The following is a 72089-nucleotide window of genomic DNA, read 5'->3' as shown; positions in this document are numbered from 1 at the left end:
GGAATGCACTTAAGTCTACAATGCAACTAAGCAATGCAAGATGGGTCTTGGCTACTAGGCCATGTTAGGTACCCATGTACAAAAGCAAATGCATACAAACCAATGCAATGAAATCTCTCATAAAGCAAGGAAAGAGAGAAAAACCACATGGGAAAAAAGTCCCCCCCAAAAGAGAGATGATGAAAGCACACAAAGCTTTCAATAATGAATAAGAAGAACAAAATCTATCCCCCCCATAATGGAGAAGAAGAGACCATGAAGCCCCCCCTCAATGTAAGATCTCTTGAAAAGATGTACCAATGATGTTGACCAAAATACCTCCCCATGAGGAAGAAAGAGAGACAATGTTGCATCAATAATGTCAAAGTGTGACAAAACCAGGTACCAATGTCGATGATGATGAATCACTCGCTGCAACAAAATGAAGATTAGGCATGGAGACAACTTGCTTTGAGCATCAATTGGATACTCATAAATGATAGAAATACTGGTACAATCAAAGTCTCATGAGAGCCATGCACAAATGTGTACAATCTAAGTCTCAACTAGAGCCATGCACCAAGTCTCACAAGATATTCCTAATCTACATATAAGAGGATTACATCAAATATGTCAACAATGACAAGATACAAAGAGGTGTGATACTTTATGATAGTGCGAGTACAACTTTGCTCATGCAAGAGCATGCAAATATGGAAACATGAAGATGATGCCATCAAAGAAGCCTTGTAGAATACTGCAGATGAAGATGCCTCTGATTGGGATGTTGCCAAGAAAAATATAGGAGCAATAGTCCCCCTTGGCTGTTGGTTGGAAGCGTTGCATACAGGTATGATAGACAAGAAAAAAATTTGTTCCCATTTTTGCTTATTCCATGATATTTTTGTTTCTAAAAGTTTAATTAAAAGTTTTTAAAAAATAATTTATTAAAATTCCCCAAAAAAAACTTTAATAAAGGATTATTAAAGATTAAAAACTTTATTAAAAAAAATAATAAACATTAAAGTTTATTTTTTATTATCAAAATACCTTATTAAAAAAAAATAATAAAGAAAAACAATTTTGTTTATCTTAAACATTTAAAAAATAAAATTAAAATTAAAAAAACTTTTTAATTTAAAAAAAATAAAATTAAAAAAGGCCTAGAGGCCCTCCGCAGGTACACTACAGGGGCCGCAGAGATGCGTCTATTCTGGCTCCAAAAGGCACTTGTCATACCAACGACATGCATCGACATACATGTCTGAGACATGCATACCATGCCAATTTGCTGTAGCGGCTAGACCCACGGTATGTGATGTGGAGTTGTTGCGGACTCGTCGGTTTCAATTGCCAAGCCCCACACGAAATTACGTGGACATGTCGGAGGATGGCCGCAGCTGGCTTAGTGGTTAGCGATGGTATTTTGTGCATAACACACACATTAAAAGATAGAAAAAAAAAATCTCCGACAACTAAAGAAACCGGGTTCGGACGACATATCGATGGGGAAAAGAGGATGCGGGCTTCAAAAAAAGCCAAAAAATAAAAAAACCGTCGACGATTTAAGAAACCGCATTTGGATTGAATACTGGTGGGAAAAAGAGGGCATAAATTTCAAAAAATGTACCTTCATCAAATGATAGAAAATGTGGCACCTTTTTTATCGGATTTTTTTTCTACCTAACGTGGAAAAAAGAATAATGCGCGACAAAAAAACATTATTATTGAAGGGCTCCTTGTTGAAGTAGGCTTCGTCTATTTTGGCTCATTGTTGAAGGGCTCCTTGTTGAAGAAAGTTGTGTCTATTTTGGCTCATTATTGAAGGGTGTCCGATTGTTGAAGGCTTGATTGTTGAAGGTTCATTGTTGAGGGTGGATTTCTGGGACTGCAGTTTTTTGTGTCATGGTGGGCATGAAGTATGTTGAAATCCACCTCTATAACTCATATTTTTCCTGTTTTGGTTTATATTTTGTTTAAAATGATTAGGGTTTGCATTGTTTGTTTGCGTTTCTTGTTTGCCTCTATATGTTTTCTGAATAGCTTTAGCCTATGTCAAAAAAATGCCTGTTTTGGAGCTAGAATAGACACATAACGTCACATTAGGGTTAGAAAACTGCGCAGGATGTGTGTATGCTGGCTCCAAAAAGCCTTATGTCGTAACTCCCAACTAACAAGTGATGGTATTCAGTCGACCCTTTTGAACCGTAGGTTTGCACATTATGCGCCATAATAGACAGTCCTAGTCCATTTTGAAGCCATAATAGACGCAGTCATTGATTGGTCCATTTTGAAGCTATGTCATCCGGGAATTAGTGAAGGAGCATAACATGCCATGTTAGTCTAATTTTCCATTTTGTGAGTCCAAAGAAAAAGGCAGACACGTAGTCCACGAATCAGCGAAGACGCATAACATGCTATGTTAGACGCTTTCGCTGTTTCGCGAGGCCAAAGAAAATCTTTGTAACTATTTCACATCACCCCTCTTGAGTTGCATAAGCATGAGAAGAAGTTTTTCGCATCACCTCTTTATGTTTTCTTTGTAAGCCACGTTAGGGTTAGAAGCCACATTAGGGTTAGTTGCGTTAGGGTTAGAAGCTAGGTTAGGGTTAGAAGTTGTGTTAGACCGAATGACAGCAGCTATTCTGGCTCCAAAACAGACCTTTTGTACAATGTGATAGCATTGTGTTAGTCAATTACGGTCTTTTATTGCAAAATCAATAGTATAAAATACGTGACTAACACATGTGTTAGTCAATCTATACTACTATTTTGGAGCCAGAATAGATGTGTGCTGAACAAAGGTCATGCACGAATGTGCGAAATCACCTAACACGGTGTGTTAGGTGCAATCATTGTCTCACGAGTAAATAGATGGCATTCACCTGTGAAGTCATGACATTGCGAAAGAGAATTACATGTGGTGTTAGTCTTCATCATTGTTTCATGGTAGTAGAGAATGCATTGAAGGGGTCATGCGTGAAATTGCGAAAGCGCATAACATGCCTTGTTAGTTGATATCAGAATGAAACTTTCTATTAGTTGTGTGCATCATATGAATCCAAGGTCTTCATAGGATAGCATGGATATGTGTAAGTGTACAAATACGTCCATAGACTATGGTGCAGAATACAAGTACTTAGATTCTAGAATAGCATGGAACTTGTGTTAGATGAATTTAGTTATTAGAAAGCACTAAAAAATTAATGCATAGGTTGATAAAAATTGAAAAAATTTATAAACGTCACTATTAGTCTGACAGATTCACATGTCCATTTTGGAATTACAGGTATCTCAAATTGAAATATGGAGGCCAACTTTTCCTTAGTGACAAGCAAAACACAGGTCACATTTTGGGGAGGAATAAGCAATGATAGGTTGATGAACCTATTCATCTATCAAGACAACGCATTCCTTTCCATAATGAAGTTAATCCTTAGAGCTGAGTATCTAAACGGTGGACAAAAGTACAAAATGAATTCAAACATAGTGTCTCTGTTTATGGCATGGTGTTTGGAGCTCAGACCTATTGTGAAAGTCAGAGAAATCATGAACAGGCATGTCAAGAAGGAATAGCTAGGTGGAATGGAAGGTTAATTAGGTTTGGCATGAGACGTGGATGACTTTGATAGTGTGGATGGAGCGTGGATTCACGTGAGTGAATTCACTCCTCCCTTGTGACCGTTCTTTCTCTAGAGCACCACATTCAATAAAGAGGTGAGAAGAAGTGTAGCACATGCTGGAATGCATGCTATTGTACAATACCTTGAGACGGTCGATGTCTAGCAAGTCTGTGTGGAGATGAAAAAATGGGAACCTTGGTCGGAATATAGAGCACTTGTGCAACAAACGGTTCATGCACACACAAAACCACGAGGTCAACCTTGTGGAAGAGGAAGAGCTAAGAAGGGTCGTGTGCTACAATTCGATGAAGGCTCCAATAGGGAGATGAAAATGAACCAAGTGAGGAACATGGAAGTTATGGATGTGGAAGAGGGCATGGTGATTGTTCACGTGGAGTAGCGAGATGGAACATACAACCTTTTTTGCAACAAGGACTGTGTTTTAAAAAAAAATATTTTTCAATGAGTTATGTATGGACCGTTATGTATACCGGCTTCAATAGTATAGTCGGCTAGCCGTGAAGGTTTTTCTTTTAGAATGTAAACATTTTCTAAATTAATATAAAATAGAGTTTTACCAGAAAAAAATAAAAATTGTTGACAACAACTGATACTCTTATCTTCCCTCTTTTGAAATTGTTCGATAAGAAATTTGAGCATTTCATTATATATGGTGAAAAAGCATATGTTTTTGATTGTATGTGCATGAAATTATTCTATAACATCAATTTAAATCATTCCAATATATATGACTACAAATAAAATTAAATTCTTGTAGCACAATTGAGCTTCTATTCTGGCTCGGTAAGAAATTTGAGGATTTCAATATATATGGTGAAAAAAAATAAAAATTATTTTTTGATTCTATGTGCCTGAAATTGTTCTATAACAAATCTGAGCATTTGAATATATATATATATATATATATATATATATATATATATATATATATATATATATATATATATATATATATATATATATATATATATGACGTTCTCACTGTTGAAATATTGTTTAGTAATTCCTCCCATTTGCATAGTTTTATGCTTTTAGTTTTTCAGCTTTATTTGGGATGATTATGCATAAAAGTTGTTTTAGTTTTTTGCTTTATTTTTAATAATACAATTTTTCCAAAATCTAGATGTATGTAAAACCTCTATATAATGAGGTAGTTGTAATTCATTCTCTATCAGGTAGTCTGATCCTTGATCCATTGATCAAGAAGCTCATGTAATCTCTTGAATCAATAGAATAAACAAAATTGCAATTTGGTTATGGAATATATTGAATCTTGTTCTAACATCATTGAATCAATATAACATGGTTTGACTATAACTTGGACAAGAAATGGATTCTCACATCAATTGAAATGTGTTGAACACACCACATGACTGAGAGGGGGGGTGAATCAGTCCATGTACCTTACAATACTTTACTTTTGAATTTTTAAATTTCAAAATATAGTTAACTTATTACAATAACTATAAAACATGAAAGCACAAAGTAGAACAAGCACATGAACACCAAATTTACATAAAAAACCACAATGAGAATCACACTCATAATACGAATAATTGATTAAAATATTTTAGGCTCAAGGTCAAGGAGCTTATTGCAGCTAATAGGACCTGCAAGACTAAGGTTCACAACCTTAGGGAAAGATACAAAGGTCTATACAAGCTACCAAAAGGAACACATCTTCTTGTTAGTTTAAAACAAGTAGAGAAGAACAAAAGATAAAAACAAAATATCAGAAAACAAAATCAGACAATAAGAACACGAGATGAATTTATAGTGGTTCGGCAAATTTGCCTACATCCGCTCTCAAAGCAAGGATCTATCATATATTAAACAAATATCCAATACACATTGTACATAGACTACGCACATATTTATATATTCATATTCAAGTATGAATCAAAGAGTTGAGGGAGACAAAAGGTCATATGACCATTGGGCTTCACATCCCAACAATCTCCCCCATGAAGACCAACTAGTATAGCCATGCATAGAAAACATCCCTGCTTCCATGTCGAAACTCACATTGCACCTAATCTAGAAGATTTTAATTTCACAAACACTTGTTCATGCACTCTTCTGATAAGCCTTCTCCAAAACAAATCGGAGGCAAAAACACCCTCTTTTAATAATTTCTTAGAGATAAACTCGCTCACCAAACCATAAACAAAAACAATATTTTCTGCAGGTTGAAAATAAACTCCTCCATCCAGAGAAGAACCCTTGAACACATGCATAACACAGTAAAAGTCTACAATGCTCATCTTCTCTGCAACTAATGATATATCTTCATCAAAAAATGAATCACCCAATTTCTTTTCAATGTTGTTCATCTCCTTTTCCTCGAATTCACACAAGCAAATGGCATAGCATAAACTGTCTTGAAATTTTTTTGGATTGTAGACAAAAACCAGCAGAGCATCTAGATTCTCGCTCTTCCTCTGTAATGCCTCCTCCAAAGTTTTCACCAACAGAATTCCACACATGTCATCAATACAGAGAATGCAAAGTTTTCTAGAGCTGTGTATACTTTGCATTGTTAGCATCTGAATTCTTAATGCCTATAACTCCAATTCAATACCCTCCCTCATCAGTCGTTGCCTATCAGCCTCTCATTTTGCAATATCCACCTGGCACTCTAATGCATTTGCAGTCAGTTCTAGTTATTCAATAGATCATTCCAAAAGCTTAACCTCCTCTTCTTTCGCATCAACATAAATATTACGTGATTTCGCAACTTGGTGGGCTTTGACAACAATATCTTCACATTCATTGGCAAAGGCCTATTCCATTTCTAGTTGTTTCTTCTTCACGCAGCTGTTGGAATCCCTTAATTCGCGTGCACGATCTTCGTGAATAATAGAGTCTATATAAACCGGACATGGAAGGTTTGAGTCTTTCTCCAGGGACTCCACAGATTTGTCCAGAATATTATCGACAAAAACTGTGCTTACAACCATCATTTTCTCTATGAAACGAGCCTCACGCTGTCCCCAGTCCAAAAACTTTTCCACATCCTTTGCGGAGCTCGTTTCCAAGTCTATAACTGGTATTTTGACATCATCATGAGGAGCAACAGAGAAACGCTTGGGAGAGGAGCTTCTTCAATAACCATACCCAACACCAACAGGTTTCATGTCACAAAAGTTATTTGTATTTCTCGTAGAAGATATCATCATTGTGGCTACTTATTGTTGACAATGTCTCTATCTTTGTCCAATATGTACAGGACTAGGATTGGAAAATACCAAAAATGGTAGAACATTATGGTATTGGAAGTTCAAGATGCTGGTGAAGATTTGCGTCATTTCTCTTCAAGGGATATTCAGTGGATGAAAATTTGTGTCAAAAATGATTCAATGACAGACCTTTGTGCAACAATTCCACTCCGTAGATTGGATGAATTCATTAGAGAGGAATCATTGCGTGAAGGTATTGAAACCAAATTTCTTTGAAAGTGGTAGAGTGAGCACGATAGTGCTATGCACAACACACATACAACAAATATGTATAGTTGGTTAGTACACACATTCTTTCCTATTCTTTGTCTACATTTAATGACATTATGAGTCTTGCTGATAATAGGTCAGTTATTTTTGAAGGTATTGGTGTTCATATGGACCAAAAGGCAATAGGAAAAAGTCATCGAATAAGAAGCACACTTGGACATATCAGAAAAAAAGATGGTGTACATGCCACTTCATTTTTAAGGTGTTATATGGTAGGCTAGATGTGGTCATCTTGATATTAAAGCAAACATTTTCATGTAGACAAGAATGGTGAAGCTTGTCATGGCGTAGATGATACCAGTAATGAGCTGCGCTCTCAATTTGCACCAAACCTTTTGGATGAATGCAAAACATATATAGAGAGGCTATTGTTGATGGATGCCATCATTGATGCTATTATGGATAGACATCTTGATGATCCCATTTTTCATGACATGTTGAAGAACAAAGATTCATTCATCACACGTAAGGATGTTATCAACATGGTGATGAGGGTCCATTATATTTGGTCACGAAAGTATGTGCACGATGCCACTAGCATCTTAGAATAGAAAAAAAAGATGAGGATAATTTCCTTTTTTTTTTAGTAGCTAGAAGGTGTCGACAGACCTTTCATTATGGGAATAAAAACGTCTTGGATGCTTGACATGATGGTTCTATTCTTGCATGACTCAATCATCTCAATGGACTCGACATTTACAAAAAACAAATATGGGGTAAGTCTCTTCAAACTTAACCTATTTTAAAGAAGCCCTTTTGATTTGTGGATGCTCATGATCTTCATGTTTGTTTTTTAAAACAGTATCAATTGTATTCATGTCTCATTTTTGATGAGCAGCAAGCGAGGGTTCCTGTTGCATGGGCTATGACATTGAGGAACAAGATCAAGGATATTCAGGTGTGGTTGATGGAGTTGAGCAAAGTAAAAGAGGCCTGATTGGAGGATCAATGCATTTATCATGGATGATGCGAGTGTAGAGATTCATGTGATAGAGTAAGTGCAAGAGATAAATGTTTGTCTACATGAAATCAAACATTATGATACGTTGATCTACATTTTATTTGAAATGAGAAGGCTCAATTAAACATTTTGTTTGTAACAGGATTGTTTTTGAATGCTGTGTCATACTTTGTATTTGGCATGTGCATCGAGCATGGTTGAAGAATGTGTACAAGTATGCAATGAAGGAAAGAGCAATGGACATTTTTCACCGTCTAGGGGCAATAATAATGGCAATGCATAAAAGTGAAGAGAGCACTATGTAGGAGCTGCACACTTTCTTTGCCGAATTTAGTGATCAACCATATTTTCTAGAGTACTTCTACAACACATGGTGTCAAGAAGAAGGCCATATTAGTGAGCTAGACATTACCTTGGATTTGACTTTATGACTTGTTGACTGTTTTGGTTGTCATTTGGTAGTTGACATCCTACTACTATTTTTTAATTTCTTTTTTTCTTTTTTTTTTTGGTTAGCTATGTGGGCAAAAAACTTCATGAATTTCGCTCATGCTAACCAAGACACAAATAATGCCATCAAATCATACCATGGAAAATTGAAGTCGCTACACCTAAGAGATGATAAACAAACATGCTCGAGGAGGATGGAATATTAGTATTTTATACTTGTATATAAAGTGGAACCATTCTACCAACATAAGTGAGAATTGCAGCATTTTGGGTTTATCAAAAACTACAGGTTGACACATTTGCAAACTAGTATGGAGAGGGCAAAGTCAATTCTTGATGCCGATTGTGTTCCAGATGACACTACTCTTGGTTGGTACTGGGTGAAAAGTCAGTCCTCATACAACTGGTATGTGGTTAGGAAATTTGGGGATTACTTCTACATCTGTGAATGTCCGTGGAGTTTGTGAGGAAACATGTGCAAGCATGCGTTGAAGGTTGCTACAATGATGAACAATTCTTTCGATGATTCACGTGTTTTAGGTAAGTGGATGTTCGTGAATGTTGATCTTTGCTAACTTAAAAGATGTCTAGTTCACTCTAAGATCTTGTTTCATATAGATCCTATTCCAATGTTGACTCCAAAATCTACTAATGCTAATGAAAACCCAACACCTCAACCTGTTGTTGATAGCATTTCAAATGCAGATACAAATTTAGAGGATGTCGACACTGTAATGTGGAAAAAAGAAAACAGAAAGTTAAACATGTTACAAACAATGCCAAGTTCAGGTGATAAACTAATGGAATTTGTAGGCTATCTGGATAGGTTCATGGCTGATCTTCAAGATGTTGGTTCCATGTCATTTTATTTTAGTCCCTCTAGCGATCCAAACAATACAACCACCGAATGTATGCGGCCTTGGTTCAGTGCAAGTCGGGTCCATCATCGCAATCAGTGGCAACATAGGTAGAGTGTTAGCATTTTTGATGATTATGTTGTGATTGTCATTGATGGACACACACTTGCATTAAGATCACTTTTGTATGAATAAGTTAAAGCTCAACCGGTATTTGTTCCGACTAGTATGATGCATTATAGTTCTTAGACTATTGGTGTCTTGCAGAAAGTGTTTACTAATCTGAAGCAGTATGAAGACCCCAAGCAGTTCAAGGATCTCAAGTGGTACGAAGGAATGAAGTGGCAGAACACACATTTCCCAGTCTTCATTTTTGTCAAACTGGCAACCGGTATTTTGTATGAACCGATAATATTCTATGATGAGTTACCAACCTACATTTTGTGATGAGTTACCATCCACTGATTGTTTGACGGTGCTGACACTTCAATGATGCTTTTTGTGTCATATTATAGAATATGTCTAGATGCATTGAACCTAGGAAATTGTATTGTAATCCTATTTGACTGACATGAAATCCGATTCCTTTAAAAGGACATCATGTCTAGGGTTTTAGGTTGTTGCTAGGGTTTAAGGTGGTTGATGAGTTAGAGAGAGTGTGAATGTGTAGAAGACTGAAGTAATGCTGGAATGCATTAGAAATGAGCTATCAAGGATCTGTGCTATTTGCTAGATCACTCACTTGTTGATTACTCACATCTTCGACAAGTCTTAAGCCCTTAACCGGGTAGGCCCAAAAGCCTTTTGTAAATCCTCTAACAAGGTGGTTCACATCTATGGATCTAAAATCCTCTAGCAAGGTAATCTTTAATTGGACTTATCTCCTAGCAGAGATTGAGATCCCTAACAGGATCTGTTTTGGTAAAGAACATTGTATGACCTTAACCAGTTTGGTTCCTATTCTGCAGATAGTTACTTGTGAGTTCCATCTCACCGTGGTTTTTCCCATTTGGGTTTCCACGTCAAAATCTCTTGTATTATGGTGTTTATGCTTCTATGGGTGAATGCATTATTTGCTATTTGGTTTTCATGTGTGCTAACCGGTTTGTCTGCTAAATTGTGTTTACCAGTTTATTGTTAGTCTAGAAAAGTGTTTAAGTACATAGATTTTTGGCATACTAATTCACCCCCCCTCTTAGTATTCATCATAGAGTACTACGATTGAGATCTCTCATGATGTTCAATAGCTGGTCACCTTTGATTTCCCCTTTGAGACTTCTAGGAGGAGAAAGGGAAAGAGGCAATTGGACCAAGCACTAGAACCACATATCCTTGCCACTACATCGGTTGTGTCTAATACAACTTGGTACTCTAGTGTCACCTTTAAGTGGTTTCTAAACATGTGAATGTTTCACACATTTATTTAGTCATCATGTCTTGTAGTTAGTGAAAGTGATCCACACATATGTGTGATACTATTCGACACCCCCTCAACACTTGGCCATAGGAGTCCTCATCGATGATTGGCTTATGATGGTCTTTTACATGGACAGGGATCATAGAATGATCCTCACTGATACAAATTTTGGTATTATTTGTTCAGATTAAGCTTTTTGTTTGTAAGTATGTCATATATGTGCTTCATGTTTAGCAATTCTTCATTCAACATATTGTGTAATATGGAGCAAATTTGTTTATTTTAATTGTTGGTAATCGACACTCTATTGGTTGGTTTCACTATGTTGTCATTGATGGTAACATAATTTTGGGTTTCAGCTTCATATGGTGTACTGACAGGCACTTCACAGATTCTACATCGACACCAAAACTGGCATCGGTAGGATAGAAGATTTCTTTGGTCACCAACAATGCAGCCCGACATGTTATGGTAAAGGTCATTGGTATTAGAGGCCGACACATATTGCATCTGACATTTGCAACTTGTTTTAATGCTTATTCATTTATGTTATATGGTTGACATGTAAATATGATATTGTATATATCTTTATAAGCTGACATAAGGCATAAAATTGTATAGGGTATATAGGGGAGATTGATTAGATCATTTTGGAATAAGGGATAGACATGTGGAATGAATAAATGGATGTGATATAATGTGAAATATATCAGAGAGACTATGTATGTGAGGAATTCATTGTAAGGGTTATTCCAGTACAAAGGTTTAGGGTTTTAATCGAAACAGAGAGCTTAAACCAGAACTATATTTTGGCATAGGAGATGCTATACTAAGCAGTTCATACTTCTCCAGATTGTTGTTTGGATTGTTATGTAGTCAGTGAGGCTCATATTGTGATGAACAGTGTGCTCTAGGCTGTAAGACTTCCTGCAAGTGCAGGCCCATCATATATTGTAATATCTCTTCATATGGCCAGTGATTTGATATTGTGGGTCACAAATCCCATCATGGTTTTTCCTCTTTGAGGTTTTCCACATATAAATTTGTGTTATGGTTCTCATTTATGTGTTTGTCTTAGTGGTTGCATTACTTCTTTCAATTCTATTTATAATGGTATACCGGTTGCTGTATGAATGTTTTGTTAAGGATGTTGGCATATGGACACTCCAATGAGACATTGTATGTGATTGAAGGTTTTGTCATTGATGGCAACCTTACAATCCTATGGCACTGGAAAGACATCATATCGGCAAAGCATTACATAGGCAAGACAGTGCACCGACATCAACAAGATCACTCTACACCTACACCGACACTGGCAGAAAAGAAAAGATTTATACCGGCATAGAGGCTAACAGGACTTTTGATATGTAATATTTTGTTTATTATTGTAAGTCAACTTGGAAAATTGTAAAATGACTCTTGTATATAAAGGAGATCATTGTATACATTTAGAGAGGTAATGTAGCGAGCATAAAGAAAATTATTAGGTAGACCTAATGTACGAATTATAGGTCAAGGGTATATGTAAAGAATAGAGTTAGAACCGGTACTAAATCTAACATTGGAGATGCTATTGTAAAGTAGTACAAGTCATTGGATTAGTATAATCCTCATTGTAAGTTAGTGTGACTTCTCATTGAGCAGTGAGCTCTAGGCAGTTGGCCTTCCTGCATGTGCAGGCCCCTATTGTAAGTAATATTCTCTTATTGGCCAATGAGTGAATATTGTGGGTCACAAATCCCACCAAGGTTTTTCCCACACTGGGTTTCCTTGTTAAACATCTTGTGTTATGGTGTTCTTTTCATGTGGATGTTTCTGATTCTGTTTATTGCATTAATTCTTGCATACCAGTATATTGCTATTTTATGTTCTACATGTTTTAACTTAAGAAATTATTATCACTGGTTAGATACTGATTCACCCCCCCCTCTTAGTATTTGTGGGAATCCTAACAATTGGTATCAGAGCTTGGTCCTCTATTTTTAGAAGCCTAACAGCTTGAGGAAGATCTTGACATCGGTAAAGATGGAAAACCTAATGAAGCAACTTGAAGGAGCTCTTACTCACTATGATGTAGAGAAGTTGAAAAATATCAAATTAGAAGATGATTTAAGAGAAACTCAAGATATCATTCAGGCAATTCAAGAAAATCTTACTGTTACAAGAAATAAGAGAAGAGAACTTTGTGAAAATTTGCAAAATGAGAATGATGAAAAGGAATCTCTTAATGATATGATAAGCAAGCTAAAACAAGAGATCATGACAACAAAAAATTAAATGCAGGATATGACTATGAGATTTTGCAAAGAGATTGAGGATAGAAAGAAGAATGAAAAAGAATTGACCAGAAGACTAAGTGATGCAGCAAATGAGAACACAAGACTTAGCTATGAAAATGACATGTTGAAGACAGATCTGATGCATACTCAGAATGACTCAAATGAACTAATGAGACAAAAAGAAATCTTGGAAAGGGAATTGGAAACTACAAATCAACATAAAGAAAAATTCAAGAAAAGCTTAGAAGAACTTGGTACCTTATTGAAGAATCAAAAACCTAAAGGTGACACTTCTGGAATTGGATTTGAAGTTGGTGAAAGCTCCGGTATTGCAAATACTCAGGATCATAGCAAACCGGTAAGACCACCTAATGCTTATAAATTCAATGGAAAATGCTTTAACTATAATAAGTATGGTCATAGGGAAAATGAATGTAGATCTAGGAATTATAAGAATATCAATACACCCACCAGTCAATGTTCCAAATGCAACAAAGTTGGTCATAACTTTGAAAACTGCAGAATGAATGCGAGATGTTATGTTTGTGGAAGATTTGGACATTTATCTAATCAATGCAAAACACAAACTAGCATAGGTTATGGGAAAGCTATTCAGAAAAATAATGTAACATGTTATGCATGTAACAAGATTGGGCATATTGCTAAATTTTGTAGAAGTAAAGGTACACCGGTAGACAACAAAGGTGCTAGCTTGAAAGGAAAAGAAAAGGTTGAAGAGGTTAAGCAAGAATTCTCAAAGAAATGGATTAGAAAAGATGATCTAAAAATTGGGAATACTCCTCCACCGGTAGAACCAACAAATGCTTCACTGGTAGGACAGAGTGATGCTTCACTGGCAGGACAGAGTAGTGCTCCACTGGCAGAAAGTTCTTCATCTAATTAAAGAAAATTTCCTTGAGGGTTTGGCAATCTAATTACACATGTGCTATTATTCCCTTGGTTAGAGATAAGAAGTGGAAAATCACTTATTACCGGCAAACAATGTTAAGTGAATACTTAACTGGCATGCAATTAATGTGGTAGATAGCAAAAACGGCTTTATAAAATAAGGTTTTGGATCCATTTCATTTCACCGTGATTTCAAACTTTCGGAGAAGCGTGAAGATTCCGAGCTAAGGAATTTCGAGCAAGAAGCAAGCACACTCCAAGCAATCATCCATACAAGACAAAAAAAGGTATTTAATCATGGCATCCACCTCTGCAATTGAATACATAGCGAACCCTACTGTTGTGGAAGTAATTAAAAGACCTAGGCCCATATTTTAGTTAGTCCCCAAAATAGCAAAGAAGGATGATACCTTAGGTGCATTTTCTCAAATCCCTAAAGGTGTTGTATATGCTAAAGACCCTAGAATGTTCATCCACTGCAACATTGAAGAGTTAGGAGATGAGGAAATCAAAACCATGTATAAAACTGAGATATATGATGATACCGACAATATTAAAATTGAACACAAGGTTATTGAAACCCTAGGATTCATAGAAATCCTTAGCATTCCTAAATTTCCTAAGGATGTGATTAGGATAGTGTTAAGTAGAGTTCATGGAGAATTTTTCTGGTTAGATGCAATTCATAAGATCACCAAGGAAGTGGTAAAGGTTGTCACAGGGTTACCGGCCACCAGTAAAAGACCAAACAAAAACAAGAAGGTTTCAAATGATTTAGTCATAGACCTAATAGGTGCAACATTTGATAAGAGATCTCTAAGGGTTAACGATGTAAAGGATACAAATGTGAGATTCATAAGCATGATATTAGGTTACAAAGCCACTCATGCCAATAGACTTAACTCAGTTTCAAGTTTATGCATTAAGAGTGCTTATGATATGGTGACAGACAATGCAAAAATCAACATCTGTGAATGGTTAAAGGATGAATTGATAGACAACCTTGGAAAGATAAAGAAGGATAAGAAAGGAACTTTCAGATTTGGAAATCTATTAGTATGCCTAATGCTTCATATAACAAAATAGGTTCCCGGTATAGGATATAAAGAACTAGGATATGACATACCGGTAGGAAAGCAATTGACAGAACTATTCAATACCATGGGTGAGAACAAAGAAAACAACATTCATTACTTTTTCCAAGCATTGAAGACAAAAATGAAGAAAAGGATAAGGTTATCTCAGAAAATTGTAGATAAATACAAAGATGACATATGCTTTGTTATTAAAAAGGATGAAATATGGATGGAAGCAGTCATCCCAAGGACAATCTGGGTAACCAAAATAGGCTATGAGATAGATGACCACATAGTTGAAACTTATGCCAAAGCACTTCTGGAAGCCCCCAAAGAACCTAAGGAAGAAGTATTTGGTAGTGCTAAAACCATAGAAAGCCAAATATAGTCCAAGAAAAGAGTGAAGAAGGTAGAGGCATTTGTGCGGAAAGGATCCAGACAAGCAAAGGCCATTAAGGAAGATGTATTAAAGAAAGCCGGCATAATAGAAGATGAGTTGGTAGCCCCACAACCTGAAGCTCATCTATCACTAGTAGGTACTTCTTCAGAAGGTGACATGCCAGTGTAGCGTCCTAAAATTGTGACACTTGCAATTTCGACTGCATTTCGGTCTTCACGATGGCGACGCAACACGGAACCTGAATGGAGACCCCGAAACCTGATTATGACACCAAAAACTGCATTTTCTTGCACCCTGGCCTGAACCTCCTTTGCACCCTGCTGTCCCGGGAGGTGGGACCAGAGCGCCCAGCGCCCTGGTCCCCAGGACCATGGCGCCCAACGCCCTGGTGCCTGGGTCCTATTTTGGGCCCGGTCTCTTTTGGACTTCGGGTCTTTATGTTTGCAAATTGGAAATTATCTTTCCTGGTCGGCCTAAGGTCGGGAAAATCAGTCTATCAGCCCTAAATGACAAGTATATAAACTACATATTCCTCTTTCATTTGACATGATGGAAAAAAGGTGAAAGCAAGACTCGAACATTCAAGCATTCAAGCATTCAAGCATTCAAGCATTCCTTCTAAGTCTCCATTCAAGGCTAAGTGTTGCATCCAAGACAAGGATTCAACCATTGAAGAGGAGATCACTTACTACATACTACTACAACATACAACAACAACATCTATACCTTCGCACATAAGGATACAAACATCCTTACAACAAGGTATTAGTACTTGTTTTACATTACAGACATTTACATTTATAGCACTTGCTCATTTCTTGGTTAATTCCAAAACCGGGGTTTGACCTAAAGGCAAACCCCTAATCCCTAACCCCCCAATCGTCTTTGCTTTTCTGTGTGTAGGTTGCAGGTACGCGGCTGAAATTGAAGATCTGGAATCCTTGTGCAGAGACGAACAGATCCCCCTTCGTTTCGCGGATTTTTCGGAGGATTGTGGCGCGCGGGCACCATCGTCCCGACAACTTTTGCTCAAATTTGCAGGACAGCGCCGTATCGACATTTTACTGCTAATTCCAGGTCCCCAGCTTCATCCTATATCCCTATCTCAGTTTATAAGCAAATCTTTGTCACTTTCTATGCATTCCTAGCTTAATTCTTCTATGCACATTCTTTACAAAAGAGGGTAGCCTTGCTTTCTTAACCCTTGAAACACATTTAGCATCCAATCTTGCATTGCGTGGGATTGGATCTTGTGGGTTTCAACCCCTCTTTTGAATGTAAAGTCTCTCCCCTAAGTGAAAACCATCAACCCTAGTGAATCTCCCTTCTCTCTCCTTGGAGTTGGAAGAGGGGAGAGCAACTAGGGTTCGATCGCGATTTTCCGCTTTACATTTTGGTGAACCCGACGTGAACATCCTTTCTGATTATTCATAGTTAGATCTGAAAATTGGATTCCTTGATTACATTTCCATGTTTGATCTTTTGCAAAATTTTAGAGGTTAATTGCATAAAAACCCTAAATTTTCTTTTGAAGTAATTAAACTTGTGAAATGTTTAATTATTAATGCTTGTTTTAGATCTACCCTTCTATTACAAATTATCAATTCATATTTGTGCTTTAATTTTGAAAATTAAGTGGTTAAGTGTCAAAAACCTAATTTTTGAAACCCTCTTGATTCAACCTTTGTCTGACAACTTCACTGATCAAAACATCTCCAAATCAGCTGTAACTTTGGATTCCGCAATAAAATCACAATATCTTTCATCCCTCAAAAATTTGGAAAAAAGTTGCGAGGACCATGTGCACTCCGAGTGCCATCGTCCCCGACATTTTTTTCGAAATTTCGAGAGCGAGATCTTACTATATTTTCCTGCTAAAATCCAGAATTTTGGCTGATTTTATCAATTTTAACACCTTCAAAATTACAGTCAAAGTTGGTCTTGTGATTGCTTGGATTAAGGCTTCTAAACATTCAAAAATCATCGAAATTGAAATTTTGTGTCAAAATTGTGTTCTTACTGTCCTAAATCTGAAAAGTGTGTTTGCATTCATTCGAAATTTCAGTGCTTTATTCAAATTCTTGCAATTTGTGACTTTTGAAATTAAGTGCTTAATTACAACAACTTTAATTTCCGCTTTCAAAATTGAATTTTGCATGAAATTGAGTCAATTTTTAAATTTCAAAATTTGCATTGCCCTTGACATTCCCTCTAAAATCATAAAATTCAAAATTTCAGTTTCCCTCTCTTTTTCAAAATTCAAATTTTGCATTTTTCGACAATCTTGGTAGGGTTCAATTTTGAGATTGCAACTTTAATTTGGCCTATCTACAGATCGTAAAATCACTCAATTTCTTCAGATTAGCTTCAAAATCATCATACCTTTCATCCCTGCAAATTTCGAAAAAAGTTGCACTCCGAGCGCCACGGTCTCGGACATTTTTTCTGAAATTTCGGGAGACTGTCGTGATTGCATTTAACAGCTTAAATCCAGAAGATTGGCTGATTTTACTGAAAATTGCTACCTCTAAAATCAAAATTTTCTCTCCCTCTCTAGTGCATGAGTTTTACAACAATAATCCCTACTTACACTATTCCCGTTAGACGAAGCCGTAGAATTAAGTCTTTCCGAGGTTTAACTACTGAGGAGATGGAACCTAATTTGAATAGCCTTTTTAACGAGGACATGGGTAATTCCTCTAATCCTCCTAATGATGAAGAAGCTCTCCATGAGGTTTCTGAAGAACAACTTTCGAAATTGGATAACCAATTTGACAATTTTCGACAATGGATGTCTCAAGAATACCCCGATAGTCAAGCTCTTCCTTTAATTGAGGGTCTAAAACGTATGCTTCAAAGTGATAAGAATGGAATTGATATTTTGCGTGGTATTGCACACATTGTGGATTCGAATGTGATGCCTATGAAGAGTTGTGCTGAAAATTTGGGTTATACACAACCTCCTACTCAAGTCAATCATTCTATTCCTTTGATGACTTCTATTGCTAGCGTACCTACCTTTACATCAAACATAATGGCTACTTCTACACAAGACATTCCTCCTGTGATCACCAGTCATGGGGGCAACCCTTCTTCTTCAATTAACCCTCTTCCTTCATTTAATCCGACTTCTTCATTCATTCCTTCAATGAGTGTCCCTATTATATCTCCACAAATGAACATGACACAAGGGGTTAATTCATTTAACCATTCCATTCCTCCTTGTAGTGTTCCTCCTGTCCAATCATCTCCTATGACTAATTATCATAGAGTCCCACCACCTTACTCTTTACCTTCTTTCAATAACATAACACCTCCATCTCAATCTAACATATCTAATATGAACTCTTCGACTGAAGCGACCATTAACAACCTTGCACAAACTGTCTCTTCTTTACAGCAACAAATTGCCTCTATGAATCAATCTAAGTTTAGTGTGCCCACATTTGATGTTGCGAGCCCACTTTCTCTTGACATTGTTCGAGCTATCCCTCCTAAACATGTTGAAATTCCGCATTTGGAGCTTTATAATGGTAAATGTGATCCTCTAACACATGTTAAGACTTTTCAAACAATATGTACTGATTTTGCTTATGACCAAAGGTTGCTTGCAAAATTGTTTACTAGAACATTAAGAGACAAAGCCCTACAATGGTATTGCTCGTTTCCTTCTTATTCTATTATTTCTTTCGAACAACTTGCAAATGCTTTCATTCAACAATTTCAAAACAATATAAGTCCTAAAGTTACTTTGATTGATTTAATGCATTGTAAACAAGGTGTTAAAGAAAAAGTGACTGATTTCATTGGTAGATATAAGCATTTGTATGCTCAAATTTCTTTTCCAGTGCCTGACAATGATATTCAAAGAATCTTTATTTCTAATTTACAAAAAGATATTCGAGACAAACTTCTGTTTTCTGAGTTTACTTCTTTCCAATAGTTGTGTGCAACTCTTCACAATTATCAACTGACTGTGAGTCAAATGGAACAATCACATCCTATGGCTCCGAGTGATAAGGGTGATAGCAGTCAACAACCATTTGGGAAGTTTAAACCGAACAGAGATTCCATCAAATTCAATGAAAACATCATCAACAACAATGTGAATGCAGCATCAGGTGTGCCTCCTATTTCTAAATTTTTCAAGAAAGAAAGAAAGTATACTCCTTTGAATGAATCATTGCATAGTATTATGAATAAGTTATTGGAACAAAATGTGCTTACTCTTCCTCCTATAAGACAAATTGATCCTGCAAAGATTACTTCACCTTATTTTGATAACAAAGCTTTTTGTCAATTTCATCGTCAGCCTAGGCATGATACTGAAAAATGTTTTTCTTTAAAGGGTAAAATTCAAGATTTGATTGATAATAACACTATTTCTGTTTCTGGAGTGAATGATAAAGGCAATACATCTGTAGCTCCTCCTAATCAAAATCTTCAGATTTTCACTGATCCATTACCTTCTCATACCTCTAATGCAATTGAGGCTAATGATTCCTCTCTCTCATCTGATGGTCTTGTGTCTATGACTCTGAATGTGATTAACTTTGTAGAGCAGCAAGAAAACCCTAAAGAATCTTCCATCACATTTGATTCTAGTGAAACCATTAGGGCACCTGATGGTCCTTTATACATAGTTGCAAAAGTCAAGAATACACCTTGCCGTGGAGTGCTTATTGATCCTTCGTGCATGGTTAATGTTATTACTGAAGAGTTTCTTTTTACTTTGCAAATGAATCAAGTGATATATGACAAAATAGATGTGATTGTGAAACTATTTGATGCATTTTCTTCTCCTGCAATTTGTTCTATTACATTGCCTATTGAGGTCCATAACAAATCCCTTGATGTGAACTTTGCTATTATTCCTTCATCCGAACAATTTCGTGTGAAGCTTGGTTATCCTTGGCTATCTTCCATGAAAGCTATTGCTTCTCCTATACATAAGTGTTTGAAATTTCCCCATAATGGTGAAGTTGTTACTGTCAATCATAGTCTCTTTAAACCAGCTGAAAGAACCTCTAGTGTTCCTATTGATTATTTTTGGCCTAAACAATTCCAGTCTCTTCCTCCGCGAAGTGATCATCTTTTCAAATCTTATCAAAAGTGGAAAGCAGATATGATCCTATCTCTAAGTGAACCTAGAACACCTAAACTTGACATTCCTATCATTCTTGAGAAGGAAGTTCTTCCTTTGAAAGATAAAACTAATGTCTTTCCTCAAGAAGATTCCCAACCCATCCCTATGGATGTGACTATGCCTATATCTAATAAACTTCCTAAGAGTAGACCTATACCTCCTCGTCATGATGGACTTGGTCTTCTTCCTAAACCAAAAATTCCTCCTTTATATGGAGCAGTTCCTCCTCCTTCCTTTTATAGAGAGAAGAGACCTTCTTCTTCTCCTATTATCCAGCCTAAGAGACCACAACCTAAACACCCAAGTGATAAGGATGAGAACATTCCTCCTCCTCAATCTTCTCCACTTCCTACTAAGACTAGACGAAATCGTTCTGCACATGAACGCCGACGAAAGCATCGTCTTAGAGCTCAAGCAGCTGCTTCTCAAACTTTGCAATCCCCAAAAACACCTTCAACAAGCATTATTCCATTTTCTCCAAAATCTCCAAAACATAAGATGCATGATGGTCTTGATCCTGTGCGAATTAAAGACCCTATTTTTATAAATCTTGATGATGATATAGATGAAAATGTTATTCATGATGAAAATTTTACTCCTCTTGCTTCTGATAGTGAATATGAACTTGTTGATATTGATAACCATTTATCTAATAAATTTTCTAAAGCACTTATCCTAGCTCCTAGACAAGAACAACGTGGCTTGGAACATGAACATAGCCCTTGTTTGGATCTTGTGATAGCTCCATCTGCTGTGTTGGATGTTCCTCCTCTAGCGTGTTCCCTACCTTCCCGAAACATTGATCAGCAAGATCGGGGGGTAGATGACGTGCTAGACTAGTTACATTAGCATAGCAGATTCTCTCCCCCTCTCTTTTGTTACTTCCTCTATATGTTACTCTCATTCTTCTATTTGTTGTCCTTAGTGTTGTCTACTTGAGGACGATGCAAAGCATTGAGATCTCTTGATCTCTCTCATGTTGACTCAAAAGACACATGTGTTCCCTTCTTCTAGGTGACCTTCCTTGATTGGGGAATGAAGAACAATTATGCATGAATACATATGATATACATGAATAATCATATAGCATACTGACCCCGAGGAAAGCGAAGTCACCTTGTGCTTTGTGTTTTGTGTCTATTATCCTTGGGCTTATCTCACACTTGGGGGCTAAATCCTTGTGATAACGTGCTCCTTTCTCATTCTTATATGTATCACTACCTTAAAGCAATCACCCCCGGTGAGGCATGTGCGATCGCTTTAACGTAGGGGGGCATACACCCTGTCTATCCCTTCAAGATACTTGAAAATTTCTTGGTAAATTTAGCCTTGCCTTGAAAATTTTTGATATCTTTCTTGCATGACTCATAGTGAGGGAACCTTACTACTGACAGTCATGGTTCTCCCTCGTGATCTTCCCTTTTACTTTGTCAATCAAAGTCGTAAGATCCTTAGTCCACTGGGGGCTTGGTGTATCTTGCCTCCTTGACGTGGTGAAAGTTTTTCAATGTTGTTTCCTTGTACTTTACCGGAAGTATGAGCATACATACTCCTGCTAAAGTGGGGGCTAAATGTAGCGTCCTAAAATTGCGACACTTGCAATTTTGACTGCATTTCGGTCTTCACGATGGCGACGCAACACAGAACCTGAATTGAGACCCCGAAACCTGATTATGACACAAAAAACTGCATTTTCTTGCACCCTGGCCTGAACCTCCTTTGCACCCTGCTGTCCCGGGAGGTGGGACCAGAGCGCCCAGCACCCTGGTCCTTCAGGACCAGGGCGCCCAGCGCCCTGGTCCCTGGGTCCTATTTTGGGCCCGGTCTCTTTTGGACTTCGGGTCTTTATGTTTGCAAATTGGAAATTATCTTTCCTGGTCGGCCTAAGGTCGGGAAAATCAGTCTATCAGCCCTAAATGACAAGTATATAAACTACATATTCCTCTTTCATTCGACATGATGGAAAAAAGGCGAAAGCAAGACTCGAACATTCAAGCATTCAAGCATTCAAGCATTCAAGCATTCCTTCTAAGTCTCCATTCAAGGCTAAGTGTTGCATCCAAGACAAGGATTCAACCATTGAAGAGGAGATCACTTACTACATACTACTACAACATACAACAACAACATCTATACCTTCGCACATAAGGATACAAACATCCTTACAACAAGATATTAGTACTTGTTTTACATTACAGACATTTACATTTACAACACTTGCTCATTTCTTGGTTAATTCCAAAACCGGGGTTTGACCTAAAGGCAAACCCCTAATCCCTAACCCCCCAATCGTCTTCGCTTTTCTGTGTGTAGGTTGCAGGTACGCGGCTGAAATTGAAGATCTGGAATCCTTGTGCAGAGACGAACAGATCCCCCTTCGTTTCGCGGATTTTTCGGAGGACCGTGGCGCTCGGGCTCCATCGTCCCGACAACTTTTGCTCAAATTTGTAGGACAGTGCCATATCGACATTTTACTGCTAATTCCAGGTCCGCAGCTTCATCCTATATCCCTATCTCAGTTTATAAGCGAATCTTTGTCACTTTCTATGCATTCCTAGCTTAATTCTTCTATGCACATTCTTTACAAAAGAGGGTAGCCTTGCTTTCTTAACCCTTGAAACACATTTAGCATCCAATCTTGCATTGCGTGGGATTGGATCTTGTGGGTTTCAACCCCTCTTTTGAATGTAAAGTCTCTCCCCTAAGTGAAAACCATCAACCCTAGTGAATCTCCCTTCTCTCTCCTTGGAGTTGGAAGAGGGGAGAGCAACTAGGGTTCGATCGCGATTTTCCGCTTTACAGCCAGCAACCTTTAAAAGAGTTGTTAGGAAAAGAGATCCCTCACCGGCAACCACTCCTTCACCTAGAAGGACAAGGCAGAAGCAACAAGCTATGATATCTCTGGTTAGAAAGGTCACACCTAAAAGGAAGCTAACTCCTAAGAAAAAGAAAAAGACAAAAATTGACTTGTCACCTCTAAACATTTTGCTAAATGAGATCACAGAGGAAGGAAAATTGAAAAACATAGGGAAAATTTATGACACTCTATCTGCTGATGAGAAAGGGCAAGTTGAGGAGAGTGTAATACTACATATGGACATGTTCAAAAAGTTTTTGATGGAAGTAATCAATGAAATTCCTGATGATTTATACAAAAGACTTGAGGCTAGAAGGCAAGGAGTGATTGAATTAGACAAGAAAATAAAAATAGAAAAACTACTTGCTGTATGTCCAGTAAACTCTCCAAAGGAAATTGATGATCTGATTGCTCAGGAAAATTGGACAATTTTCTCCACTGCACACCGGCATATTTCACTAATGGCAAGAAGAGTTACACAAGTTATAGAGGAAACAGAAGATGGTTGGGACATATTCCTGGTTGAAAAGGAAAAACAAGAAGAATACAAGAATCCCAAGCCTATTAAGGTATATCAGAAGGATAAGGACAATGGGAAAGGCAAAGTTGGTGGACCTCCAAACATAAAGGTTAAAGACAACCTACCTCCACTAGTAAAAATTATAACCCCTGAAAGCCAACCGGCAACAGAAAGCATGGATGTAGAGGATAGCAATCCAAATCCTGAAGTCCTATACACTGTAAATGTTGATACCCAAAAGATCAACATAACAGTTGATAAAGATACAACTGAAAAGTCAAATATGGCTAAAGAGCCTCTGATAACAGAAGATATAGAGCAACTAGCAGAGGATACAGGGAAAAAGGTGGAATCTAAGGCACAAATAGAGAAACCAACAGAGCTAAAGGCTTCAGAACAGGCTCACAAGGAAACAATGCCACCAATAAGCAATGAAGTAGGAAAACCAGTGGTAAAAGAAATGTAAACACAAACTGACCTACCAGAGGTCAATACAAGCATGGTTATTTCCACTGGCACTTAGACTCTTGGATCATCATCAACATTCAAGTCAACTAATGTGGCTGAGGTATTACTTGAATCCATTAAGAAAATAACTGACTGCAATTCACAGGCTTATAAAGAAATAGATGATTTAATACCAATTTTGAAGATAATTGCTCCTGATTGTAATATAGATAATAAAGATTCTTTAGGATAGTTGGATACATTATGTAAATACATTTCTCGAAATATTGAGAAAATAAAGGAAGAATCAGTAAAGGACATGGTAGAAAAGGAGAAACAAAAATTCTTTGATGAAGAAATAAAGAAGTGTAACAGAGACTTTGACACACTTCTACCAAAACTATGTAGTTTGTTGAAAGAGTATAAAAATATGTATAAAGACACATGCAAAAAAAACTTCTTGACTGTAGAAATTGACAAGAAAATAAGCAAGACATAAGATGAGATAAATAAGCTTGCAGACAATTTTGTCAACTCACTGGATTCACTATCTATTTTTGAAGATAAGTTAGCAAATTCTGAGGAAGAATTGCTTAAACAGGAAAGAGAGAAAGAGAGAATAATAAACAAGGCAAAACACTTGAGATCTAAACTGAGTCCAAGATTAGACTATCTAGCATCTCTGTGGAAGAAAATCTTAGAGGCATTAGCACAGGGAAGTAAAACACCGGCAGAGCAATTGCAGCATCTCACCAGTACTATGAAGAGGATTGAAACAACAATAAAAGATAGCAAAAAGTTTATGGATAGTATAAACTTAATTTTGGGCGATCTTTTTCAGATAATAACTATCCAACTACAGGGTTGAGGATGTGGACAGATGTAAATACAAACTCTACTAACATCTTGACAACCTTTTTCATTGATGCCAAAGGGGGAGTAGTAGGATGAGAAAGTTCAAAGACAGGAATCATATGCTCAGGGGGAGCCCTTCCTATTTTTGGTAAACATTCTTTTTGGTAAATTTTTTGGACTACACATTTTGGACACTTTTTGAAATTTCTCATGAGTGTTGCCATCAATGCCAAAGGGGGAGATTGTTGGCATATGGACACTCCAATGAGACATTGTATGTGATTGAAGTTTTTGTCATTGATGGCAACCTTGCAATCCTATGACACCAGCAAGACATCATACCAGCAAAGCATTACATAGGCAAGATAGTGCACCAACATCAACAAGATCACTCTACACCTACACCAGCACTAGCACATAAGAAAAGATGTATACTGACATAGAGGCCAACATGACTTTTGATATGTAATATTTTGTTTATTATTGTAAGCCGACTTGGCAAATTGTAAAATGACTCTTGTATATAAAGGAGATCATTGTATACATTTAGAGAGGTAATGTAGCGAGCAAAAAGGAAAATTATTAGGCAAACCTAATGTGTGAATTATAGGTCAAGGGTATATGTAAAGAACAGAGTTAGAACAGGTACTGAATCTGGCATTAAAGATGCTATTGTAAAGTAGTACAAGTCATTGGATTAGTATAATCCTCATTGTAAGTCAGTGTGACTTCCCATTGAGCAGTGAGCTCTAGGCAGTTGGCCTTCCTGCATGTGTAGGCCCCTATTGTAAGTAATATTCTCTTATTGGCCAGTGAGTGAATATTGTGGGTCACAAATCCCACTGAGTTTTTTCCCACACTGAGTTTCCTCATTAAACATCTTGTGTTATGGTGTTCTTTTCATGTGGATGTTTCTGATTCTGTTTATTGCATTAATTCTTGCATACCGGTATATTGCTATTTTGTGTTCTGCATGTTTTAACTTAAGAAATTCTTATCACCGATTAGATACTGATTCACCCCCCCCCCTCTCAGTATCTGTGGGAATCCTAACAAAGGATACAATATACTATTCCAGTATAACACTGATTCACCCCCCTCTCAGTGTTATTGGTTTCCAATAATTGGTATCAGAACCTTGTGCCTCAGAGGAAGTTTAACAGCTTGAGGAAGATCCTAAAACTAAGATCATTGAATATGGCTTTGGATAAGTAGCTTGAGATGACACTTGAAGATTATGATGCTAAAAGATTGAAGAACTTAAAGCTACAAGATGAGTTGAATTATTGTAAAGAATTTATTCTTGTCCTACAAGACAGGCTATCATCTTTTCAAGATAGGAGGAAGGAACTTTTGCAAAATCAGGATGATGAAGAGAAAAATGCACTTAAGGAAAAATGTCATAAATTGAGTTAGGTGAACATGGCTATGAAGAATGAGATGCAAGCTATGACTATGAGGATGTGTAAGGAGATTGAGGACAAAAAGAAAAAGGAAGAAAATCTTGTTGTATCCCTAAAGAACAAATTTGAAGAATGTGGTAGGTTGGTTCATGAAAATGAGATATTGAGGACTGATTTGGTACAATCCCAGAGAAATGAGAAAGAGATTGAGAGACAAATGTCAATACTAAGAGATGACTTAACTGTTGTAAGTGAGTACAAAGAAAAATTCAAGATCAGCCCAACACAACTTGATGAGTTACTAAAGAGATAGAGGCAGATTGGAGATTCCATTGGACTTCGATTTGAGCAAGGATAGAGTTCTAGTACTGCTAATGAAGATCAAAACCATAAGGCACCAATAAGGCAATTCAATACTTATAAATTCAATGGTAGATGTTTTGTTTGCAATAGATTTGGACACATGGCTAGGCAATGTAGAAATAGAGCAAATCAGAACCCTGATTTTGCTCCCAGTAAATGTTCTAAATGCAATAAAATTGGTCATAAGACAAAATATTGCAGAATGAATGTAAAATGCTATGCTTGTGGAAAGTTTGGACATATGGCTAATCAGTGTAGGTCAAGCAATTTCACCAATTTTAGCAAGGCAATTCAAAATAACAATGTTACATGTTATGCATGCAATGAAATTGGACATGTTACTAAGTTCTATAGAAGCATAAATCCACTAGTTGGCAATGGAGGATCAAATGATAAAGGCAAAGAGAAGGTTAGTGAAATTTGACAAGTTCATACTTAGAGATGGGTTAGAAAGATTGAAGAGGAATCATCAGATGGGAATGTCCCGATTACCTATTCGGTAGAAGAGGCTGCTCCTGCACAAACAGTGAGCTCATCCGGTAACTAAGGTAGATGCCTTAGGGGTAGGCAAATTTCATGGAAAATGATGCATATTCCTCTAGAGGAGATTCTGGAAGATGTTAGATATTGGAGAGGATTATTTGGCATTGATATATTTAGAGTGAGATCCCGTATCATTCATGGGAAGTCATTTATGTCAATAGAAGATTAGGGTTTTCTCGATGGATAAAAGGTTGATCACACTTCATTGTTATTCACCCAACATTCAGAGCAATTCAAAGCAACTTCATGCAATCAAAAGCTATTCAGAGGTGATCAGATTTCTTCTTGAGCAATCACACCAAAACTTGGAAGGATTTGTTAGAGGTTTTCACTAGAAGCATTCTAAAGGTATTTATCTTGAATTATGGAATTGGGATCATCTTCTGCTCCTATTTTCATTGCAAATCAAACTGTAGTAGAATTTAAGGATTGCCCCAAGACAATTTTCAAATGGTATCCACACGTGGCTACCAAGGAAGATTCGCTTGGAGCATTTTCTCGCATTCTAGAGGGAGTGGTATTTGTGGAAGATGTTAGGGCCTATATTCATTGTCATATAGAGGACTTAGGCACTTCAGAGATCAATGAGATGTATATGAATGAACTCATGGGAGAATCTGGTAAAATCAAACTGACATATCAACACATTAAAGATCTAGGGTTCACTAATATTCTGGAATTCGAGGATGAGATAGTCAGATATGTACTGAGTAGAGTACATGGGGAATTCATATGGCTAGACCGACCCTACAAAATCACTAAGGAAGCCATCCAAGCAATTATTGGCTTACCATTAGTAGGGAAACATCTAGATAAGAAAGTATCAAATGTCTTCATAAGTAAGATCACCGATGCCACATCAGACAAGATATTGATGAAGGTAAGAACCATCACTAACACCGACATCAAATTTGGAAGCATGATCATAAGATACAAGGTAACTTAGTCTAACCGACTGAATTCAGTTTCAAGTTCATGTATTTTGGCCGCATAGGATGATGAGAGAAAATATCAACTTAGATCTTTGTGACTAGATGCTTGAGGAGTTATTAATCAATTTAGGGAAGATTAAAGGTGAGAAGTGATAACTCAATGATGAACGGATAGTACCAAACTGGTACTGAGAGGGGGGGTGAATCAGTACAGACAAAAACACAATCCTAAACCGGTTTGTCAGTAGACAAACAGTAACACCGGTCTTAAACAGAGTACAATTGCAAAACCCAGAATAACTGAGACAAGCATAAACCGGTTGACACTTATCTTTTCATACAATCTAATACTTCATTTCCATTTCACCCTAGTGCATGAATAGGTAATCTATCATCAAAGATATATAAACAGCTAGATCAACATGATTTACCTTCAAACACAAATCACTTAAACCATCACATGAATAACACCACACATGATACACAGATTTTTCACATGTAAACCCAACTGGGAAAAACCACGGTGGGGATGAATAGCCACAAGCTATTTTTGAACTCTTTAGAAGTCCGCTTTGTTAGGAGTCTTGTCCGGTTAAAGACTGATACAATAGGTTATGTTAGGAACTGATCTTGTTAGGGATCACCTGGTTAAGGGATGGCTAGAATACCCAGTTAAGGGTTAAACCCTGTTAAAGGTTACCTTGTTAGATGATTTCAAGAACTCAATGGTTTTGAGTCACCCTGTTAAAGGATTTATAGTTAGTCGATTAAAGCTACCCTGTTAAGGAATTTCCCAATTGTTGAAGTGGTTAGAGATCAACATGTATTACATTGATCTAGTAACAACACTCAATGCCAATGCAGATCCGCTTTAGCTCCTCTTCACCTTCTACACTTACACTCTGCAGGTATCACTTCTCTCCTTTGGTTTGGCAAGAATCATGTATCCCTTCACTTGGATACACACACACAACTTTTTCCAACAACCTTAGAAAGAAACACAACATCGATCTTATAGGAAACAGATAGGTCGGTAGCATAAACCCTAAACCCTAAACTTGTTAGGTTAAGCAATTCAAACGGTTCAATCCTGACCATTGAGCACATTGCATTAAATACAACAGTCTTGAACCAATCTCAAGATGTTCTCCATTGTTCATTTTCCACCGCTTTCATGGCGGCTGATAACCCATCATGCATTTTCACCATTTATAGACTTTGCACATTCTCGAGGTAGATAGGAAAAATCTCCTTCATGCAAGATCCTTCACGCATACAAGGTTGACGTGGCAACATGATCTGTTCTTCATTACAATGCTAACTCATCACACAAAGTCACCAGTTGAGTCACACAAGCTTGAATTACTTCAACTGAAAACCCTGAAGTTGAGACTACTAACTGGTAGTCATACAAAGCTTCCAACCACATGCTGGTTCACCTTGAACAAACACACTGCTTCACTTTGACACATATACCGGTTCATAATGTTATGCTAGTTCTCACATATACTGGTTCTTGGTAACATACTAGTTCTCTCTTCTTCAACATATTTACATCAATGACAACATACAATGTCATCATGTCCTCATACCAATTCACATAATGCCAATAATCTCCCCCTTTGGCATTGATGGCAATATACAAAGATATCTCTCCGCTTCACTTCTCCCCCAATTTCTACAGATATCTCTCCACTTCACTTCTTCTCCCCCTTTGACAACAATGCCAAAGTGGAGGCACAAGCTTCCCTGTTCTATTATGTTGCTCCCCCTAAGGAGTAGCATCCTTCAACACATCAATCCTGAAGAAAAATTTAACTATGCAATACTTGACTGATGTGGAGCATATACCTTTAGTTTACCTCCTAAAGGGGCAGCATCCCTAATTCACCTCTTAAGTACATAAATGTAGCCTTTGGGAGAGGCTTGGTGAATATGTCTGCTAACTGCTCCTTACTAGAAACATGTTCTAGTGCAATCTCTTTGTTCTAAACCTTTTCCCTCAAAAAATGATACTTAAGCTCAAAGTGCTTGGTTCTAGAATGTAAAACCAAATTCTTGGAGATGTTAATTGCACTAGTATTGTCACAAAATATACTTACCGATTTAGAGACAGGAACTTTGAAGCCATTTAATACATGCTTCATCCAAATTGTCTGAGTGCAGTTCATGAAAGCTGCAACATACTCTACTTCCATTGTAGACTGAGAGATACAACTCTGCTTCTTACTCATCCATGAGACCAGTCTACCACCAAGAAAGAATGCACCATCGGTTGTGCTCTTTCGGTCTTCCACATTACCTGCCCAATTAGCATCTGTGACTACTTTCAAGTTGAAATCCTTGCTATATGGATACCACAATCCATAATCAATAGTTCCCTTTAGATACCTAAGAATCCGCTTGACTGCAACCAAGTGGGATTCTCTTTGACTTTTCTAGAACCTTGCAGTAATGCCAACTGCATGTGTAATATCTGGTCTTCTATGCACTACATAATGCAACTTACCAATCATTAATCGGTATTCCTTCTCATTAACCAATACTGAGTCATCCTCTTTGGATAGTTTACAACTGGTCACCATCGGTGTACCAACTAGTTTGCTATCTTCCATTCCAAAGGTCTTCAACACCTCTTTGACATACTTGGAATGAGTGATAAAGATTCCATCTTTCATCTACTGAATCTGCAGTCCAATGAAAAACTTAATCTCCCCTATGAGTGACATCTCAAACTCTTTCTTCATCTCATCTGCAAACTCATGACTCATCTTGTCATCTCCACCAAAGATAATGTCATCAAAAAATACCTCACAGATCAGGATCTGATCTCCTTCAGACTTCAAGTAGATATTGCTATCTTCGCTTATTGTCTCAAATCCAATCTACACAAGATGGGAGTGCAGGCATTCATACCATGCTTTAGGTGCCTGCTTTAGACCGTATAAGGCTTTATGTAGCCTACACACCATGTCACTATCTTTAGATAGGGAAAACCCTGGTTGCTCTATATACACCTCCTCTTCAAGTACACCATTTAGGAATGTAGATTTTACATCCATTTGATATAATTTGAATCCTTTAAAAGCTACATATGCAAGAAGCATATGAACTCCTTCCAATTTGGCTACAGGAGAAAAGGTTTCTCCATAGTCTTCTCCTTCTTCTTGGGCATATCCTTTACACACTAGTCTGGCTTTGTTTCTAATCACCGTGCCATCCTCATTCAGCTTGTTTCTGAAAACCCATTTGGTACCGATGACATTTTTATGCTTTGATCTAGGTACCAAAGACCGTGTACCATTTCTCTCTATTTGATCAAGTTCCTCTTCCATTGCCTTGAACCAGTCTTCATCTTTATGTGCCTCTTTGAATGATTTAGGCTCAAATTAAGAGATCATAAATGATTTTTCTCTGACCTTTATTCTTGTAAGGATTCCTGCATCCTTATCTCCTATGATCTGCTTAGGATCATGACTCAGCTTGACATACCGAGGAATGGTCTTAATAGATTCCTCTTACTTTTCTTCTTCATCCTCATCTCCATCAATATCAGCATCTACATCTACTAGTGTAGGAACATTGTTACTGGTACTTGGTTGACTGGCAACCGGTTCCCAAAAGGTTACAACCGGTTCATTTACTACTTGCTCATTGTTGGTTTCCTCAGTTTTCTCAGAGGTTTCATCAACTCTTACATTGATGCTTTCCATAATTCTCTGAGTCCTATTATTGAAACAATTGAGAGCTTTGCTCTTTGTGGAATACCCTAGGAATATTCCCTCATCACATTTCACATCAAATTTTCTCTGGTGTTCACTCCTCTTGATGTAACATTTGCTACTGAACACTCTAAAGTAGCTAACCACAGGTGTCTTACTAGTCTAATACTCATAAGGAGTTTTATCCTTACCTTTCTCGATGAGTACCCGGTTCATTGTGTAGACTATAGTGCTCACCGCTTCTCTCCAAAAGGTGTGAGCAACCTTTCCTTGAATCAGCATTGTTCTTGTTGCTTCAACCATAGTCCGATTATTCCTCTCTGCTAGGCCATTCTACTATTGAGTCTGGGGGCAGATAGTTGCCTCTTGATTCCATGTTCTTCACAGTACTTGTTGAATTCACCGAAAGTGAATTCCCCTCCTTGATTAGTTCTCGGGCACTTGATCCTTTTACCATTTTCCTTCTCCACTAATGCTCTGAAAGCTTTGAACTTTACAAAAGCTTCAAACTTATCTTTCAAGAATGTGACCCACATCATTCTTGAGTAGTTATCAGTGAGAATCATGAAGTACCTATCACCCTGCACACTCCTAGTTTTCATAGGACCACACAAATCAGTATGCACAAGTTCAAGCAAATTGTCAACAGTGAAAGGTTTACCTTTAAAGGTTGAGGAAGATATTTTCCCCAGTTGACACTCTTTGCACAAGGTATTTTCTGGTTTGCTCAGCACTGGTAACCCTCTAACTACCTTGATCTTACTAGCCTTCACAATGTTATCAAAGTTTACATGGAAGAGTCTCCTATGCCATATCCAGCTGCCATCAAATTTAGCCATAAGACATATACTTATATTTGCATTCAGCTGAAATAGGTTGCCTTTGATTTGCATACTGGTGGCCACCAATTCACCATTCTTTCCTTTGATTTTGCACACTCCATTCTTGAATTCCAGAGTGAGACCACTATCATTCAGCTGGGCAACACTTAGAAGGTTGTGTCTGAGACCATCAACCTAATACACATTGTCAGTACTACTCTTTCCATTCAGAGAGATGGACCCTCTGCCTTTGACCATACATGGTGCATCATTACCAAAGCAAACCACACCACCATCATACTCTTCCAAGGATAGAAACTTGCTCCGGTCACTAGTCATATGGTGAGAACAACCACTATCAATAATCCACTCATTGGAATTATCAAAGTTGGAGACAAGAGCCTTCTTGCCTGACACATCTTCCTTGACAACAACAAACACAATATCTTCATTTTCTTCATCTTCTGATTCCTCATCTATGACACCTTCATCAACTGCCACAAAACAGTTTCTCCAGTTTCCTCCTTTGAGTTTCTTGAACCTTTTCAGTTTGTCCTTGTTGTCACAATTAGGATAGTTTACAACAATATGTCCTATCTAGTTACAAGAAAAGCATTTCAAAGGGAGCTTACCTCTGTATTTGTCGGTTCCTTTAGGAAGTTTCCTAGAAAGAAGAGCTTCAAATACCATCAAAATCTCCTCATCATCCATTTCTCTGGTCTGTCTTGGTTCACCACTAGTGCTAGCCTCTTTTCCTTTTCTGGATGGTACAATAGAAGCTTTAAAAGTTGATTCAGACTTTTGAACACTGCCATCAAAACTATTTAGCTCATAGGCTGTTAACTTTGCAATGATGGAGTGTAGGGATACCTTAGTCTTGTCTATTGATCTCAACTCTTAAATAGCAGCAACCCTTATTGCATAGACCGGTAATAAGGATCTCAGAACTTTGCTTATCACGGTGGAATCTTCCATTTTACCACCTGCACTCTTGATATCTCTGACAATAGTTTTGATTCTTATTCCATACTATTGAATGGTCTCACCTTCAACCATCTGCATGTCTTCAAACTTCCCTCTAAGGCTTTCTTCCTTAGCTTGTTTTACATGCTCATCACCATGATAGATATTTTCAAGAGTATCCCATACTTATTTGGGATTTACTTTATCTTGGACATCAAAAAACTCAATGTTAGATAAACTACTAATTAGGGCTTCCATGGCTTGCCCATTCTCCTGCATCTCTCTCTTTTGGTCATTGGTGAGAGTACCGGAAAGGAAAACATAAGAATTCTCAACATAGCTCCAGTGTTGAGCACCCATTCTTCTGATGTATATATTCATTCTATCTTTCCGCATAATGAAATTATCTTTGTTGAACTTTGGACCTTCCCTCTTCATCATTAGACTGGGATCTTTTCCTCAAGTGGTTAAGCTTATAACACAGAGGACCTAGAGGATGCTCTGATACCAATTGATAACTCAATGATGAACGGATAGTACCAAACTGGTACTAAGAGGGGGGGGTGAATCAGTACAGACAAAAACACAATCCTAAACTGGTTTGTCAGTAGACACTGTGCTTTGGCAGACAAACAGTAACATTGGTCTTAAACAAAGTACAACCTGCAAAACCCAGAATAACTGAGACAAGCGTAAACTGGTTGGCACTTATCTTTTCATACAATCTAATAATTCATTTCCATTTCACCCTAGTGCATGAATAGGTAATCTATCATCAAAGATATATAAACAGCTAAATCAACATGATTTACCTTTAGACACAAATCACTTAAACCATCACATGAATAACACCACACACACCACACAAATTTTTCATGTGGAAACCCAACTGGGAAAACCATGGTGGGGATGAATACCCACAAGTTGTTTTTGAACTCTTTAAAAGTTCGCTCTGTTAGGAGCCTTGTCTGCTTAAAGATTGATACAATAGGTTCTGTTAGGAACCGATCCCGTTAGGGATCACCCAGTTAAGGGATGGCTAGAATACTTGGTTAAGGGTAAACCCTGTTAAAGGTTACCTTGTTAGAGGATTTCAAGAACTCAATGGTTTTGAGTCACCCTGTTAAAGGATTTACAGTAAGCCAGTTAAAGCTACCCTGTTAAGGGATTTCCCAACTGTTGAAGTGGTTAGAGATCAACAGGTATTACAATGATTTGGTAACAACACTCAATGCCAATGCAGATCCGCTTTAGCTCCTCTTCACCTTTTGCACTTACACTCTGCAGGTATCACTTCTCTCCTCTAGTCTGGCAAGAATCTTGTATCCCTTCACTTGGATACACACTCACAAATTTTTCCAACAACCTCAGAAAGAAACACAACATCGACCTTATAGGAAATAGATAGGTTGGTAGCATAAACCCTAAACCCTAAACCTATTAGGTTAAGCAATTCAAACGGTTCAATCTTGACCGTTGAGCACATTGCATTAAATGCAATAGTCTTGAACCAATCTCAAGATGTTCTCCATTGTTTGTTTTCCACCGCTTTCATGGCAGCTGATAACCCATCACGTGTTTTCACCGTTTACAGACTTCGCACATTCCCAAGGTAGATAGGAACAATATCCTTCATGCAAGATCCTTCACGCGCACAAGGTTGATGTGGAAACACGATCTATTCTTTGTTACAATACTAACTCATCACACAAAGTTACTGGTTGAGTCACATAGGCTTGAAGTACTTCAACCGGAAACCCTGAAGTTGAGACTACCAACCGGTAGTCATACAAAGCTTCCATGTACCAGTTCCCATAACCACATGCCAGTTCACCTTGAACAAACACACCACTTCACTTTGGCACATATACCGATTCACAATGTTATACTGGTTCTCGCATATACCGGTTCTCTCTTCTTCAGCATATTGACATCAATGACAAGATATAATGTCATCATGTCCTCATACCAGTTCACATAATGCCAACAAGAAGAAGGGCACTTTCCGGTATGGAAATCTATTAGTATGCTTAATGTTATACTTTTTTAATGATACTCCCAGTTCTGGAAGGAAGCAATGGGCTTTTGACATCCCGATAGGAAGACAACTAAAGCAATCAATTGCTACATTGGGAAGTCTTAGAGATGATAAGGTATGGGGTAGCTTCAAAGCTTTTTAGAAATCTATGAGGTCTAGAATAAGAGTACCTAAGCATATAGTAGAGAAATACTCTAACCACATATGTTGCATGGTCAATAAAGATGAGACCCTCATGGAGGCAGTCAAGCCCTAGAAGATTTGGATAGCTGAAATGGGCTATGAGGTGGATGCATTAATTCTTGATGCATATGCAAAAAATTTACTTGATGCAGATATAGATGAAGAAGACAAACCTTGTGGAACAACACAACAAAAGACTCTTGTGGTTGAAACTGAGTTCAACCGAAAGAAGAGGGAAAAACAAGAAGGTAAGGCAAGCAAGTTTATATAGGAAGTTCCTAAGGAAATTAAGGCACTCATTGATTCTATCCCAGAGAAAGGGAGAAAGAGGAAGGATCCGATAGTTCACATTCAACCTGCGACTGCAAATTCTGAGCCTGAAGATAACACACCATTAATATTCAAAAGGGTTGTGAGGAAGAAACTGAAAGAACCTAAGGTGGAAGCAAAGAAACAACTAGTTAGGAAGGTTACCATCAAATTATCGGCACAAAAGTAGGCACCTAAGGCCACATCAATAACTGCATCTGGTACTGCAAGAAGGAGGAAGAAGAGTGACATTGATTTGGAATTAGAAGTTGGTAATGTGACTATGTCTTGTGCTAAAATTGTTGATGAAATTACTAAGGATGGGATGCTGAAAAATGTTAAGTCTTATTATGATACATTTAAAGTTGATGAACAAAGAGAGGTAGAGGAAGCAATTCTTCTATATTTAGATATCTATAAGAAAGCATTAATTGAAATAGAAAATCAAATACCAACAGAGCTATACAACATGTTAGATGCTAGAAGGTTATCTACAATGCAAGAAGACAAACACATTAAGATGCAATATATTTTAGCTATATGCATTGATATAACTCCAAATGAAATGGAAAAGACAATTGAGGCTATAGACAGAAAACTATTCAATAGAAAACATAGAATAACTAGCCTGATGTTAGGAAGGATGAATGAGATAACAAAGGAAACACAAAAGGCTTGGATAAATTTTTTGGGAGAGCATAGAGGATTCTTCACTTCACCAGAGACAAAGACTGATACTGTAGATACACTAGTTGAAGGGAAAGGTAAAGGAACTATGGGTACTCCACCTTTAGTTTTGAAGAATATCAAGATAGTGGAAATTGGGCCACCAGTTAACACAACTGTACAGACAAATATAGACACTAGTTAATGCCAAGAATATTGCACATGATACTAACATTGAGGACACTTGTCCTTCGGATACTAATGTACAGGTTGAGGATACTATTCCAAGAGAGGAACCGACAGTTGCACAGACTACACTAAGTGGCAAAAAGCCACCGATACAAGTGAGGAGGCAATAAAATTTAAATCACCAAAGAAAATAGGGAATCCAGTAGGGAACCAGTTGCTGGCACATCATTATTGACAATTAACACTTCTCTAGTGGAAAAGAAAAACATCATAGAGATGAGTCCCACAAAACTAATGATGATGGCTGCTTAGAAACTGATGAAGGAGGGAACCACAGATAAAGGGATTATAGATCAATCCATAACTATTTTGCATAGATTGGTCCTGTAATGTAAGATTGAGAATGAAGTGAGCCCTTCTGGAAAGCTTAAGGTAATAATAGAGCACATCTCTAAAGATTTTCAATCATTACAACAAATCTCTAATTGACAAGCACTTGAAAAATTTACTTTGGCTAAGAGAGCCGCTTTTGATCAAATCATTGAGAGAGAGAAGAAAAAGATTGAGGAGAAACTAATTTTGATAGAAAATTCTTTGAAACAAGCTACTAACATATATAGGGTATGTTGCAATACTAAGATTCTTACAACAAAAGTAGATGAAAAGATAAAAAAGGTACATGACAAAATTACTAGAATTGCTAACTCTTTTGATGGACTAATTTCACTGACAACATCTATTGATGGACAAATTTTGACTTTGGAGAATAAAATTTATGCTCTTGAAAAGGAAAGAGATAAGATCATTTAGAGAGCCAGAAGTCTCAGAGGTTTGGTGAGTCCAAGATTGGATTCACTTGGTGTACATAAGAAGGAATGCATGGATATGCTTGGTAAGCCCACACCAACAAAAGTCATTGAAAAAGAATCACTTGCATATTTACTAATTGGACTAGTATCCATCTCTAGCACATTCAAAACTGACAAGGATACTTATGTAGAGTTATTAGAGAAATCTTACCCGGTAATCTTGAAACTGGTCAAGCTCCGATAAGACATTTTTGGAGGTATTCAGTGTACAGTTATTATTATTTAACATATTTTTTTTTGGGCATTGATGTCAAAGGGGGAGTAGTATAGATGTGAAAAATAATGAAGGGTTGCATACATTAGGGGGAGTTACAGAGTTTTCAAAATTTTGGAGTATTGGAGTATTTTCCATATTCAGCTCAGGGGGAGCAGGACAGGATGAAACCAACAGTTGAAACCATGACCATTTTTCACATGAGTGTTGCCATCAATGCCAAAGGGGGAAAATTTTGGCAATTGATAATCTATTAGTTGGTTTCACTATGTTGTCATTGATGGCAACATGATTTTGGGTTCCGGCTTCATATGGTGTATCAACAGGCACTTCACAGACTCTACACCAGCATCGACATCGACACTGACAGGAGAAGATTTATTTGGGCACCAGCAATGCAGGCTGACATGGTATCGGTATTGGATGTCGAAACATCATGGATGTAGAATTGGCAACTTGTTTTAATGCTTATTCATTTATGTTATATGACTGACATGTAAATATGGTATTGTATATATCTTTGTAAGCCGACATAAGGCATAAAATTGTATAAGGTATATAGGGGAGATTGATTAGATCATTTTGGAATAAGGGATAGACTTGTGGACTGAATATATGGATGTGATATAATGTGAAATATATTAGAGAGAATATGTATGTGAGGAATTCATTGTAAGGGTTATTCTGGTACAAAGGTTTAGGGTTTTAATCGGAACAGAGAGCTTAAATCGGAACTATATTTTGGCATAGGAGATGCTATACTAAGTAGTTCATACTTCTCCAAATTGTTGTTTGGATTATTATGTAGTCAGTGAGGCTCCTATTGTGATGAGAAGTGTGCTCTAGGCTGTAAGCCTTCCTGCCTGCAAGTGCAGGCCCATCATATATTGTAATATCTCTTCATATGGCCAGTGAATTGATATTGTGGGTCACAAATCCCACCGTGGTTTTTCATCTTTGAGGTTTTCCACATATAAATCTTTCTCATTTATGTGTTTGGCTTATTGGTTGCATTGCATCTTTTAATTTTGTTTATACTAGTATACCGGTTGGTGTATGAATATTTTTTTATGGCTAAAATCTACTATTTTGGTATAACATTGATTCACCCCCCCCCTCTCAGTGTTATTAGTTTCCGACAGTGATTGCATTGTAATGTTTACTATTATTGTCCCTAACCATCTTTTATAATATATCTTTTTATGCAACTCCCATTTTGTCACTGTGTTCATCCGTCAATGTCATTTACATACACATCAGGCGAGAGGCGTAGGTTTTATGCAATTTAATTTTCAGTATTATGCTTTTATGTCTTCAATTTATTGAATGATCTACTTAAATAATTAATACTCTTATGGTATGATTATGTCTTACATTTTTTTAGTGCTTAACACTCTCACATCTTACATTTATTGAATTCTATAGTTATATTACTAACACTCTTATTGTATGTATCTACAAATTGCTACTGACGTTGGCAGAGAATGATGAAGAGTTTGCGTTATTTTAGCACCTCCAAGATATCCTTATTGCATATATTATCCAAATGATAACTCCCAGACGGGTCCGTGACTGGAATTTTTGCATGGGAAGACATTATATCGATGATAATATGTACACTATTTACATAGAAGAGGTGCACTTGTTCACCCAAATGATGATTTGGGGGACGGTCATTTATATAGGCGACTATGGCCAGTGTATTTTGCCCTTACATACTGGCTAGTGACTCTCCCTTGGTTTCACATAATGTGTGCTGTGAGACCCCATTGGAGATGTGGATGGGCCCTGGTGCCACGCCCCGATCATAGTATCAGGGATATCATGACCTTCTTTCCATGGGACCTCCTTATTTTGGACTACACCTCATTTTTCACTGGTTATGATAGTCCTCAGCCAACACCAAGGTTTGTCAGGATACAAAGTAAATTCCCAATGTAGAGGATGTTCTCTCATTAAAATTGTATAATTGCTCCTATATGACTATGCTCTTTTTATAAAATAGTTCATTTCTATGGTTACATAGCCAATCTTCGTATGTTGTTTGTCTCCATTATGTTTATGATTTATATGTTTGTATCGATTATGTTTACAATTTATATGTCTACAAACCAATACACTTTATATGTTAATTTAAATCTAATAAATATAATCCTTTCTCTAAACATGTCATATCATTAAGTCTACTCTAAAAGGAATAGTATTGATTTCTGTAATAATGCAATTTTAGTATGTAATGAAATTAAGATGTGAGATATGGAATACAAATGTGTAAATTGTGAAGACTTGGATTGAAGACAATTTTCTCTCCTTCATGATGATGCAAGTATGTCAATGATTCATTTAAGATAGATCAACAAGATTAATTAAGGGGGTTAGGTTTTAGAAATGCATTATTATTACAATATAAATAATCCATTACATGTCATCAAAGGGAATGGGGCAATATAATTGAAGAGAGCACTAGACTCTGTGTATAATACTAGCAGATAGTATAAAATAATTTCATAAGTGATCAACAAGGAAAATTAAAAATTAAACATAAATTACATATACTATAAATTATCGACAAAGTACTCAAACATGCTAAAGAAGAAGCTAGCCACGTAGCCCGCGAAAGTGCAAAACACGCTATGTTAGTTGCTTTCACCATTTCGTGAGGCTAAAGGATATGTCGGGCACATAGTTCATGAAACAACGAAGGTGCATGACACACCATGTCAGTCTAATTCATTGTTTCGCGAGACAAAACAAAATGTCGGCTAGGCATTTCACGAATCAGTGAAGGCACATAACACACCATGTTAGTCGCTTTCGCCATTTTGTGAGGCTAACACAAATAGCGGGCACACGGTCCACGAATCAGAAAAAGTGCATAACACCCTATGTTAGTCGCATTTTCTATTTCACGAGGCCAAATAAAATACACATGTTTATGATTTCTTATATATAAACTGAACGAAACCTTACACATAGATCTTGCTTCTTTGGCTAAGTTTGTCAAAGTGAAAACCTTATCTTTACTTAGTGCCACCCCCTAATTGCTTGGCTAATGGTTGACTCTCTAAAGATAGATCGCAGATGGATGGGAATTGATGTTGTAGGATTACTCCTGCACATAAAATTTTAGTAGTTACTATTCTCATGATAAGAAATACTTGTTTAAAACATAAGCAAATAGTATCTCAATAGAATAAATAATTTGAAAAATTATGTGCTAACAGAGAGAACTAGACTCTGTGTATAACACAAGCACATACTATAAAATAATTTAATAAGTGATCGACAATGCAACTTAAAAATTGAACATAAATTATATATAGTAGAAATTATCGACAAAGTTCTCAAACATGCTAAACAATATGGGACCAACAAGATGTTGGCCATGCAATCCGCCAAACAATGAAGGAGCTTAACACACTATGTTAGTCTAATTCATCATTTCACGGGGATAAAGGAAATGGTGGCCACACAGTTCGCGAATCAGCGAAGCCGCATAACACGCTATGTTAGTCACTTTTGCTGTTTCATGGGACTAAAGGAAATGGTGGCCACGTAGTCCGTGAAATGACGAATTTGACTAACATGGCGTGTTAGTTGCTTTCACCATTTTGTGGGGCTAAAGGAAATGGCAGCCATGTAGTCAGTGAAATGGCAAATTCAACTAACACGCCATGTTAGTCTCTTTCACCATTTCACAAGGCCAAAGAAAAAGGTAGCCATGCAGCCTGCGAATCAATCAAGTTGCATAACACTCCATGTTAGTCGCTTTCGCTGTTTCGCAAGGCCAAAGAAAATGTCAGCCAGACAGTCTGCAAATCAGTGAAGGCGCATAACACGCCATGATAGTCTAATTCATCATTTTGCAAGGCCAAAGAAAAAGGTGGACATGCAGTCCATGAATCAATGAAGGCACATAACATACTATGTTAGATGCTTTCACCGTTTCACAAGGCCAAAGAAAATACTGGCCATCCAGTCTGTGAAATAGTGAAAGCACACAACATTCTATGTTAGTTGCTTTCATCATTTCGCGAGGCCAAATAAAATATCGGCCACGTCGTCCATGAAACAACAAAGGCACATAATACACCATGTTAGTTTAATTTTCCATTTCATGAGATGAAATAAAATGCTAGCTAGGCCGTCCACGAATCAGTGAAGGTGCATAACATGCCATGTTAGTCTAATTTGCCATTTTATGAGGCCAAAGAAAAAGGAAGACATGCAGTCTTTGAATCAGCGAAGGCAAATAACACACTATGTTAGACGCTTTCATCATTTTGTGAGGCCAAAGAAAATGTTGGCCACGCAGTTTGTGAATCAGTGAAGGTGCATAACACGCCATGTTATAGCCGACACAGACCTTTTGTAAGTGATCAAGAATGCAAGTTAAAAATTTTGTAAGTGATCAACAACACAACTTAAAAATTTCATAAGCGATCAACAATGCAACTTAAAAATCTCATATGTGATAACCATATTTTCAACTCCAAATTCTCATTCGAGGATGAAAATTTGCGAGTCAGGGTCGGCGACAGAATTCGGGGACAAAATTCGGTGGAAACTTGCAAGTATATAGTCTCTCCCTCAACCTAATATCTTTAGATACATGTTTGCAAGTAAGAAATATAGAGAAAAAATGCCTAAATGAAAAGGGGAAACTGGGGATGAAGAAAGTCCAAAACGAGAGGTTAGCCCAAAAAAAAAACCTAGTATGGTAAACCCGGCCAAGAGGCCTATGCAAAAATCATTGTTAGATGCATTGCCTGGTTCTATAGATATATCAACTAAGTGTGTTTTTAAAGACACTTTGGAGGGTTGCAAAGATGCTTTAATCCCAGTTTCCAGAAAAGACCTGTTTTGGTTTTTCTATAAAAATAGAAATTAGAAAATTCCAAAATCGAACGCTTGGACATATGATGTAGCCAAATTAATCATGCCAAATGTGTTTATAGATCATGAGTTGATTTAGGTATTGGCTGACAATTACGACCCTATCACTAACGTTGTGAGGATGTCAAGTGGGAAACCTTTGGTGGTAATTACTAGGTCTGCGATTATTGATTGTTTCACATTGAACAAAGAAGCCCTCACTAAGGTAGACCTAGAACAATTTAAAATGGACTATGACAAGTTTTCAAGGACATACAAGAAAGATGAGCTCTCATATCATAGGAGAAGGGGTTTCAAGAACCAACGATTCATGGTTATAGGGAGTGATCCATTCCTTGTCGATGATTTCCTTGGGTATTTCCAGAAAACCTACTTTGCCTTGTGTCAGATTTTGGGGGAGGACGCCAGTCCTAGGATGCCAGTGAGTTTTATGTACATGGCTATGAGAATTCAAAACTCGGATGTCAATGTGGAGTTTGATTTTTCTTCAAAAATTGAGAGGAGAATACAAGGACAATTGGTGGTGTGGAAGGAGAAGAAGAGAAGTGATTTCCACCACTATTGCTTATTATGTCATCTTATCTTATTTCAAAAAGGGCAGGCATTTGCAGAAAGATTCAAATTAGGAATAGTGGACAAAAATGGATACAGGCTCCTAGTTTAGCTTTGGTGCTACCTATGGGATAAGAGATGTAGGGATTCAGATTATATGGTCTTCCGCGACTCCTTTGTTTGCAATATTCTTGTTGTTTTCCACAGAGTGATTGACAAATTGTCTCCTAAAATAATGAAAGTATTGAGACCTTTGGCCTATGACCTTGAGAATGGTCACACTCACAATTTTGTAGATTGGTTTTACATGAGGGAATATACTATTATTAGGGTCTATGGTTGTCCCTAGACTCCCCATTTGCTGCCCATGTTTGTACCGAATAGGCTTGCATTTTTGGAATTTATATGGCAGCTATTATGGTTGGAAAGAGAGCTGACTATTCCAATGAGGAAAGGGTCATTTATGGCTCATCACATGACATTTGGTGGATTCTCAATTGGATCCAACATGCTCAAAAAGTTACAAAGTTACTTAAACATCAATTTCAAGTTGAAACATGGTAAGGAAAGAATGTGTGATCCTGAAAACCACATCGACTGTGTTATTAAGTTAGTTTCACATGAGTTATTGATAGAAGAAGACTTGATCAGAAATCTCACATCAAATGGAGAAATTATGGATAGAAGGAAGAAGTGGGAAATCATACAAAGAGTTGAAGAGGAAAAGAAACAAAAGGATCCATCTTTCCTTGGGTTCTATGCTAGTGTGACTAATGGGTTGGAGAGAATAGAATTGTGTTTCCAAATTTTTGAAAAGATATATGGCAAATCATCAAGTGTGGAAGCCCCACCACAAAAGGTTGAGGGTCCACCAAAGAAACCCATAGGGGTTGTCATTCAAGAGGTAACAGATAACAAATCCATAGGAGAAGTGTGTGAAGAGCAGGACAATACACTTGAAGTTGTTGCTACATTGAGGGCCCCAGGGATAGAGGAGCCATCTCATCAATCAAATATGATTCCACCCAGGTACTAGGAAGAGGTACAAGTCTATGAGGCCCAAGTAACAAAAGAGGCAAAGCCTATCAATACTAGAAATGAAAGAGTGGCCATGTCAATGAGGTTCCTTGATGATGACAATTTCATCCATAGTTAGGAATTTAAAGATTTTTGGTTAAAGAAAAGAATGAAGGAATTTGAAGAGAGGAAACAAGTGAACCTTAGAGGAGTAGAGGAAACAAAAAATGAAGAGGTGATTGCTCAAACTTTGAAAGAAATGAGATTGGATGAAACAAAGTTGACCCTTGCAGAAGCAAGAAAAATGGTTTTAAACAGTAGCGTGCTCATAATTCTGGGAATGACCATGAAACAAACGTTCTTGTTAGATTAGTCAGGTAACAAGATGATCCCATGCTAATTGCTGAATTTGATTCAGATGAAGGGGTGAGTGGAACAAGGTATAATCCCAAAATTTAGATATTATCCTTATGGGCGAGTTCAAAAAGTACTCGTAAGCCGAAGTTGGTTGATTTGGTAAAGGAAACTCAGGGGGCAACACTTTTCAAATCCACAAAAGAAACATCTCCATTAGAGGCCGCTACAATGACCATTCACTCTACAATGTTTACAAGGGATGCAGTGAATCAAATGGAAGGAAAGTTACATGAACTAGAGGCTGGGCAAAAGGATATGAATGATGAAATAAATAGATTATATATTGAGAATGCTACATTGAGAGGAAAGTTGGAAGGTTAGCCTAATAATCAAAATAAGGCAATTTTTTTGCATTCGCATGCCCCTTCAAAACAAATTGATAAAATAAGTGACAACAAAGAGTGGACTAAAGAAACTCTGTGAGTTTCTGAACAAAGTCTCCTACAGAAGGTCAACTTTATAGTTGAGAAATTGGAAGAGATATATGGGAGTTATCAGACTTTGTTGAAGATGTTAGAAGTGTTCAAAGAGAATAGGCCCAAATTAGAAACCTGTCAAACAGGTGGCAACCTACATATGTGACATTGGAAATGCTACGCAAGGTGACTCAGAGAAACCCTGATGCTGAACCAAAAATAACAGAAACTTGGCAAACGGTGCAAACAATTGAAAGTGGACTCAATGATGTTAGAAGTATGGAGAAAAAGGTGAGAATGAAAATTGATTATTTACACACATTTCAGCATTGGACTATCCCTCATATCATGGACAATGACAAGCATATCCGAGACTTTGATGATTGGAAGAGAGACTTCACCCAGATTGTAGCAAAGATCACTGCACATTTGAAGGAGGAAGGAGATATCAATGTTGAGAGCTTTCATGTGTTTCAAGATAGGATTATAAATGTGGATTTTGGTTACGCCAGGTTTGTTGTAGAGGTGAGGAATTTAACAGACAAGAGGTGGAAAGACCATTTATGAACATGCCCATCATTTTGAACTTTCAGTGGCCCAATGATTATGGAGTTTACCAATGGGAAGTGAATCATCTGAATGTGCCTGGAAACCGATAATAGATATTGCTAGGCATGAAATTAGAGAGTTGTAATCATCTTCAAATTTTCATTTCTCATTTCTCTCATTTCTCCATTATGTCAATTAGTTATGAAGACATATCTTGTAACGGTTTGAAGTTTATTGCTTCTCCTGATTTTGTATAAAAGAGAGAAACCAAGGCCAATAGAAAACATAGTAGATCTTATGAGAATACTGTAACAGTATGTTGTACCTCATTTTAGTGGCGAAATCAATAGAAGAATCCAAAAACTTCTCTGCTCATTTGAAGTGTTAGTTTCAATTTCAGTTTCTTTGTTTCAAGAATACAAGTATAACTAACCTGCGTGTTATAATTCATCTTATTCACGTGGTAAAGCTTAAATAGTTAAATACTCATTGATCTATATTTAATATTTACTTTGGTATGACTTTATAACACACATCTTTGTCTTCCTGACTAACATACTATGTATTTCCTAATTGAAAATTTTTGTCATCCTGTCTAATATGTATTGTCCCTACTCTTCTCTAACCTTGTCACATAACCCTCTTCTCTAACCTTATAACCAATTGAAGAGGCACATATCACCTTGTTCAACCATTCATCATATAAGACGTGTAGAAAAGCCACATATAACCATTTAGAAAGCATGAAAAACCATACAAGAAAGCAGTCATTAATCATTCAAGATGTTTAAGTGAAGTCAATCACATTTATTGAAATAACCATTCGTGAAGCATACAAAGTGTTTTCTTAAATGAAACTGTTGACTCTAAATTTTACTTTGAAAGCAGACAACCTTATGGGAAATTCAGTGATGGGAAACCAATTGTGTGAGAGTCACTGAATAACCTCCGGGGTTTAAGAAGTCGGTTCTTCCTTATGGTTTTTGGGAAAAGGGGAAGAAGGAAACTTAAAATAACAAGATCTAAACTACTAAGGTGATGCACCATAGCATTTTGTAACATAATTAACAACATATAAAACCCAAATACATGTGTTTTTAAAGCTCATTCAACAATCTACATATCCAAATAGTACCACAATTAAGATACAATCAAAATTTCTTCGCAACATAAAGAAATATCAATCATGCATCTACTAGATAACAAGTGCAAAACATAGTTTAATTGGCATAATCTTAGATATATATTTACAAAGTTATTAGAATCACAAGGGAAAAGCATAGAAAACCATCAAAGCATACTGAAAAGAGGCATCACAAAGGCCGCAGGCACAATTTGATTAACCTTCTTCAGAAAATAGTAAGAGCTAAAAGGCTGAAATCTATCTAAGAAAACTTAAATTGTTTCTTTTTTAAGTTCTGAACCCCCCAAAAAGGGAAAAATAGAGCATAAATAGAGCCCACGACTCTGATAATAGCTCAAAAATCCACCAGCCAAGCACAACCACCTTTGAAATAGAAAAACCATGTCATGGCATTCCGCAAGAACACACCCAACAAAACGGCCTCTAAGGTTGTTACTCCCACTCAGCCATGATGATCTTCATACCTACTTGAACATAAAAGTTTGTGTAGAGAAATGACTTGACAGAAAACACACCCTGAAGGACATGCGGAAGCTTAGAGGAACCTCTACGGAAAAGCATCCCAACCGAAATACTACCAACAACACGGAGATGCCATGTGTCTCCATCTCTCTCAAAATACAGGGTGGGGCCCAAAAGAAATGTCGAGTCACCAAAACTGATCCATTTGTCACCTCTACACTCCTTTAGACTTCAAACATAAAACATGGGCCATCAGGGCAACACTGAGATGACATTTAGCCTATACGTTGAGCGCAACTGGAAAGCTAAAGAAGGAAAAAGGCATCCCGATCAAAATTTTGCCCGTGGACTTTAACTGAAAATAATGTGAACAGAAACAATTGGATAAAATTCCAATATGTCTGATTACAAATAGTCTACACCATTGCTGACATTTTATTCAACAGAAGTCAGCAATATACATCTAGAAAACTTTCGTAACAGTAGAAGCCTCTTATGGAGGCATAGGTTGAGTATTTTAATCACTTTTCTTTCCCCCAGTGGTTGGAGTAAGGGGAGGCACATCCTTCCCATCATCTTCATCGGTTATGAAGGCAGACACCTCCTCAAACCTCCATTTCTAGTACTGAGCGTGTTTCGCACAAACATCTATCATGCTCTACATCTAGTCACTTATGATTTTGCTTCCTTTAGTGCACGCCTCACACACTACCTGTTGTCTCTCATTCGCCATTTGTAGTCTATGCACTTCTAGCTCAAGGTTCATATTCTTATCATCAAAGTCCATGACCTTGCTATTGAGTTCCATGCATTTATTACTTAGTTAAGTGCATCTCCTTTTTCAGTTCAGTGCATCTCCATTCAGGGTCAAAACAATCCCCTTCAGCTTTTCATTTTCAGCATGGGCCATTTCGACCTTCTATAGTAGCAATTCTACATGCATGGCATCAAACTTTATTCCGTCGATCCAATCATTCCAATCTGCAAAGGGTGGTGGTGTTTGTCTTGCAGACTTCCCTAAACTACCACCGGAGGTGAGAACATCGGGCATCCCATTCACCTATGAAGTTATAGCAGGTGTTCCATTTTCTAGAATAGATGTTTCAATGCCCTTTCTTTTTCTTGTCCCTGGTCTTCCCATTGACATCCCTACAAACAATGCCAAAAAAGAAGTATTAGTACACAGATAGGCAAGACAACATGAAAAATGCAGGAAACAATAGTTAATGCCAACACAAAACAAATAGGTATCCATTGCATTTTTGCATGAATAACATTATGTATAATACAAAAGTTAATGTGTTCACTAAAATGACAAGTGGGAGGGTGCTTGGGTGGTAGGTTACCTGCCAATTGGGAATCCATGTTTTGGGAAAATAACTCCATCACTCACCACTCATCGTCCTGCATCCAACTTATTACACATCTACCATGAAACTATAACACAAGTCTGCTGTTTTTTAGTTGATTTTTTTTTTTTGTTGTTAATTCATTTCAGATTCAATGTTCAGAAACAAACAATAACATTGGTATATTGAACTGTCGTAAGTTACAGTGGAAAGAGCACATGGTTCACAATTTCAATCAAACATTCGGCTTGATCTATATATGTAAAAGAGTTGCAGGAACCCTATTGTTATGCAATAATAAAACCTATGCATATGCAATACGTAAGAGACCTTGAACAAAACTTGAACAATAAATGACTATCATTGACTGTATTCTACCATCCACTATCATTATTAAAAATTTTGCACACCAAAGATAAGTTTCTCAAGTTATTAAAGGGTAGTTCATGGTGTAGGATCACCATGAAATAGTCCAACAAATCAAGTCTTTACAATTATGTTGCTTAAAATAGCGGGAAAGGCTGAAAATAAAGTATAGTTCATTTAAAACAAAAACAATAATTGAGAGGCTTTAAACTATGGTAAGGTAAAAGCCATCTCAATATAACATCTCCAAATACCATCTGAATAGTATATCAAGACTGATCTTCCACCACAATATTTCACTGTAAATATTAGGAAAGAGGAACAACAACGCAGATCAAAAAATATTATCACCTTCACTGTCTAGTTTGCACAATGGAGTTGACAGCACTGTAAAATGTTTTACACTTCTTCTCATGCTTATGCAACTTGGGAGGGGTGATGGCAAGTGATCGTAGCCTTTGACTTACCCATCTAATCACAGGGTCACATTTAACATTCTCTTTTTGTGGCTCGACACTTTCACCAACTTTATCCTACCAGATACAAATGATATCATAAAAGTGCTACCTATTTCATTCCATTGGAGTAAGATAAATGATGAAATGAGAAGATAGAGGAAGAGATCTTGTCATCTTCAAAACTTACCATGAGTGGGGAACAAACCAGGTCTTCAATAGGCCACACTGCCCATGAGTTTAGGGAATCTGACAAGAGATCGGGGAAAGGACCTGGGCAAGGTAGGTGGGCATTTGCATCAAAGACTTTCACGATGTGAACTTTAGCACAATCTCATGGGACTGTAATAGTATGACACATTATACCCTCCCCCAGCCCATCAACAACACCTTCCCCAACCACTGCCCCATCCACTAGTAGTTGAACTTCAACTCCAACAACAACAACATGAGCATCTTCATTGGCCCACTCTTCTTTGTCTTCCACAGTTATCTGCATCAGTAATGAGTGGACACGGTCACTTAAATAGAATTATTTATAGTTGACCATCAAACATAGGCAAATCAATTCATGGCAATGTAATACAATAGTACCGAAATAGCTATCCATCCTTGCCCGTTGCCCCCATCGTGGTCACAATCTGCATTTGTACATCCATCATCATTTCCCCCAAACTCTTTCTCAATGCTTTCTTCTATCAGATTATGCTACAAAACATGACACATTGTATAGGAGTGTAAGTACACATTAAACCCATATGCCTACAAACACTAGTGGACCAAGGCCGATGAATTTTACACGACTAAGGCAATAATAGGAACACAGATAATGGACACAAACCACAACAACAACAAAAATGCTTTGTAGTATAACATTACCTCTCACCGCCTATTATGCACAATAAGAGCCCAATACCTATTCATCTCTGCTCTTATCCTCCAATGTCTACCCCAATTCACTAGACTCCTCTGCAATCTTCTTGCCATTGCATGCACTCAAATTTCTATTCAACTTGTCCTTCAGGTTCTCCCCCCAAACAAACTTCTAAGGTTTCTCATCCAATATCGTGGCTGACTACATACAAAAAAGAGTTACTCTATAGTATAACACAACATGTGATGATATAGAACTACATGTCATACACAATGACACCACATTACCTGTTTATCTTTGCACCTATCCTCCAACCTCTGGCCAAGTTTAGGAGAATGCTCTGCAATCATCTCGCCACTACATGCATTTGGTTTTTCAATCACCGTCTCCTTCACCTTCTTCCTCATAACAGACGTCAAAGATTTTGGACATGGTTTTTGGGGAACACTACACATGGTGTCATCAGGCAACTTTATTGATTGTTCTTTGCTCGTATCATCCATCATCTACACCAATTCAGGAGACTACTCCACAATCTTCTCGCCACTGCATGCACCCAATTTTTCATTCGTCATCTCCTTCACCGTCTTTGTCCAAATGGATAGATACCTAACAGATGACCAAGGTTTTCGAATTGCTTTTTTGGGCACACTACGTTTTGTGTCATCCAATACCATGGGATACTCCATGCTCCCTCCACGAACCCCATCAAAATCAATGTACAATGACATGGATGAAATAGTCAACATACTACATAGTGTAGTGCAAAGCATACCATGCAATGAAAACACACATATGGATAGGCCAACAAACAGTCACCTTTGATGACAAATGTGTGGCCTCGTCTGAAGTCAGCCTTGTTTTTTCTACAACATTCTTCTTTTCTTGCTTCCTTGATGAATCAGATGTAGACTCATTGATTGGCACGTTTGTTTCAGGATCTGAAGTCTGCCTTATTTTTTCCACAAAATTCTTCTTTTTTTGCTTCCCCAACAAAACAAATGCACCTTCATTTGTTTCTGGATCTGAACTCGGCCTTACATTTTTCACAACATTCTTCTTTTTTTGCTTCCCCAATGAAACAGATGCAACCTCATTCACTGGCACATTTGTTTTGCGATTAGCCTTCGATGCCAAAACCTCCTTGCCATGGCCTGCACTATCACTTAAACTCTAGGAAACATGATATGATAGCTCAATAAGACATTCTTCAGATGTTTAAAGGAATTTAGTAAACTGTAAAACAATACGATCACTAAAAATTACCTCTGTTGCAATATTCTTTCTTTCCAGTAACTCTAAAGCCTTCTTCCTTCTCGCCTCCCTAACCGGACTACTATCATACACTTGCATTGCTTCCTTCCCTTCGATAGGAAGCTCATCACATGTTTTCTTGCCATATTTCATGCACACCCATTCAGTGACATTTTTTTTTTGCATACTATGTCGTACACCCATTTGGTATTTGATATTAGACTCCCTCTTTTTCAAGTACATCTACGATTTCTTTGTATGATCCACGTTGCATTCTCCACTACCACACAGTTCACGTCTGCATCATGCAACCCCCAATATTGGAAGTTGATGTTATATGGCTCTATGCATATTAAGCCTCCCCAGATCCCAAAACTTATGACCTCCATTGTAGGAACAATGACGGAAGAGACAAAAGTAGTGCAACCTGCCATTAATATGTTCTTTTTTGCGATCGGCCTGTTGTTGCGCACAACCAACAGAGACAAAGTATCACATTCAATTTTGCATTAATAAAGCATTATAAAGATAATCTAGAATATAATGACTAATAGTGGACCTCCTCATTACTCACCCCTCCTCCTTGTTCCTATTCCTGAGCGCTGATAGAATCACCTTTCTGTTCAGTCTCCTACTCTATGCTCATTATGAACATCCCCTTTTTCACTCTCACCACTTGGAGCATCAGTATAATCACCCTCATCTACATTGCCAATAGCCTCATATTCCTTACCAGTAGAGCCACTATCATAATGTTGTTCAATAAAATAGCACACATCATCGATTCTTTTTATGCCCATATATATCTACATTTCCACTTATAAGTCCCAACTTCAAGCAACCATACCATGCAATGATGGAAAAAAAATATAATACAATGATAAATAATTACCTGTGTGGTTGTGCAGTCACTTAGAAGCCGACTTGATAATGGGTTCAAAATTGGAGACCCAACTCATGACTCATCCAGATTTGAATCCCCAACTAGTCCTTGACCTGAAAGTCCATCTCCTAACTCTTTCAGATTTGGATCCCCAACTAGTCCTGCATTTGAAAGCCCAACTCCTAACTCTTTTAGATTTGAATCCTCAACTAGTCCTGGATGTGAAAGCCCAACTCTTGAATCTTTCAAATTTGAATCCCCAACTGGTCATGCATCTGAAAGCCCAACTCCTGAACCTTTCAGATTTGAATCCTCAACTAGTCCTGGATGTGAAATCCCAACTCTTGAATCTTTCAGATTTGAATCCCTAACTAGTCGCGCATCTAAAAGCCCAACTCCTAAATCTTTCAGATTTGAATCCTCAACTACTCTTGGATGCGAAAGCCCAACTCCTGAATCTTTCAGATTTGAATGCCCAACTAGTCTCATATTTGAAATCCAAAATCTCTCCTAGGTATACAAATTGGATCTCCAGTCAAAAGCATTAAACAGTGACAACACCAAGGAATACTACATGTTGCATAATCCATTAAAACTACTTAGCTTATAGGCAGGCTGATGTCACATGTCACTAGGAAGCGAACGTGGCCAACTCTCAGGAGATCATCTGACTTTAGCTCTAGTAAACCATAATCAAGATCAATATTTTCCCTCAACCTTTTTCTCAATGCAATTGACATGATTGAACTGAAAAAACAAATAAGATGCAATTGATATTCTTCATACTATCAATAACACCACACATTCACCACAAATGACACAGTCAACACATGACCAATTACTCCCACATTGCAATATAAAGTCAACATGTCACTATGTTATGTACAACCCAGCTAACGGTTAGCCATAAACTATTCATGGCATTCTATTGTAGAACATATTTCATTGCAATTGCAACAAAATAATGACTATAATCCATCACCAACACTGTCAAAAAGGCTTCATGTGTTGTCCCCAACCAAAATACAACACAAAAACTAGACTTTGTTAAGGATTGATAAAGAAGGATGTAGAACATGCTTAACGCATCAGCTATGTCTATTCTGGCTCCAAAACACCTTTCGTACAACGTGTTAGTGACAGGTTAGTCAATCGCAACCATTAATTGCAAAATTGATGGTGTAAAACAAGTGTGCAATAATTAAGATGGTCACTCTATGTCACACAATACACAGGGATTCATTACCATTAAGAAAGTCTTTGATGATAATTAATGGGTACCGATACCTCCAATTCATTATTTGAAAGACACATGTCTTTTGAAATGAGTATCTATTCTAAAGGTTCCATCTCTTTGTTGATACGTGAATATTATTAATAACCTAGTCTTAAGTTCCCAATAGAAAAGAAAAAACATTGTGAAGGATAGACATGTGAGGAGTTCATCATGCCAATTGGAGACATCTAAAATAGAACCCCAAATAACATTTCAAATCGGAGTTGGATTGTTAAACACATGTAGTTCTCAAACATCATGAACATCAATAATCTAGATATACAAATACACTAGGATGAACATAAACACTCTCATGCAAATTAACATAATATATACAAATTTATAACACATAGTTGGCAAGAATAAGGATTTCAGGTTCATATATTCAACACTGGTTTCATGACTCGAAGATCCATAAATAACAATCGTACTGCATTTAGGTTGGAAAATAATATCTTATTATCTAAAATGGTGCATCTGTAGCATGGAATATAAGGCATCAACCAATTGCATTGTTCATTTTCATCATTCTCAAATCCAGTAAAAGTAAGGACATTAATATTACATGATCAAGAACTGAAATTTATACATACATTTCTATCGCATAAAAAAATTATATACAAGAAACTATATATATATAACAAGCCCCTTTCAAAACATTTCACAAGCCCAAAGATTATTAATAAGGGGACATTACAGTGGGATGCGTCTATTCTGGCTCCAAAAAGACAGTACGGATTGACTAACACGCGTGTTAGTCGTGCGTTTTACATCGTCGATTTTGCAATTAACGGCTGCGATTGACTAACATGTCACTAACACGTTGTACAAAAGGTCTGTTTTGGAGCTAGAATAGTTGTGGGCATTACAATGCAAGTAGTATTAAAGAAGGGAGAGAGAGAAACAACCTGGGAATGTCTAGACATTTGTAGGGGGACTGCTCAATAGTCCTTGAAATTCAACAACCTGCATGGATAACTAATTTTAGTGGTAGTCTACATTGGGAAGTAAATGCATTTCAAAAGACATAAAAGGAATCTACATGTTCATATATGAAAATGTAGTTTAACATTCAATATAAAATACCACTAAATAATATATATCACCTAAATTATATGTGCCAATTTGCCATAGTTCCAGAGTTGTGCTAGAGCTATGTATATCAGCCACCTATTTTGGTATTGTTGTTATGCGCTCAAGGACATACGCCTCTATTTTGATTCAAAATCAACACTATGGTGCAACTAACGTGTAACTTAGTCACACGTTTTACACAATATATTTTACATTCAACAACTGCAATTGAATAACATGTCACTAACACGTAGTAGGATTTGTCTATTCTTGAGCCTTGTTATTGACTAACTCCAACTCCAACACCAAGTGGCTTTACCTTCCCAATAAGCCTTGTTATTGTAAATTGCATTGCGTGTTGTCCTTTGGCTTTACCATTGTTAGCTACATCAAATCATGAACCATACATAATCAATGGTCTGAGAGGTTGTGTCTATTTTGTCTCCAAAATAGACAAATCCTACAGACTGACAATGGCATATTAGACAAAAGCAGCCATTAAATGCAAAACCTACGATTAAAAACTTGCCACAAACATGGGGTGTTAGTTGCCCATACTCTTTTTTGCAGCCACAATAGAGGCATCCTACTGCAAGACTAACTTGAGTTTCATGTTACTCTTTTCTTTGACAAACGTACCAAGTTTTGGAGCCCACGGCCTCTTCTTCCTACCGGGATGTCATCCGAATGTGGTTCCTTCATTCATAAGATTTTAATGTGTGTTATGCACAATAAACCATCGGTAACCATGAAGTATGTCACGACCATCCTCCGATATGTCCACATAATTTTTTGTGGGCCCCAAGGAGTGAAACCGACAACTCGATAGCAACTCCACATCACATACCGTGGGTCTGAGTGCCATGAAAAGTTGGCATTGTATGCATGTCTCTGAAAATTATGTCGATGCATGTCATTGGTATGATAGATCCATTGTCAAGCCACAATACACGTAGCTATTAGGTGCCTCCCACATATATTTGCATATATGTTTATTCTATAGTTTTCAAGTGAGATAAGGTGTGTCCAACTTGTGTCGGACATGTCTATTCTGGCTTCAAAATGTGACTGTACCAATGACATGCATCAACATACATGGGATGCATCTATTCTAGCTCCAAAATGGACCTATCATACCAACGACATGCATCAACATACATGTCTGAGAATAAATATATATGCAAAAACACGTGCCAGGCACCTAATAGCTACATGAAAGAGAAAGTCATGTAAAATATTATGTTTCAAATTGAGCTTCTTTTACGTGGTCTTGACCTTGTTTACATGTTATGGTTTTCATTTTGTGTTTAAAATCATTATGGCTTGCCTTTTGATGCAAACAAACTCCTCAAAATCAGGTTGTTGACTGGTTGATGCAGCCATTCCTTGACTATGCTTGACCTGCTCTTATTTAGGAGTTGATCTACCGTTTGCTGACAATTAGGAGTTGATCTATTGTTTGTTTGATGATAGCAGACATGACACCTTTTTTATCTACCTAGCATGCAAAAAGGAAGACTAATGCGTGAACGAAAAAACATTATTGTTGAAGGGCTCCTTGTTGAAGCAAGCGATGTCTATTCTGGCTCATTATTGAAGGGCATCTGATTTCACAATGATTGAAGCACAAAACAAGTTGATTGTTGAAGGCTCATTGCTGAAGGGCATCCAATTTCACAATGATTGAGGGCATATTTCTAGGACTGCAGTTTTCTGTGTTGTGCTGTGGCTTGGGCTATGTTAAAATTCACCTCTATAACTCATATTTTTCTTGTTTCGGTTTGGATTTTATTTAAAATCATCAGGGTTTGCATTGTTTGTTTGTGTTTCTTGTTTGCCTCTATATGTAGCCAGAATAGCTTCAGCCTATGTCAAATATTTTCTTGTTTTGAAGCCAGAATAGATGCACACCATCATATTAGGGCTAGAGACCGCTAGGGTTAGGTTTTCTTTTTTTGATCTAATGAGTAGCTGAGAATAATGGAAACAGAGCATAATATTTTCATAGTTTAATTTGTCTATGTTTTATTCTGTCTTTTTCCTCTGTATTGCAGAGGACATGTTTGTTGAATTGTAGGGTCAAAGGATCACCTGCGCCACCTTTTCTATATGTGTGTGTGTGTGTGTGTGTGTGTGAATATGAAGCAATACACACACACACACTAGCACATGCCAAACCCCTATATATATGTGTGAATATGAAGCAATACACACACACACATGCCCGTGGTTGTTTTTCTTTCTGGCTTTTAATGTGTGTGTATAAGAATGAGCATTTCATCTTTAACAACTCTTCTCACTATGGAAAACTGACACATAATTATAGAAATATACATATCTTTAAAATCTTCTAGATCTTCTTCACTCCACCAACCCACAAATAACAAACCATTGGTATCCTGACACGACCATGCTGCAAAATGATTAATAATTTTCACAGACAAAACACAAAATGACACAGGAAATAAAAAAAATTTATTGAATGTCTTAGGGTTTCAAATTACCACAACCGCCTAAGCCTCCACCCAAATCATTGTCCTCTTGACACCTCCTAATGATACACTCATAAAACTATCGATATCTATTAGGGTTTGAATTTACCGATGCCACCATAACCCTACAAAACAATCTTCAAATGTCCCACCCACCTATGCACTATGATACCTCCTACCTGCACATGAAAAAACCTGCATGTTAACAGGTGATAACAATAAACCCATACAACTCATGTTATGCATGCGGTCGACTTTTGTACTCCCCTTCGGAGCCACGGATATTTTGACAATGCATACCTATAACTCCAATGGAAGCACAACTCCTTCGCTCAGTGATTCAACTAGGGACATTGTGGTGCCACAATCTCAATGAATTTCTTCGCATATTTTCCCCTCCTCTGCGATAAGAGTTCGACATGCAGCTCATGTACCAAATATATCCAAATTTGTTGTGAAATCGAGTTTTCATTCAAAATTAAAAAATAAAAATATTGAAAGTTGTGCACATAACACGTGACCGCCAATGTTATTCACCTCATGGATGCAAAAAAGCTGGTTACCAAAAATGTTAACCGCGTGGCTGCCAAAATGTTAACTGCCTCGTTCGATGTAACTGTCGCATCGCCATGACATCGGCCAGGAAAATGTTAACTGCATGCAATATTTTCCATCAAATGCAAAATGGAAACATCATCCACATTATCGCCACCGCAAATACCTCCATGTCATCTGTGGGTCCCAGGATTGTTGGTCTCATGGACTTGTCGTACTTGAATGGTATGCCTTCTGTTAGGCCCAATATGGAAAGCTAATGTACTAAAAGGGGAGGGGTGAATCAGTACTCCAAAACTTTTCTTGAATAATAACTTTACTATTATGCATAAATAGAATAGTGCAGTAACATAAAATAAAGTTAAAACAAATAGATAACAATCATACATGATTCACTCCATAACACATATATTTTGGTTACGCAGAAACTCTTGGTTAGAGAGAAAAACTGTGGTGGGGATGGCACCCACAACTTCACTACTGCAATAATAAAGAGTGCTCAGTTAGAGCTACATATTAGCTATTTCTGATAGCTTACCCTGTTAGGAGTAACAAGATCTGTTATATCTACCTTGCTAAAGGATTTTACAACATTTCATCTAAATGTTCCACCTGGTTAGAGGCTTTACAATTTATAGAATTGATTAGAGTCTTTTACCTTGTTAAAGGTTTCTCTTTCAACTTCACAATATTACAATAAAATCATTACAAATATCTACAACTTTACATTTGAAATGTTATAGCAGATTCTATGTGCTCAGAATAGATTACCTTGCTTAAAGCATACCTTGGTAACCCATATAGTAACTCGGTAAACTCTTCTATTTACTCTATTCTTTGATTGTTCTTTGAAAACCTTCTCGGTGACCTCTGTGTCTCTGTAACAGTCTTCTTACACTCATGCACACACCCTTAACTCATGTTGTATATATAGATCTCTTAAGACGGTGATCCAATTCATTGCTTCGATCTTACAAACATGATTTATCGAATGAATAACTATACAAAATATTTCATTGGTTAGATTGATCTCAAAATCATACACAATCTTCTAATGCAATTTCCAATGTGATAACGGTTAGATGTGCCTTGATCTTGTAACACATTTTCATATGCATGTCCAGGTTCAATGAATCTGGTAACACATTTCACTCGGTGTATATCAACTCGGTGTGTCATCTTTGCTGCTCGGTAGACATAAAAAGATACTCGGTAGATAGCTCGGTGTATACTGCATTCTGTGACTACTTTCCTCTGTAACCGACTAGACTATGCATACCGACTTCTCTGTGTATACCGACTGCATGACTTGGTAGTGTTAACCAACTAGAGTATATAGTATGACTTTGAATATAAAACTAATGGCAATTTGATAAGTAGTAACACCTTCGACATCATGTAGAGGCATGTTGTTTTGGAGCCAGAATAGCTACAATTGGGCTGTAGGACCTGGGTCACCCACAGGTACACTACAGGCTATAGGTCTTGCAGTATCTACAAGCTGTACTTGTGGTGCCACAGGTACAAACCCGTGTCACCTTCCCCCCAATAAATTTTTCAATAAAACAATTTTTTTTTAAAAATAAATGCCCCCCAATATTAAAAAAGACTTCGATTTTTTAATTATTTTTTAATGTGATTTTCAATAAAATTGAAAAATCATTTTTTTAAATTAAAAAAAATGAAATCATATCTGCATACTATACCACCATCCGTACGGCCGGGGCGGGGGGGATTTTTTTAGCTCAAGTTGACGGAGGCCGATTTCAACAAATTGATAGTCGATCTTGGGGTTTTTGGGCCTTCTAAGTGTGATGGCAATGACAGATTTGACCCAAAGTGCTCCAAAATTGTAGATCATTGTTGGGACAAATCACCTCCCTCCACCTTCAAATGACTCTAGATTTGGCCTCGAATGTCGGATTTGGATGAAACACAAGGCAATTTTGACTTTCTCGAACTTCTTCAATCCAATGGTGACCTTAGATTTGACCCAACAAGCTCCAGTAATAACCTGTAATAGAAAGCTCCAAAATACAAAACCCCAAATTTCTCTCAATTGACAAACCAAAGGCACTCCAATGGCTGTGATACCATGTGAGATTTTGCCAAGATCTAGAGGCAATGGAAATCACAAATAAGAGAGAACAAAATAGATGATAGGAATAAACTATATTCTATCAAGAAAATACTATTTAACTGGATCATCAATCGTTGTTGTTACTCCATACAATGTAGGATAAGCCTACTTATAAAGACAAGGCTAAGAGACAAGAGAGCACACAATGATGACATGTGACTCAATGAGATGCAAGGGTAGGTAGGGGTAGGTAGGAGAAATAGTAAAATATTCCACATGAGGTGGATCACCCACCGAAGGTGGAAATTCTACTACACACACTATCCCAATGTGGCACAAACACCCAAGTGTCTCATACCCAAAATACTATGATATGTATGTACCTAAGTAAACTTAAGTAAGGTGTAACAATATCCAATGTGAATAAATAATTACACCAACAATATCAAAATGAAAGGGGTAGATATCCTTTTATACATGATGGTCAAAAGACAAATTAATTTTCTGACATGAGCCAACACGAGATCTAGGTTCTTTCTCAAATCATGTTACTGTTATGAGGCTAAAAAATGGGCCCTTTTAGAGAGGACCAAGGCACTGGGTGCTCTATTCCATGACATTAGAGTCCCGGGATCTCGTGGAAGGAAACGTAGATGATGAAAAATTGAGTGAAATACATAGGGTGAGAAGAATCAAGGCTTCAATCATGCCTTAGGGGACAAACACCAAGGTGAGGGCCTAAGTGAGGACAAAATTATAAGGGAGTATAATTTAGAGCGCTACAAAACCCAATAAGGAAAAAAGAATGGTGAGAAAAAAACTCACAATATAAATATAATCTGTTACAATGTTGCCTCCAGGACACCTTGCTCCTAAGAGGACTTGCAAAACTAAGGCGCACAACCTTAGGGTAAGATACAAATGACTTGCAAGACTGAAAAATCACTTTTTTAGGGAAAGATAAAAAAAGATGCCAAGATACTATCTTTTGGTAGAGAAACAACTAACTAAATTGGAATGAATAAGATCTCAGGATCATGAAATTAATCTTAAACCACTGCATGAAGCGATCAATATCATACAAAACTATTTTTCTTTTAAAACACAATCTCTAAATTCTATCATGATGATAATATCATCATCAAAGATCTTCACCACAATATTTCACACATATTCAATATGAAAACTACTTGTAAGTCTTTCACACCTTCAACAAATATATTCACACCCATTCCACACACATACACACTAATACATACACATTTCTTTATACACAATATTAATAATCAAAACCCTTAAATAGCTACAGCAAATATAGAATATACATTATTACATAAATTTGGCCACCCGAACCTATAATATCAAATACAACCCACTCTAGGAGATATAGAGGACCCAAAAACATTACAATACAACATTTCCAAATGATTCCAATAAATTGCACAGACTAGCACATCCTCCAAGATTGGCATCAAATGAAATGTGTAGATGAACAATGAAGAGTCCCTACTAGTCGGCCTAAAAAACATTCTCCAATGCATGAAACTTAATGTGGATCTACGCATGCCATGGTGACACCCATATCAACATCCAAAATTAACCACCAAGGCATATCTATAAGAAAAGAACATGATCCAAGTAGAATACAACACAGTCAGCTGAAGACTAGAATAACTAACATCTAAAACTTACAACATCATAACTTTACTTTCCAATCAAGTTGCCAGCTGAAAATTGAATTAGAACACTGCATAGATCACATGAAAAATCCTCCAAACCACAAAACCTAAATCCACATATTTAGAAGCCACCAAACATACTCCAAGCTTGTTCTAACAAACATCCTTATTGTCAAAAGAAACAATAACCAACTATACCAAGTAAGTAGTAGAGGACCTACAAAATAGATAGTGCAATGTACATAGAGGATAGACATCATATGTAGAACCATATCATATAATCTTCACATGCCAAAGGAATTCAAGGTATTCTTCCACTAAGATATTAAATATTATTTTTTGTATATTGATACTTCTACTATACCACCATTCTGAAAATATATCGACATCTATACTAGATAATTCAATAGTACCAAAACACAAATAGTCTTTCCTGCATATTGGAACTTCCACTACATCATCCTTACTTCATCATTATACTAGAAACCATAAGTACATTGTCCTTAATTATCATACTAGAACCCATAAGTACTCTTTCCAATAGATTGGAATTTTCACTATATCATCCTTAAACATCTACGACAACTTAGACAAGTTGGCATCAATGAAAAGACAAGATAGGCTGACGTTAATGACAACTAAATACCACAACTCAAGTTTCCAAAATTATCCCTCTTTTTCATTAATGGCAACACGTGTACCACCAATAGTAAAGCCAACTGAACTCAACTTGCATATCTCTCCCCCTCTAAAATCAAGGACAAAGGGCACTATACTGAATATTCTCCCCCTTTGACATCAAGGAAAACAAATAATAATCTTGAATGACTATACTCAACAACACACCATACAATAACTTGAAAAATATTACAAGAGACTACAGTACTCCCCTTGTCAGGGATGTACAACACCTTATACCTTTCTATCACTAGAACTTTTGTCTTCCTGGAAACATTATCTTTAGTCATTTCTTCCTTTGTCATACCTACATTAACTTTTGGACTGGCTCTAGCCCAACTATATCTAGGAGCCCAATAAATTCTCCATCTATATGTATGAATAATTATTTTTGGACTTCCACAAACTCACAAATGAAGAGGTAAAAAAAAGAATCTTTGTCATGCTAAAAACATCTTCAACAACAATATGCAAGAGGGGTCGTAATATTTTCATTTCACTCTCCCCCTTAGACGGTGCATACTGTCTAGTTATCAGAAGAAGAATCAACACCACTAGAGGGTGTAGATACATCTTCACATTATTCCTCCACTTTTGATTCCTCCACCCACATCTTTTGCATCTTATCCTTTTCTATATTTGTATCAATCTTCTTTACCAAACCATTCTTCCCATTCTTTCTTTGTAGAATTTGGCAATGTGTCCAAGTCTATTATAGTTGTAACATATTAGTCTTTGCTAATAAGAACTTCTATTTGTTATAACATTCCTATCTCTTCTGATGCTTCCACTTCTTTTGATATCTTTTCTATATTCAATTGTTTTATGACCCAAATTGTTACAAGTATAACAATGTTAATTGAAAGTCTAAACATTTCTACTATTTGAATTCAACATTATTCCAGTTTTGTACATATTAGCCTTATGACCAAATTTGTTAGAAATGTAACATTGACCATTAAACAATTGAGATATGAATTTATTTATGCATTCACTAGCTCCATGTCTAATCACATTGCATGAAAAATAACTACCATTGAATGTTGATGAGTGTTGGAGTAATTTTAGGACAATTATATATATATTTATCAATTAGGTCCTTTAATTTTTTTTTCACTTAAGCTAAACTTATTAGTGGTTTGCCACTTTTGCCTAAAAAGAATTTTTTTAGGACAATTATCTAATTATTTATCAATTAGGTCCTTTAATTGTTTTTTCACTTAACCTAAACTTAGGTGCTTTATTTTAACTAGGTGTTATGATTTTTTAGTTGAGTTTACTTAGAGGCACTTATAGTTAGCCTTTTTAGCTTGTAGTTGAGCTTAATTTAGCTCCTACTTTGTATTGCTTTAGTTCTTCTAATTTTAGGATTAGGGCATCTCTTGGTTTCTATAAAGCAATTCATTCATTCATTGTAATTGTACCTCCATATTGTGCACCTCCAATATTGAATCTCTGATATTATTTTATGCAATAATATATAATTCTTTGGCTATTATAAGATCATGCAATCTTTGCTTGATCTCTTTAGTGTGATAGATATTTTTCTTGCAAACGATTCTTTGCTCCTGTGTTGATCATCAACTCCTACAAGGTATCAGAGTTTTTTTATGAAGTTATTGTCTACATGCTTGAGGGATCCAACTTGAGGTGAATTTTATGTGCACATTGGGCTCAAATGAAGGATGACATTGAATCTACAATGTTGAAAAACCCCAAGATCGATTGTTGTTTTATCAAAATCCAAGTAGTTGAAAAATTGGGTCAAATTGGCTGAGGGTACAAAAATCAAGGCAAAATATAGGGGTAGTTGAGAAATCTAGACACTTAAGCATAAAAAAGATTTCGCCATCACGTTCAGAACGCCCAAAAACCTTAAGATCACTTGTCAAATTGTCAAAGTCGGAGATTGACAAAAAGTTTGATGATTTTTTATTGGCACACTTTATGAGGCACGTAAATTTATATGACCATATTGCATACATCAATACCTATGTCAAATTATTTTCTGAAAAAAATAGTTTCATGCAAAAAAATTTAAAAAATAGTTGGATTTTTTTAATTTTTTTGCCTATTCACTTGAAAACATAGCAAAAAGTTTTTTTTATTAAAAAATAAGTTCAAAAAGCTTTTAAAAAAAGTCAAAAGGAGGACAAAAGTAGGTAGCTTCTGCATGTAAAGGGCTTACATAGTGATGACATCATCAAATTTTGACAAATCTGCTAACTTTTATGTTTTCCTATATTTAGCACAACTTCTAAATTTAGTGGACCTCCTTTATTTTTGGCTTCCTTGCTTTAAAAAGCAATAGTTGGTTTTTTTGGCCATAACTTTGTCATAAAAAAATCAAAATTAGGAAAACTAGATATTTTTAGGAAGCTGGTTCTAGTGCCAATCTTATTCTATAGGTAGTTGATAATTACTCTACTCCAATTTTCTGTACTAGGACTCCAAAGTTAACTTTTAGTTTCTTGCTTCTGAGGCCATAATTTTCACATCCAGACTCCATTTTTTGACTTCCATACATCGTTGGAAATATCTCAGATTCCCTATTCAAATCTCAAGTCTTTTTTGCAAAATTTTTGTCAGGTACTCAGAGATCTCAATATTATCCTTTTTGGGATACATCCAAATCAAGTTTTTATTTGTATTGAGGGTTTTCCTTTTTGTATCATTTTTGGAGATTATCTTGAGGAGTGAATCATGTATAAGGGTTGTAGGTGCAAATACTATGGTAAAAATCAACATGGACATGAAATGTGTCCTAATTTCTCAAATAATTTTTTTCAACTCTTGCTTGAGTGTGCATTAAATCCTCAAGTTCCTCCTTCTCCACTAGTAGAGATAGTTGTTGTACCTTCATTGATTGAGAATTTTATTCTTGTTAAGAAAGATAATTCATCTATCTATCTTCTTGATTGTGAATCCTATATTGACAGACATTGCTTTATTGTTTGTGGAGTCTCATATTTTAGATTTGGAGAACACATTTGAGGGTTTATCTCTCTTATTTGATGATAATTATAGTACAATTGTTGTCACATCATGTTTGTCTTTGGAGCTTGTTCAAAATCATTTTCCATTGGTTCCTTATTTGTCACCTTCTATTATGATTGGGCATGTTCCTAATTGGATTGTGACATCTTCAGCATCCAAGGACTTGACAACATGTGAGCAATTTTCAAAGACATCATCATATATATGGATTTGGATTCCTACATCTTCCAATTTATGAGGGTGGCTTCTCATATCTCCAATGGATTAGTTTCTTTTGAAGGGGAGACATGTTGTTTACAAGTACTAGATCATCTTTCCTATCTTTAGGCATTCGTCATTGGCATAGGAGCTACTTCTACATTGGGGGGATTTTTATCCTGATTCTCTCTCTTATGGGGGGATATTCATTGTACTTATGTGACTGATTTTGTATTTTGGGGGCCACTTGGAGTCTTTTATCTTAGTCATATGTAGTACCTTTTTTTTGTATCTCTCACTTTTAGAAAGGGGTTTTTCCCCATGTGGTTTTTCTCCTTTTCTCCGTTTAGAGAGACCTCATTGGTATGAGTTGAATTGATCTGCATTAGTTTGTACATGAGTACCTAATCAAGCATTTATTGTTGGGAATCATTCATGCATACATTTCACATTCATATTATCTCTTTAGTTTATCCCTAAGTTAATTTGAAGGGGATGTGTTGGACTAATTTTAGGACAATTATCTAGTTATTTATAAATTAGGTCCTTTAATTGCTATTTCACTTAATCTAAACTTAGATGCTTTATTTTAAATTGGTGTTATATTTTTTTAGTCTAAGTTCACTTAGAGGCACTTCTAGTTAGCTTTTTTAGCTTGTATTTGAGCTTAATTTAGATCTTACTTTTCATTTCTTTAGTTCTTCTTATTTTAGGATTAGGGCATCTCTTGCTTTATATAAAGCAAGCCATTCATTCATTGTAATTGTACCTCCAATATTGTGAACCTCCAATATTGAATCTTCAATATTATTTTGTGCAATAATACATAATTCTCTTTCTATTATAGAGAATACAATATTTGCTTGATCTCTTTTGTGTGATATGTGTTTTTCTTTCAAATGATTCTTGGATCCTATGGTTGATCATCAAATCCTACAATGACTACTTGATTTGAGTATGAGACCGAATGGAAAAACCTTTGTTCAAGATCTGAGGGGAAACATTTTGACTAAGATTGTTTTCTTTATTCATGAACTTTTCTTTAATAGCTTCATTCTGGTTGTCTTTTGTCAAATTCTTGTCAATAAGGTTAGACACTAGTCCCGTTGTCCTACTTTCCTCTATTTAATTTAGTTCTTCTTCTACTATCTTTTCCCAACTTATATCTTCTAAGATAATCATATTTATTATAGTATTAGGAGTAGCCACAATCATAGATACATCCTCATTCTAATTACTGACTCATTCTTGTAAATAGTTACCTCAATTATTGTCCTTTACATAGTAATATTTCTATTAGTTCTTGCACCTTTTACAACCAATCTTCTAGAACTCCCCTTTCTAATTTCACACCGAGTCCCATGAAATAACCTCATACCATTTGCCAAATATTTGAATCCACTTAATAGATTACATCTTAGACCTTTAACATAGGAAATTGATAGACTTAAAAAGAACTGAGAGGGGGGGGGGGTGAATCGGTGATAGAAAACACAATAACACTTTAAATATAGACCGGTAAAAAAAATTAACTAGTTTAATTAAAACTTTTCATGCAATCCAAAGTATTATAAAATCATCCACAATAAGTAAAACATTCACCATAACACAAGTGTTTATACATGGAAAACCCAACTGGGAAAAACCATGGTGAGATGGGACTCACAAGTCAACTATCTGCAGTAATAGGTAACTGACTGGTTAAGGTCTACAAAGTGCTCTGCTAGGAGTGAAACCTTTAAAGATCCCAAAGCCCTGTTAGGAGTTATACCTGGTTAAAGGTAGTACCCTATTAGGAGTAACCTTAGTAGAGGATTTCAAAATACAAACTAATGGATCACCTGGATAGAGGATTTGTACAATGAAGCTTGTTAGATCTTACCTAGTTAGGGGATTTAACTATTGTAGTGATTAGAAAACAATAGGTGGAATGATCTAGAAATAGCACATCTTGCTTGTATACATCCTCTTCTGCTCACTCAAAACTATATCACAATCATACTCTGCAATTTGCATCAACTTGAACTCATAACATCACTTGAATCTCGCATCATGAAAATAGTTCATCTCAATGTCATTTTATAGACATTAGATTTCATGTCAGCCACAAGAACCTCATCACAATTTCCTAGGTTCAGTGTATCTAGACAATCTTACATAACACATCAAAAATCACCGTCAAAACTATTGGATAGAGATAACTCATCACGACCGGTGATAACTCATCACATAATCTGTGAAACCAGTTTGAGCACCAATATCGGTTGAGTGTTAACTGCTTCCAACTCATATATTGATTGTCCTCCATTCATCTCCATGTCGATCTCCATTGTATCTCCAAACTGGTAAACTAGCTAGACCACAATGGAATTGACCAAAATAAATTGTCATTCCTACATATACCAGTTGTCTGCATATACTGATTAGAAACCTTCACACCAGTTGGAATTCTCTATACAAATGATGCCGGTTTGCAATACAAAGACTTAGGATTAGTACCAGTTTGACTTAACTAATATGTGTGTGTATATGTGTTCCATCAATGACAACACATAAAGTCATCCAATACAAAAATCATCATCAAGCCAACAAAAACAACATTAGTTTTATGCTTACCATCAATAGATATGCTTCCTTTTTCAAAAATTGGTGTGGCTTCCTCTCCTGCAAACTTGATTGATCCACCTGTTAAAATCCAATAACACTGAGAGGGGGGGGTGAATCAGTGTTATACAAGATGAATTAATTTTAGCCTTATTAAAACATGCATACACCAATCGGTATACCGGTACATACATAATTGAAAGAAGTAAAGCAACCAATAAGCCAACCACATAAATAAGAATCATAACACACAAAATTATATGTGGAAAACCTCAAAGAGGAAAAACCATGGCGGGATTTGTGACCCACAATATCAATCCATGTGCCATAGGAAGAGATATTACAAAATATAAGGGGCTTGCACTTGCAGGAAGGCTTACAGCCTAGTGCACACTGCTCAATCACAAATGGAGCCTCACTGACTACATATAAATCCAGACTACAATCCAGAGAAATGTTGAACTGCTAAGATAGCATCTTCTATGCCAGAATACAGTTCCTGTTTAAGCTCTATCTGTTCCAGTCTGAAACCCTAAACCCTTTACCAGAATAACCCTTACATAAATATCCTCACATACATAATGTTGGAATTATGGGTGAATTTATTGTGTGTGGCATTGATGTTTTTTCATTTATGTCAACACTAGCTGTTACCGATAGCCAAGTTACCAGTACAAGATCTAGTGTTACCGACAGAAGAGATTATCTATTGAACACTTTTGACATGTTTGGATTAGTAAAGTATATTGGATTTCATGAGTTATATTCTCCATGAGAATGTTTTGGTTAGTTGGTATTGGCTTGATAATTGCATGTTATCATACACTCTAGTAAACCCTTACCGACACTAGTTTATGGCTTTACCAACAGAGCTTTCATTGAGGAATCATGACAGGATGCACAATTGGTGTTGGTGTATCTTCTTCAAGGATTTCAGGATGCTGAAGATGTTCATTGATTGTGCTTTAATTGCTTGAAGACACTCCTTTGGCGTGGTGGACCCAGAATAGGTCTGGTACCTATCTAGGTTATGGACCGATATCATACTAGCATGTACTCTACACATTACCTCGATGATTCGAGATGTCTTATGGATTTTTTATTATTGTTTTGATCTTAAGATGACATAGAATATCATTGTAAAAAGGAATTATGTAATTGTAATATCTTTAGGTGGCCGACCTAATTGGTTTAGGCCTTACGGTTTGTATAAATAAGAGGTACAAACTCTTTCTAATGTATCATGGTTATTGGAAATGTTATGGTCAAGGAATGCAATGTGCAAATATTGTAATATCATTCAAGTAGAGGAGTTGATCGATCATTGGTGATTAGATTGGTTTCAGAATAGGATTTAGTCCTCTGGCATTGAGCTTAACTGAGACTGTAATCAGGCATAGTAGATGTTATTTCCAACACTTCACTCTATTAGATTGTTGTCCATTTACCTTGAGAAGGTTGTTGCCACTCTGTAGACAGTGAGACTCCTTTTGTAATGAGCAGTATGCTCTAGGTAGTGTGCCTCCCTGCAAGTGCAGGCCCCTCATTGTAACACATACTTTCTACAGAAGTATCATTTGACTTTGGGTAGGCTTCCCACCATGGTTTTTCCCTTTCTGGATTTTCTATGTACAAATCATGGTGTTATGTGGTATGGTTGTTTTGCATTGATTATCTGGTTAATTGTTAAGTTGTATTGTTTACCTATATCTTTCTATGCTTTACTGGTACTCTAATTTGTCTAAGGTTATATTGTGGATTAAAAGTTATAATCTGTTAACAACTGATTCACCCCCCCCTCTCAGTTGTTCACCGGTTATCCTAACACATAATCTCTTTGATATATTTCACATTATATCACATTCACATATCCATCATCTCCTCTATATCAAAATGATCTAATCCAACTAACCTATATATCCTATAAAACTTATCATGCCTTATGTCTGCTTACAAAGATAATTACAATATCAAATTACATGTCGGCTAGATAACATAAATGCATGAATATCAAAAACAATTTTTGATGCCAGATCCAAGAGATGTTGGCCTCCAATACTGATAACCATATTCTAAACCATGTTGGCCTGCATTGTCGGTAACCAAAGAAATCCTTCTGTCTTGTCGGTGTAGTGTCTGTGAAGTGCCTGTCAGTACATAATTGAACCAAAACATGAAGCCAAAACAAAATACCATGTTGCCATCAATGACAACATAGTGAAACCAGAGGAGGAAGGGTTAAATTCTATTTTTTCATTAGGTGAAGAGTCAGATAGTGATTCAATGAATGATTCTGAACAGAGTCTGGATGACTCTGAAGCGAAAGCTGGTAAGAAAAGAAAACACATGAGAACCAAGTCTTCCTTCTCGAAGAGAAAGAATAAATCTAAAGATAAAATTCTCCAAATTTGCTCCTCCTTGGAGGAAGAGGTCTCTTAGGATTCTGAGAAGGAACCCCCATCTCCCCAGAAAAAGAAAAAGAAAATTTCTATTCAGACAAGGAACAAACAGAAGAAATAGGATGCCAACATTATGGAGCTCAAGGAACAAGTGCAAAGAAAGAACCCGGACCTCGATCGGAATCTGGAGGAGGAGACCATTGGGGAATGTTCTGAATAGAGAATCATAAAAGTTGGTAAAGTTACTATTGGAGACACCCCCAATATGGAAAAAGACAATGCTGGTGAGAAATATACTGCCTCATGTTCTCCTCTGGAGGGTTTGAAAGGCTTTGTGGACACCATTGAGTGGCTAATTTTCAGTTGCAAGAAAGCTATGGAGGATATTAAGAAGCTCAATCAAAGAGTCCAAATTCTATAGACTATTAGTTTTGGCAGAGGCAAGTCAATGGCAAAATAGGTTGAGGATTTGACTAAAACAGTTGCTAAACCCAAAGAGATCAGAGACTCCTTTAACCCTAGGTTCAAGAAAATTGAGAAAGACTCGACTGAGAGGAAAAATAATGAGATTGGTATGCATCAAAGAATGGAGGAAACTAATAAAAAAGTCAATAAATTTGAAGAAAGCCTCAAAAGCATTGCAGAACAAAGCTTAAATATTCTGAAGGCTTCAGCTGGCAACACAAAAATCCTCATCAACAAATTGGAAGAGGAGAAGGATTCCCTGGAGATTTATCCTGATATGGATGGCACGGGAGAAGTGAAAGGACCTAGAACAAGGATCCGAGGTAAAAAGATGGATAAAAAGCCAAACAAGGACCTGGAAGAATTCAAAGTTGTCCCAACAAACTATGATCAGCTGGTGAATAAGGCGGAGGAGCTCCTTAAGTCTTTTTAGT

The sequence above is a fragment of the Cryptomeria japonica genome, chromosome 2 (assembly GCF_030272615.1).
Source record: "Cryptomeria japonica chromosome 2, Sugi_1.0, whole genome shotgun sequence".
NCBI classification, from domain to species: domain Eukaryota; kingdom Viridiplantae; phylum Streptophyta; class Pinopsida; order Cupressales; family Cupressaceae; genus Cryptomeria; species Cryptomeria japonica.
Note: the sequence above shows the minus strand (reverse complement) of the source record.